Here is a 72,089-nt window from a genome sequence, read left to right as displayed (position 1 = left end):
TCACGGTAATTACTGAAGCGCAATAAACGTGGTTTTGTGACGGTCATCACATTGATGGTATTCACTTCACTTGCGCACCCATGGGCAAAAACATAAATCGGCGCTTATGGTTGTTACGATTTTGCTTGGCATCTACCGCGTATTGCTTGGAAAACGGGGACGGGGGTGACGAAATTGATCTAGAAAAGTCACTGAACAGACAAAGCCCATCTGACGTCACCGCAGCCCGCTTGGAGACCACCTGGCGCGCTTTGGCCAGGCGGTCCATCTCGGGCACGACTCGGTACGACTCGGCGCATTTAAACGGGTAAGGAAAATGCAAATAAACGCGGCAAAGGAAAAACCCCATATGTGTTTACTAGGCTATAGTCAAGGAGGTTTAAGGTGTCTGTCTGTGGATATAGTTAAATTACATGCCACATTTCCCATTGAGCAGTTACTTTATCTTTATCTTTGACAGGTACTTAAGATATAACAGACGTTCAAATCACTCGTGGGTTAGAAAATGGAAGGCCCAGCAAGATTAAAACTGTATTCAGACATACACTACAAACCTGAAGTTATCCAGACATTACATGGTGGAGCCTGTATGTGAGAACGCAAATTAAACTGATCGGGCCTTAAACAGACTTTACCCACCCAGCTCCCTAGTACAAAATCCATGTAATGTCCAGTTAAGCCCATGTGAGAATAGAGCAGGTAATTGTACGGAGCAAGCGATGCCAGGCACTGGGGATGCATAAGCCAGTGCAGGTCCCAAGCCCGAATAAATTGGGAGGACTGCGTCAGGAAGGGCATCCGTCGTAAAACCTTTGCCAAATCAAATATCTGTCCATCTATTTTCCGAACCGCTTATCCTGCTCTCAGGGTCACGGGGATGCTGGAGCCTATCCCAGCAGTCATTGGGCTGCAGGTGGGGGGACACCCTGGACAGGCCACCAGACTATCACACAGGGCCCACTCACACACACACATTCATACCTAGGGACAATTTAGTACGGCCGATTCACCTGACCTACATGTCTTTAGACTGTGGGAGGAAACAGGAGCCCCCGGAGGAAACCCATGCAGACACAGGGAGAACATGCAAACTCCACACAGAGGATGACCCGGGACGACCCCCAAGGTTGGTTTACCCCGGGGCTCGAACCCAGGAACTTCTTGCTGTAAGGCAACCTTGCTAACCGCTGCGTCACCGTGCCGCCCCAAATCAAATATGCAGATCATAAATCAGATTTCCATACCAGATTGGTCGAGGCCCAGGTCCCCAATGACTGCTACCAGTACTGTTGGCCAGCAGGGTGCCGGTGGAAACTATGCTACTGATGGGAGAAGGAAAGGGGGAAGGCATGTCCAGAGGCAGCGGAAGAGGAGTAAGGGTAAGAGTGTGGAGGTGAGAGTTGGAACTTTGAAAGTTGGCACTATGACTGGTAAAGGAAGAGAGCTGGCTGATATGGTGGAGAGAAGGAAAGTAGATATACTCTGTGTGCAAGAGACCAGGTGGAAGGGGAGTAAGGCCAGGAGCATCGGAGCTGGGTTCAAACTCTTCTACCATGGTGTGGATGGGAAGAGAAATGGGATAGGGGTAATCCTGAAAAGAGTATGGCAAGAGTGTGTGTGAGGTGAAAAGATTGTCGGACAGAGGGATGAGTATGAAGCTCATAAGTGTGATGGTGAATGTTGTCAGTGCAAGTTGGATGTGAGATGGAAGAGAAAGAAGAATTCTGGAATAAGTTGGATGAAGTGGTGATGGGTGTGTATGGTGTCAAGGAAAGGAATTTGGAAGGATAAATGGTGGTAGATTTTGCAAAAAGGGTGGAAGGTGGGATTACATGAAGGATCAGCTCTGAGCCCTTTCTTGTTTGTGGTGGTGATAGACAGGTTGACAGATGAGATCAGGCAGGTGTCTCCATGGACTATGATGTTCACAGATGACATTGTGATCTGTAGTGACAGTAGGGAGCAGGTTGAGGAGAGCCTGCAGAGGTGAAGGTATGCATTGGAGAGAAGAGGAATGAAAGTCAGTAGGAGCAAGATGGAACACATATGCGTGAATGAGGGTGGGCAGCGGAATGGCGAGGAGGCAAGGAGTAGAGGTGATGAAGGCGTATGAGTTTAAATACTTGAGGTCAACTGTTCAAGGTAACAGGGAGTGCAGGAGAGAGGTGAAGTAGAGGGTGCAGGCAGAGTGGAGTGGGTGGAGAAGAGTGTCAGGAGTGATTTGCGACAGAAGGGTACCAGCAAGAGTTAAAGGGAAGGTTTAGTTGTTGTTTACAAGATGTTAGTGAGACCAGCTATGTTATATGGTTTTGGAGACAGTGGCACTGATGAAAAGACAGGAGGCAGAGCTGGAGGTGGCAGAGTTGAAGATGTTAAGATTTTCACTGAGAGTGAAGAAGGAGGGCAGGATAAGGAACAAGTATATTAGAGGGACAGCTCAGGTTGGACAGTTTGGAGACAAAGCAAGAGAGGCGAGATGGAGATGGTTTGGACATGTGCGGAGGAGAGATGCTGGGTATATTGAGAGAAGGATGCTGAATGTGGAGCTGCCAGGGAAGAGGAAAAGAGGAAGGCTTAAGAGGTTTATGGATGTGGTAAGGGAGGACATGCAGGTGGTTGGTGTGACAGAGGAAGAGACAGAGGACAAGAAGCGATGGAAATGGATGATCTGATGTGGTGACCCCTAATAGGAGCAGCCAAAAGAAAGAGAAGAAGATTGTGAAGAACGAGTGAGCAAGTGGGTGTTTTGATGACGTTTCTATCATGTGAATGGCGTGAAACCACACCGGTCTCATGCTGTCTTTTTTCTTTTGCTTTCCACTCTTTCATTGAGATTTCGGATACATCCAAAGTATGTAGTACTGATATCAGTGTAAAAACAGTCATCATTACGGATGAGTCGGTAGCCTCGTCCATCCGTCATGTCCTGCCTCCTGCATGCTCCAACCAGGCACCACCCCTCACCTAAATCTAAACCAAATGGAGTATTTCCAGTAGGTGAGAACATGTTTGACATGGACAATCTACTGTTGGGTAAATTTGCATTATACATGTGAAAGAGCAACTCCAGACAATGCCCAGATCTGATTCTCTGGACATCATCCAAAGTTCATATGTGAAAATGGCTCAATTATGGTGGATGTTTCAACATTGGTTTTGGTTGAAAAGGGTCTCCGACTCTATTTACCCCTATAGCAGGTGTGTAAAGTCTCTCCGATCTGTCATTTACATGCACATACACATCCTGCAAGGGTAAGATTAGGTAATTTGCCGTTTAACCGTAGGTTATGCTTTTGATCATTTTTTATGTTTGTCTGTGTCTGTGGTTCTAGTGTGTGTATTTGTTTCTTTGAGGTAGTCTTTAACATGTGACCCTTGAGTCCTATCTCAAGTCATGCTATGATTGATCGTTGAACATGTGCCAGTTTACTGTTTGAAGCTAAATTGGACTCTCCGCTAGATAGACTCGCATCCCTATATAGTGAACAGCGCTTTCAAAGACCCATTACAGGAACTGTCACTTTCTGCATTATCAACTCAAATGATGTCACTGTATACGATGTCTAACCCAGAAAAGCATTTCACTCTCTGGCAAACCCTGCTCAGTTGAGATATTGAGATGAAAATGGTGAATAATTATAACACAGGTATAATATGTGGGACTCGCTTGCCACTATCTGTCCGGGAAAAGCAGTTAAATGGACTACCGATAAGATGACATTACTCTTTTAACTACAGCACTGTCCTGTCTTGCTGAGCCATCCACTGCCTCTATTTCTTTCTTTCTTTCTTTCTTTCTTTCTTTCTTTCTTTCTTTCTTTCTTTCTTTCTTTCTTTCTTTCTTTCTTTCTTTCTTTCTTTCTTTCGTGTTTTTTCCCCCCATTTTTCTCCCCAATTGTATTTGGCCAATTACCCCACTCTTCCAAGCCATCCCAGTCACTGCTCCACCCCCTCTGCCGATCCGGGGAGGGCTGCAGACTACCACATGCCTCCTCCGATACATGTGGAGTCGCCAGCCACTTCTTTTAACCTGACAGTGAGGAGTTTCACCAGGGGGATGTAGCATGTGGGAGGATCACGCTATTCCCCCCAGTTCCCCTTCCCCCCGAACAGGTGCCCCGACCGACCAGAGGAGGTGCTAGTGCAGCAGCCAGGACACATACCCACATCTGGCTTCCCACCCGGACACACGGCCAATTGTGTTTGTAGGGACGCCCGACCAAGTCGGAGGTAACGCAGGGATTCAAACTGGTGATCTCTGTGTTGGTAGGCAACAGAATAGACTGCTATGTCACCTGGATGCCCCTCCTGCCTCTATTTCTACCTTATCAAAGTGCCCACCTCAGCATGAGTTGTTAAGAGAGAAAGGCACAATGCCATGTGGTGTTTCGTCTTTTATATGATTTTTCCCATTTGTATTTCTCTGTTTTGTTTTTTTTTGCCCCGCCTGACATATGAAGTTAGGTTGGCATTCCCATAGTAACTGCATCTTGAGAGGAAACGCCTGATGTCTTTGTGTTAAGGATCACTCTTGGCAAATGTCACTTCTCTCTCTAAAAAATGAACTGTGCCTGAGGCACAGTGTGGCAGTTGTCATTTCCTTGTCATTGTAGCTGAGCATAAAACTATGCTCCCTGCGTCTGTACCTAGGCCTGTTTTTGTGTGAACCTTTGAATGTTTTCCCACTGGCTTCAGGACAGTGCCAAGGGGCTGACAGTGGGAGTGCGGACAGACGTAAGACAAAGAGACAACAGAGAGAGGGATCAAACTATGGTGGGGGAGAGAATACAACAGGGATGGATCAGAGCTGACTTACTTTAATTTTAATGAAGTGTGGATGTTGTCATTGCACCAAAGTGTACAATATACTCTGGCAGTTGTAGGTGTATGGTTTGCTCATACTATAGGTAAAGGCTGTTTTGATGGATAGTTTTTTTTTTATTTGATGAAATCATAGTACTTTTTTTTCCTTCCCATTTGTACTTGATCAATTACCCTATTTTCTGAACTGTCCCGGTCGCTGCTCCACCCCCTCTGCTGATCCGGGGAGGGCTGCAGACTATCACATGCCTCCTCCAATACATGTGGAGTCGCCAGCCACTTCTTTTCATCTGACAGTGAGGAGTTTCACCAGGGGGATGTCGCACGTGGGAGGATCACGCTATTCCCCCCAGTTTCCCCTCCCTCCTGATAAGGCGCCCCGACCGACCAGAGAAGGCGCTAGTGCAGTGACCAGGACACATACCCACATCCGGCTTCCCACCTGCAGACATGGCCAATTATGTGTGTAGGGACACCCGACCAAGCCAGAGGTAACACGGGGATTCGAACCAGCGATCTCGGTGTTGGTAGGCAATGGAATAGACCGCCAAGCCACCCGGACGCCCATCATAGTCAGTACTGATGAATTATCAGTTAGTTAATTAAATGCGTGCATAGTTACAGGATGGCTGCTGACTCGTGATATATGCCTTGCATCTCATTTTTATGTAAATCTAAATTAATGGAAGTTCTGCTCAAAGGAATGAGATTTGTAATCTAGTAGTTAAATTGCTTTACTTCCTGCTACAGTCCTGCTACAGTAATTACCACATATGTGCCATGTTTTATGGACAAAGAATATTGAAAATCTATGTATGCTGTATAGATGTTATCATGTACCTGTGTTGGTGTGAAGTATTAGCCCATTAAGTCCCCATCACCTGATCCCCCACAAATTCCTGTACATTTTTGTGGTTGGTAATTAAAAATACTGCAATACAAAGATTCATGTAGGTTGGTCATTTCACTGGTTATTGTGGTAGTTATGTCCTTGGAATTTTAATGGCTATTGACCCTGAGCCTCATAAAAACATACTAAAACTATTCTACATACTGCCCCCTACATCCCCCACCAAAGAGATATAAGGTTATATACTGTATGGGCTAGAACGACAGCAGTTAGCGATTCCTTTGGGGTAATGTGATTACTGATTTAGCTATTCGTCTCGTAACTCAAACTTTGCATAGGCAGCTTACTTGTAAGAGTCTGCTCCCTGGGTTCTGTTTGATTTGAGGGGGGATTATCTTTGCACCGGCACTGGTCACACTAATCATTTGCTGTGCATATCTTCCACCTTCTTTTGCTGCAGGTGATAATGAGGCAGACTCTGATATCATATGCAATATAAACCTGTCTTTTTTCTTTTCTTTTTTTTGTTGCTCAAATACACGTACAGCCAAATGTAAAGGCATCTTGCTTGAACTGAGGAAGGAAGTGGAGGAAAGTCATTCAGTTATTTCAGTATACCAGCACAGCAGCTATATGCGCTAACCATGCTTATTTACCCTTCCCACAAGAGAATGCCTGTACTATGCTGACCCACGTAGCATAGCACAAACCCCTTTCAGGCTGACTTCCTTTTGCTGGAGGAGATGAGCTTGCAGCCTCATTGACTAGGATGTCATCTCATTTATCTGTGTTGTGGTGTGACATGAGTTCCAGCAGACCTAACAGTTGAGCCACGGGGTTTGCTTCCAAGACTGCTGAGTGCAAAAGGTTTGCTGAATATGTGTGTGCAATTTTCTTGCCTCCACAAGGACATCTTGCCACTCCCTCTCCACCCCCAACCCCCACTTTACTAGCATGGCTGGCCAGAGCGACCTCCCTTCGGCAAAGATTAATGGACTGGCCGTATTGCACCATTAGAATAACAGTTCTCATTGGTACAGCTGCATTGTGGATGGAGCCACTGATAAAAAGACAAGGTTCATTGAGGAGGTATCATTTACTGACCAATAAACTATGTGGATTTTAACCGTGTGAATTTCAACTGTGGGATTTATCAGATATGAAATTTGTTAAATGACTGATGCACATTTGCGGTATAGAATTAAGCCTCTTTTGATGGATCTTAGTACATATTAAGTGCTGGATTAAAAATGCTAGTTGTATTGATGATGAAATAACACTAAAGCTGAGGTAGAGGTTGTGAATATGGAGGGTGTGACGTTTAAGATGGTGCCGCAGACAACTGTGACAACCTGTTTCTTGTGATAGTGATATTCACCCCAGTCTAGTATTGAAATGATCAACCAAGGGGCATCCGGGTGGCATGGCGATCTATTCCGTAGCCTACCAACATGGGGATCACCTGTTCAAATCCCTGTGTTACCTCCAGCTTGGTCAGTCGTCCCTACAGACACAATTGGCCATGTCTTGCGGGTGGGAAGCCGGATGTGGGTGTGTGTCCATGTCGCTGCACTAGCGCTTCCTCTGGTTAGTCGGAATACCTGTTTGGGGGGATGGGGAACTGGGGGGAATAGAATGGTCCTCCCACGTGCTATGTCCCCCTGGTGAAACTCCTCACTGTCAGGTGAAAAGAAGTGGCTGGTGACTCCACATGTATTGGAGCAGGCATGTGGTAGTCTGCAGCCCTCCCCGAATCGGCACAGGGGTGGAGCAGCGACCGGGTAGGCTCGTAAGAGTGGGGTAATTGGATGGGTACAGTTGGGGAGAAAAAGGGGGTAAAAAGATCAACCAATCAGCACACTTACATCTTTTTCTTTGTTTTATTTTTTATTTTATTTTTCCAAAATGCTGAATGGGTCATGATTTTTTTCTCATAATGTTTGTGCTATCAGAGGCTGATGTTTCATAAAGCCAACTCAGAAATCCCTTTATTGTTACTTCCTGTGATAACCTGTGACAGTAAACACTGAAATTGTGTGCGCAGCTCAAAAGGCTCCACAGAGAAAGATTAACCCGCAAAAAAATGCCAGAGAGCCGTTACGGTGACCATTCTGGCCTAAGTGCTGACTTAAAAGGGCCAAGACACCACCTTGGCGAGAATGGTTTTACAGTTGGTCCAGAAAGATGTGATCAGACACTGTTATCCAGTTAGCATGGTGTCTATGATTCCAATCGATTTGACTCATGTCTCAAAGCATCCTTAAAATAGAGCTACCATGTGACCTCCTTTTATTTTGTGAGTGAAAGTATCCCGTTACCTCTCTGAATTTCAGCCTCGCAGACATGAGGAGAATTACATCTCTAAATGCCAAGGCCTAGAGCAGACAATAACCCACACAACACTGTTTTCCTGTTCATAGCACAGTAGGTTACAATATGAAAAATCTTTATTTACTTAGCTTGGCTCAACAAGTCACAGAGCGATTTATCAATTTAAATGTTTGAAATTTTAAAAAAAAAGTTCAAGGTTAGGAATGAAAATGAAAAACATGAATGAAAAGGTCAGGACAAGAATAAAATAAGGTAAAGTGAATTACAGAAAACCTTGTGTAACAATATATTTTTTAGAAGTGATTTAGAAAGCAGGGCATTCAAAAGCTTAGGGGCTTTGATGGCAAATACCTGGTCTCTCTGTCAAAACCTCAGTATGGTTGGAGGGGGGGGGGGCTCCCCTCCCACTTTTACAATCTCATCATCATTGGCGGTCACTCAGGGTCGAGTATGACTGTCCTCCCTCTAGGTTCTTGTGGGTATCCTTGAGGGGGGACGCTTGTGCATGGCAGCTTTTTATGTGGAGTGGCTGATGTGCCTGCAGCCACCACACGGTCCTTGACACCAGGTGGCCAGAGTCCAATGGCCTGGAGAACCAAGACGATTGGGGACCACCCTCTGTTGCAGCCTTCATCCGCCTTAACTGCTGTTGTGACCTGGAGCCATCTTCCACCAGTTGCGCCGTTGAGGTCTTTGTTGGATCGCACTTCATCTGGAACCTCCCCCTTGACCTATCTGCCTTGCGTGTCTCTACCAGGAGCCAAGCTCGGATGGCGTAACTCTTGGGATCGTCGGTATGTGCAAGCTTTTCCACCATGACAAGGTGGCGATCCAGGAGAAGTTTACAATCTAATGCCTCAAACAAAGTCAACGTTTTGATGGTACGCTTCACTAAGCATCATCGGTCACATATAATATCCATATAACTACTGTGGATTTGTAATTCTTCCAACAGGCTGACTTAAAGTTGGAGAGAGGTCCTATTTTCACTGGTCGGTGCAGGAAAATAATGTGCACTTGCGTGCCATCTGTGTGTAACAGTGAAGATTCCTGTATGTTATTTGCAAAGGTGAACAAGTTTAAACCAATAACAACAGTATGGGGTCTAAAATCCTTCAAGAATGATGATGAATTTCAAGGGATGTGCATTTGACCTGATTTACCTGTTCAACTCCCATAAAATTAGAAGCAAGTTCTTGATTACTCAGTTCCTTAATTTACATATGCCTGTTAGCTACACTCACCACAGTTACCACTTATCAGTTGCTAAGGTTCCCACAACATAAACATGCATATGCAAACAGACTTACTTAGCTATTAGATGTGTAACTTGCTCCACTCTAGTGGACTCACAGCGATGCTGGACAGAGCCGATATACACTCACCGGCCACTTTATTAGGCACACCTGTCCAACTGCTCGTTCACGCAAATTTCTAATCAGCCAATCACATGGCAGTAACTCAGTGCATTTAGGCATGTAGACATGGTCAAGACGATCTGCTGCAGTTCAAACCGAGCATCAGAATGGGGAAGAAAGGTGATTTAAGTGACTTTGAACGTGGCATGGTTGTTGGTGCCAGACGGGCTGGTCTGAGTATTTCAGAAACTGCTGATCTACTGGGATTTTCACACACAACCATCTCTAGGGTTTACAGAGAATGGTCCAAAAAAGAGAAAATATCCAGTGAGCAGCAGTTCTGTGGGCGAAAATGCCTTGTTGTTGCCAGAGGTCAGAGGAGAATGGCCAGACTGGTTCGAGCTGATAGAAAGGCAACAGTAACTCAAATAACCAATCATTACAACCGAGGTATACAGAAGGGCATCTCTGAACGCACAACACGTCGAACCTTGAGGCAGATGGGCTACAGCAGCAGAAGACCACACCGGGTGCCACTCCTGTCAGCTAAGAACAGGAAACTGAGGCTACAATTCGCACAGGCTCACCAAAATTGGACAATAGAAGATTGGAAAAACGTTGCCTGGTCTGATGAGTCTCGATTTCTGCTGCGACATTTGGATGGTAGGGTCAGAATTTGGCATCAACAACATGAAAGCATGGAGCCGTCCTGCCTTGTATCAACGGTTCAGGCTGGTGGTGGTGGTGTAATGTTGTGGGGGATATTTTCTTGGCACACTTTGGGCCCCTTAGTACCAATTGAGCATCGTGTCAATGCCACAGCCTACCTGAGTATTGTTGCTGACCATGTCCATCCCTTTATGACCACAGTGTTCCCATCTTATGATGGCTACTTCCAGCAGGATAATGCGCCATGTCATAAAGCTCGAATCATCTCAGACTGGTTTCTTGAACATGACAATGAGTTCACTGTACTCAAATGGCCTCCACAGTCACCAGATCTCAATCCAATAGAGCACCTTTGGGATGTGGTGGACCGGGAGATTCGCATCATGGATGTGCAGCCGACAAATCTGTAGCAACTGTGTGATGCTATCATGTCAATATGGACCAAACTCTCTGAGGAATGTTTCCAGTACCTTGTTGAATCTATGCCACGAAGGATTAAGGCAGTTCTGAAGGCAAAAGGGGGTCCAACCCGGTACTAGCAAGGTGTACCTAATAAAGTGGCCGGTGAGTATATAACGTGTTGTGAGATCTGCTTTTCATCATCTTGTGTTTTTTCTTTGTTTGACTCGCATACTGGTATGCTTATGATAGTTACTGTATGTCTGATATTGCATACGTATCTTGCACTTAAAATCAGTCAATAGGTCTGGTCACAATATCCCTACACCTAACCCTTAGTGACATGTCAGAATCATGGGAATCATAACTGTTAGGCTAATAGTCCAGTTAAAAGTAGTCTGACATATTTATTCAACAATGGTATATAGAAATAATGTTGTTTTTAGTATTTACACGTGCATTTATTGGTGTCTACTATTTTGATGATTATATGTATTTGATTTTTCTCATTAAAAAAAACATATATATATAGTATATATTTCTTCCTCTGGCTGCTGCCGTTACGGGTCACCTCAGCGGATCATCCATTTCCATTTCTTCCTGTCCTCTGCATCCTCCTCTGTCACGACAGCAACCTGCATGTCATCTCTCACCACATCTATAAACCTCCTCTTTGGCCTTCCTCCTTTCCTCTTGTCTGGCAGCTCCATCTTCAGCATCCTTCTCCCAATATACCCAGCATCTCTCCTCCCCACATGTCCAAGCCATCTCAATCTTGCCTCTCTTGCTTTGTCTCCAAACCATCCAACCTGAGCTGTCCCTCTAATATACTTGTTCCTAACCCTGGCTTTCTTCACTCCCAATGAAAATCTTAGTATCTTCAACTCTGCCAGCTCCAGCTCTACATCCTGTCTTTTCATCAGCACCACAATCTCCAAACCATACAACATAGCTGGTCTCACCACCATCTTGTAAACCTTCCCTTTAACTCTTGCTGGTACCCTTCTGTCGCAAATCACTCCTGATACTCTTTTCCACCCACCCCGACCTGCCTGCACTCTCTTCTTCACCTCTCTCCTGCACTCCCCGTTACTTTGAACAGTTGACCCCAAGTATTTAAACTCATCCACCTTCATCACCTCTATTTCTTGCATCCTCGCCATTTCACTGTCCTCCCTCTTGTTGATGCTTATGTTTCCATCCGACTTGCTTCTACTGAGTATTACGAAAAACAAGGCTCTCAGTCAGAATAACACAGTCTACAGAGTCTAACGCTGCAATGAGACCTTAAAATGTTATAAAAGAGCAATCACAGGCATTTGTTGCGGGGATGAGATAGTTTGTAAGACATTCTGAGGCTTCTAAGGCTTCATTCCAAGGCATTGTAAGGCTTCGAGGTCCTTTAAAACCTGAAGGAGATATCACAAATATGCTGTTATAAAATGAAAATGATTTATGTCATTATTTAAATGAGGCAGGTTGTTTCTGCACTTAAGGCAGGAAGATTTCCTTTGAGCTAAACTTGTGCCTAAAACCATTAGAGCAGTAGTTTGAATATCTCAGCACAGCATTATAATCTGTTACAGCAAAAAAAAAAAAAAGAAAGAAAAAGGTATTGATTGGCATTAGAAATGTGTAGGAAGAAAGCCTCTGCTGTTTCGGCAGACAATTCTGGAGCACATCATTGGGGAGGCTTTGACAGTGTGACTGGCTGAAAGGCTATTGACAAAATGACTTCTGTCGCTCTTTCACTCGTTCACAGTCGTTGCTCCTTTATTGTTTATAACACTTAAGGCTGTTAGCACTTAGCCCATTTCTGACAACAAACTGACAACCACAGTGCATTCATTCACTGCCTTCCCTGTGTTTTTCCCTCCTCTTCTGGGGGAGCTTTTTGAGGAGCTGTATCTGATAGATTCCTTCCACACACCTCTCGTGCTCCTGACAGATTGCCCTGTAAAGCTACTGAGACCCGCCCCGACATGCATCAATTTTCATACTGACAGAACCGCTTTTCAGAGGAAAGGCATGAAGACAAATTGGCCCAGTCAGGCCAAGGCGAATGGTGCATCATGGATATTATTCTACCCAAAATGATCCGCCATCATTTCCGTTATAATCGGGCAATTTATCTGCAGCACCAGGCGGCTGCCAACCAGTCTTTTGGGGCATCACTTTGTCTGTGTTCTGCCCGCTTTTGTTGAAAAGGGGGGTTAACGTTCTGCGGTTTGAGCGAGACCTGATTAGATTGTTTCTGCTTCAGTACATACGCCTTGCATGGGATAAAGGCATACGTCTGCCCGGAGATGTCTGTGGCTGTGATGCTTGGTAATGATAACATCAGGACTGTCTTTGAAACTAAGAGCAGTGCGGAGCTCATTTAATGAGATAGACTGAGATTCCCAGACAGATGCAGTTTCTTACTGAGAGGACTCAAAGATAGACCGTAAGAATTAGGATGGTCGTGTGTGTGTGTGTGTGTGTGTGTGTGTGTGTGTGTGTGTGTGTGTGTGTGTGTGTGTGTGTGAGTGTGTATTCAACCGTTGTGTCTTGTGGGTGGGCATGCATGTTTGTGGGCTGTAGTAAAGACATAAAACTTGAATTTGCATATCTGCCTCATCTAAAAGGATTTACAATAATTGTGACCATGAACCCCTAAACGGAGCTTATCTCTTATCAATTTGCCGTGTCTTCTCATGTACGCCAATCAGCGTTTTTCCTTTGGGAACCTAAGGGGAAAAAAGCCCAATTCATTTGCTTTGCTTGTATCCGCTCTGTCAGAGAACGCTGTTCATCGTGCAATTTAGGCTTATCAATTTTACGTCTCACCCAATAGAGCAGTGACATATTTTGTATTTTGAGTGAGAATGGATTTTACCATCATTATTTTTTGTGATCCAAAGAGTCAGCGCTTAATCTTTAATCAATCTTAGATTTTCAATATTTCAACCCCATTGCCCCTGTAATATCATGTTTTACGTATATGTCCTTGTCTTGTACTGTTTCTTTTCTTTTCGATATGGACCTCTGCTAATTGAATTTAATTACCCCGTCCTCTCTAACGGTTTGACAGTCGGCCACTCACAATTTAGGAGGTGTGGCTGAGTCATGGCTCTCTCATCCAAAATGAATTATTGCTGCTGGAGAGCCTGCTAAATGTGCCAGCACAAAGGAAATGGGGGCGAGGGAGCGGTTTGATATACGTTTCCAGCTGAGGTGATAACCGAATCACTCTGCTGGCTTTTTCTGGCACAGACAAGGTGTTTGGCTGACCGGTCGTCAGGTGGGACTCAAACAGGCTTCTTAACGTAGCCTAGCATAAATCCTATTCAGTCAACTGCATAAATGGTTGCGGGTAAACAATGGGAGAGGACCGCTAAGTGTTCCCAGTTTTATTGTCAATATCACATTGATCCGCTTCTCTAATGTCAGACGCAATTACAAGCATTGTTACTTAGGGCTCAATGTGACCTTTAGTGACTTGTTGGTGATTATAATTGTTAGCAGACCAGAAACATCCAGAAAACACCCTTTCTTTCTGTTTCACTCTCTCACACTCACTCACACATACATGCATACACATATTCCATTCCATAGACGGACAAGCCCATGCTTGCACATGCATACCCACATATTAAACACATGCACATGTGTACACACACACACACACACACACACACACACACACACACACGCATCAAAGAGACACACTCAATATTCATTAAACTGTCAACATAAAATACAAAACGAGCTCCGAATGAATAGTCTAAGGTGCAGGTGAAGTGCACTGCCAAGCAGTCTGTTGGGATTCTGACCGTATGTGATTATCCAGACACTGAAATTGCCAAGCCTGTAGTTACAGTACTGGTGCAATGGCTGAATTTAATGAGCTACTGCTTGCTAAGATAACCAGCCTATCCATGATGTCCGCAGCACACCACAAGCACTGTGTGTGCAGTGAGCTGTCTAAATTAATGACATTTCTTCCCCAATTAAGGTCGATTTTTGATGGCAAAGATGAAATTTGCTGCTAAATACTGAGTTATCAAGCCAAGGAACTGACACTTAAATAAAAAGAACTGAAATGAGTTCTGCAAAAGCCAGCGTGTCTGAAAAAAAAAAGAAAGAAAAAAAGAAGATGCCATGGCCACTGCCAGAGCCGGAGATGATGGAAAAACAACAGGGCTGTAAAATCCTCCCGCTTCCCTGAAGTCACGGGTGTGGCAACATGTCAACGACGCGTTCCTTGTTGACAGAAAAAAATACAGTGTGTAAGTGATGCTACACGTGGGTGCCATACACCACCTCAGGCTGCTGAAACAAGTTATTATTACATTTTAAATAGATTATTTACATTTGACCGTATGGCTTTAGTATGGTATGTAAGAATTGCCCCAGTTATTAGCAATGTTGCCTCACAGCAAGAAGGTCCTGGGTTCGAACCCCAGGCCGTCCCAGGTCCTTTCTGTGTGGCGGTTGCATGTTCTCCCCGTGTCTGTGTGGGTTTCCTCCGGGTGCTCCGGTTTCCCCCCACCATCAAAAAGACATGCATGTTAGGGGTAATACTCCTGTCTGTGCCCCTGAGCAAGGCAGTGAAAAGAAGAACTGGAGTTGGTCCCCTGGTGCTGCAGCTGCCCACTGCTGCTATACAGTAGGATGGGTTTAAATGCAGATGACAAATTTCATTGTAAGAATACAATGACAAAATAAAGTGGCTTTCTTTCTTTTCTTTCTTTCTTTTTAAAAAGATATGGCTGTTATATCACACTTGATATTATGTCGCCTATCTTTTTAAAGAAGAATATGAAAATGTAAATGACAGTTGTCAAAGCATAAAACCAATGATCGTTTGATCTTTACAAATCACGATTCGATAACAGCGGTATGGCCATCAGTGCTGAAAAAAAAGAAGTTTAAATCAAAAATCGAATCGAGACCTTGAAATTGGAAGTCAAATTGAATCGTGGCTTTGGAGAACCGTGACACCCCTATTCATTACAAAACAAAGGTAACTTCCTTCGCTTCTTTCTCTCCATCTCCATCATAAATAACAGTTTTCCCCTCTTGTCACTTCAGTTTGATATATATATATATATATATATATATATATATATATATATATATATATATATATATATATATGGCCTACAGCTCTCATCTTGCTGCAGACTATTTGAAGTTCATCAACCAGAGTCGCCAGCAGTCTTTTGAAGAAAGACCTTTAATGGCAGCCTCTTTAAAGACAACGGCTGCCGAAGGATTTTGGAGGTGTGCGCTGACCAGAACTGGTGCTGGAGGCGAAGTGGCTGAATCGCCAAACGACCTAAATGAAAAGAATTGATTTGCCCCAGCGATCTTGACACGTGTGAAATGAGCGGCTACGTTTCTGACAGTTAAGTCCACGCCCGCGTCAGGGTCATCAAGTCTGCTCACGATGCGTGTTGCCAAGCCGCCACGCAATCACCCTGACTGGGGGGGGGGGGAGGGGGCATTACTGGCGGTGGATCTGATTGGCTCTTTAAAAAGCGACCGTCAAGGGGGCCTTGATGTTGATTAACCGGATGAGATGAGGTTCAAGATGGATCGCAGGGTAAAGACCGGATTTGGATCTTAAATCGTTTGTACTGTACGATTGTAAATCAAACTGGCGTACGCAAAAGCAAACGCTGGCGCTTGGTGAGTCTCCGCCATGCGTTTGAGGTTTGCTCGGAGCAGCTAGCTGAAGTGGTAATGGAGATATCGGTGCACAAAAACAAGCCGCCTCGTTAGTATGCGAACTCCACGGAGTAGGGCTGTTTGGTCTGACAGCAGCGAGACTGTTTTTTAAAGTGTATATGTGCTCTCATGTAAATGGCTGCCTTCCCGCATCAGAGACTGACATTTTCTCACTGCATAAACATGAGTCAGATCGGGCAAATGTAGAATTTGGATGTGAATCTCAGCATGATAATAAAATCATGAATCACAATTTTATTTATTTATTTTTACTTCTGTGGGCTAAGAATTAAGGGAAGGTGATCGGTGGATGTGATGTGTGATCATTGTGAAAAAGTAACTTTTGAAAACCATTCGAGTGTAGAGCCGAAGTAACGGAGAAGACCGTAGGTTCACACTTTAGCCGTGTAGGCAACTTTCTTTAATCCACGGTAAATCAGCGAGACAAACAAAACCCACAGCTCGACTGAGCGGAGGTGGCAAGAATAACCAGAAAACTGGCTGGACAACCATAACTTAACCCTGCGTTAACCTGCCAGGGCAACCATGACTTAACCCTTAGTTCCTGGGTTGAATTCTGTCCCCAATACGTGTCCACCACATGAGCCCCCCCAGAATTCGCCCTAGTAATCGAAGTCAGGCAGGCGCGGGGGAACGACAGGCCGTCCGCGGCGGCTCCGGATAACAGGGGCCGGAGTGTCTGTGGGAGGCATTGACGCGGGCCTGTGGAGGTCGGCCTGAGGAGCAGAAGAGGCAGCTCGGGCCTCCACGGGGGGAGGAGGCGGAGCCGGGGGACGACCGCGACGAGGAGGTTGGGCTAACTCCAACGGCTGCGTCAAGTCCAGGTGTGCGGGTTTAACTCGGTCCACTGAAACATGCTCGGCCGTGCCCCCAAAATCCACCACCAGGTGCTTAGTTCCCCGTTCCAGGACGCGGAAGGGGCCGTCATAAGGGGGTTGCAGAGGGGGGCGGTGTGCGTCGTGACGGATGAACACGTAGTCCGCTGACTGCAGACCTGGGGGCACCTGGGACACCGGAGCGCCGTGTTGGGCGGTAGGGACGGGTGTGAAAGCTCTGAGCCCGTCCAGCAAGGGGGCTCGTTGGTCCACAGCTGACCAGGGACGCGTTGCATTGGGCATGAAATCGCCTGGGACTCGCAGCGGCGTGCCGTACACCAGCTCCGCAGAGGAGGCTTGTAGGTCTTCCTTCGGGGCGGTCCGCAGGCCCAGCATGACCCATGGGAGCTTGTCAACCCAGTTGCAGTCCTTGAGAGTAGCCCGAAGCGCAGCCTTCATGGACCGGTGGAAGCGCTCACATAGGCCGTTCGCCTGAGGGTGGTAGGCGGTAGTGCGATGAAGCTTGACGCCCAGAGCCTCACCCACAGCATTCCATAGCTCTGAGGTAAACTGTGGCCCACGGTCAGATGAAAGGTCGGAAGGCGTACCGAAACGTGAGACCCACGACCCAATAAAAGCCCGGGCCACATCAGCAGACGTCGTGGATGCCAGGGGAACAGCTTCAGGCCAGCGCGTAGTCCTGTCCACCACAGTGAAGAGGTAGGTGAACCCATGGGAGGGGGGTAGGGGACCAACCAGGTCGACGTGGACATGGTCAAATCGTCTCTCCGGCACTGCGAAGCGTTCCAGGGGCGCCTTAATGTGGCGGTGTATCTTAGCCCGCTGACAGGCAACACACGAGTCGGCCCACGCTTTCACGTCTCTCTTAAGTCCCTCCCACACAAACTTAGCAGAGGTCAGGCGCACGGATGGCTTACCGCCTGGATGAGAGAGGCCGTGCACAGCTTCAAATACGGGGCGTCTCCAGCTGTGCGGGACGATGGGCCTGGGCTGTCCTGTGGAGACGTCACACAGGAGGGTGACACCTGTGTCGCTGAAAGGAACGTCCTGCAGGCGGAGCCCCGTGTCGGAGGCCCGGAGACGGAGGATGCTCGGGTCCGTGGCCTGGTCAGCAGCCATCTGTGCATAGTCAAGGCCTAGGTGGACCGCTCCAATCACTGCCCTAGACAGGCAGTCAGCTACCTGGTTAGACTTACCAGCGACGTGCTGGATGTCGGTAGTGAATTCCGAAATGTAGGAGAGTTGTCGCTGCTGGCGAGCGGACCATGGCTCGGCCGTCTTGGACATGGCAAACGTGAGGGGCTTGTGGTCCACGTACGCAGTAAACTCGCGGCCCTCTAGCAGGAAACGGAAATGCCGGACGGCGAGCCAGAGACCGAGGAGTTCCCTGTCAAAAGTACTATACTTGCGCTCTCGGGGTGTAAGCTGGCGACTGAAAAAGGCCAAAGGCTGCCAAGCCCCCCCCCACCCACTGTTCGTGAACCGCACCAACAGCATAGTCCGATGCATCCGTGGTTATGGAAATAGGCGCTGTAGGTGAAGGATGCGCTAGCAGGGTAGCCTGGGAGAGCGCAGCTTTAGTCTCGGTGAACGCACGGTCCCGCTCTGCTGTCCAGTCGACCGCCTGGTTGGGGGACATGCCTTTCAGCGCCTCGTACAGTGGCCGGATGATAAAGGCGGCTCGAGGAATGAAGCGGTGGTAGAATGTCACCATCCCGATGAACTCCCTGAGCGCAGGAGCTGTTCGGGGGCGCGGAAAGGCCGCCACCGCTTCCACCTTTGAGGGCAGGGGGACTGCCCCGTCCCCAGTGATGCGGTGCCCGAGGAAATCAATGGCTGTCAGCCCGAACCGGCACTTCGCCGGGTTGACGATCAGCCCATGCTGGCTGAGGCGTGTGAAGAGGGCATGAAGATGGGACAGGTGTTCTTCCTCGGAGGCGCTGGCGATGAGTATGTCGTCCAAATAGACGAAGATGAAAGGAAGGCCACGGAGCACTGAATCCATCAGCCGCTGAAAGGACTGGGCCGCGTTTTTGAGTCCAAATGGCATTCGTAGGAATTCAAATAGGCCGAATGGGGTTGTCACCGCTGTCTTGGGGATGTCTGAGGGGTGCACGGGAACTTGATGATAACCACGGACCAGGTCGACTTTTGAGAAGACGCATTTGCCAGACAGGTTTGCAGAAAAGTCCTGGATATGCGGGACAGGATAGCGGTCAGGCGTGGTGGCGTCATTTAGTCGGCGGTAGTCCCCGCATGGGCGCCAACCTCCATCAGGCTTAGCGACGATGTGGAGTGGGGACGCCCACGGGCTGTCAGAGCGGCGGATGATCCCCATGCGTTCCAGGTGCTCGAACTCAGACTTGGCAATGGCGAGTTTGGCGGGGTCGAGACGCCTGGCTCTGGCGTAGACCGGGGGCCCCTTCGTAGCAATGTGATGCTCCACCCCATGCTTAGCGGTGGGTGCAGAGAAGGTAGGCTGGGTGAGGTCAGGGAACTCAGCGAGGAGGCGGTTGAACTTGTCTGCCTCTGAGAGAGAGTTGGCTAGACCTGCATAGGCCGCTTCCCTCCGCGTACATGCGAAGGAGGAGAAGATTAAGGCATCGACCAGACGGCTGTTCTGAATGTCCACTAGCAAACCGTAAGCGCACAAAAAATCAGCTCCGAGGAGGGGAAGCGTTACATTGGCCATGACGAACTCCCACGTGAAACGTTGTCCACCAAAACACAGTTCTACAGACCGCACGCCGTAGGTGTGAATAGAGCTGCCGTCAGCCGTCGCCAACTGGGGGCCCCGCTCCCCGCCCATGATGTCGACGTCAGTAGCAGGGAGCACGCTTCTCTGTGCGCCCGTGTCACAAAGAAATCGCCGACCGGAGATGGTGTCGAGGATGAAGAGTAGCCTGCTCGTATCGCCAACACTCATGGCCACTACTGAGTGTTGGCCCTCTCGTTTCCCGTCGGCCTGTAGTTGCAGGGGGAACGGCACCGTTTAGCTTTCGCACCAAATCGAGCGTGGTACATACAGAGTCCAGAGGGCTTGTAGCGGTCTGATGCTGTGGCGCCACCGTCGGGCCACGCCCGCGATGTCGGCGGGGGGCCAGTGAAGGTAGGAGCCAGCACCCCGGCATGGGAGGAACGTTGTGTAGCGACGAAGAATCGGTCAGCCTCCTTTGCCAGCTCACGGGGATCAGTGATGGTGGAGTTAGCGAGCGCAGTCTGGACGTGGGGCGGTATGTTGCGCAGAAACAGCTCCATAAACAGGAAACATGGCTTTTCTTGACCCAGTAGGTTTAACATCCTGCTCATTAGCTCCGATGGTTTGCCATCTCCCAAGCCCTGAATTGCGAAGAGGCGACGTGCTCTCTCCGTTGCTGACAGTTCAAAAGTTTCAAGGAGGAGATGTTTAAGTGCGGCGTATTTACCATCGGCCGGTGGGTTGGTTATGAAACCGCTTATCCTGGAAGCCGTAGCGCACCCCAGCGCTGCCACTACGTAGTAGTACCTGGTCTCGTCTGCTGTTATGTCTGAGCGCGAACTGTGCCTCAGCCTGCGCGAACCATGTAGCCGCGGAAGACTCCCAAAACTCCGGCAGTTTAATTGCAACGGCGTTCGTAGCCATAATGTGTGTGGTTTCAGAAAACTTATCCGAAAACCGACGTCGGGGTCACCAGTGTAGAGCCGAAGTAACGGAGAAGACCGTAGGTTCACACTTTAGCCGTGTAGGCAACTTTCTTTAATCCACGGTAAATCAGCGAGACAAACAAAACCCACAGCTCGACTGAGCGGAGGTGGCAAGAATAACCAGAAAACTGGCTGGACAACCATAACTTAACCCTGCGTTAACCTGCCAGGGCAACCATGACTTAACCCTTAGTTCCTGGGTTGAATTCTGTCCCCAATACGTGTCCACCACACGAGTATCATTCTTTAATAATGAAGAAAATAAGTATTGTAACGCGCATGGCTAAGTAGACACGTTGGTCTTTCAATAATGAGTCGGACCCTTTAGTCGACTGGTTAACGTTGTCGCTTGCGGAGTGGGAGACACGGATTCGCGTCCCGGCTGTGGCGGTTCCCGCACTGCCCCCCGAATTCGCTTCAGTATGTCAACACATGGTTCAACCTCTTTTAAAGTTTGCAGAAACCCTTTGTGTGTGTGTGTGTGTGTGTGTGTGTGTGTGTGTGTGTGTGTGTGTGTGTGTGTGTGTGTGTGCGTGCGTGCGTGCGTGCGTGCGTGCGTGCGCGCGCGTGCGCGCGTGCGTGTGACATTTGTAGCCTTTCCAGATCCAATCTGTGTTTCTCTTTGAACCCGGTTGAGAGTTGAGACGTGTGGCATCCCAGCCCCCCAAGCTGTGGATCCAGGGTTGTGCCTTGATAGCGAGCTAAGAAGAAAATGTTAATCAGTATGTTTGCTTTTTTTTCCCTTGTGGTTGAGAAATAACACAGTATCCCTCGCTAGCTTATAAATCCATTGCCTGCAATTATTAGACCAAATTAAGCTGATGCTGTTTTACTGCTGTCTAATGAAGGCTTTCCCTAATTCCTTCTTCTCATTAGCCTCGTCCCTTATTTGATGGGTTTTCATATTTTTTTTTCATTTTGTGAAAATTATATTTCAGAGGAATTGATAGAATTAGCCACTTTTCAAGGTCCTTATCAGCTTCAGGCAGCGATACGCTACATTGACAGTTTACTAATACTTGAAATTCCTCATTTCTACTGCACAAAAGTCATTTCAGATTGACAGCCATTTCTGAAGAAATGGGATTTCTGGTGCTTCAGAACACATATGGGGCAATATTACACAGACAACATGTGTTAAAAAAAACTTGGGCGGACAGATACCCCAAGGGGAGTCCTGAGAAGACATTTTGATGATGTGACACAGTCTGTTTATCATGCACATGGTGTTCCTCGAGAGACAGGAGACTCTGACGACAAGCTAATCAATGTACTCCAGCAAAGGAAAACTGGATATCTGTGAGGCAATTACTGAACCATATTTTTGCTAGCCTGGGAGTAGGGAATACCAAAACAACATCCATCAGCTGTGAAAAAACGATCCAGTTGAGGATTAGCCTTTGAGACACCAAACCATCTAGACCATTCTTTGCGTTGTGTTATCTCTGTTAGGTTGCATTGTTTACCGGTCATCAGAGGACTTTACACTAAATCTGTGGCTGCTCAGGCGTTGTTTGGCCATTGGTTTTGGAGGCAGAGACAATCAGCAGTGGCTTAGAGAAACACCTATGTATGTTTCTCATTATACTGATGAGAAACAGCTGTTTATTTTTGACATCCTTTTCGGTATGTATGTCTGTTTCACTAGGGAGAAAAGCTGGCGGAAATGCTGATATTCTGGACAGTGTATATACTAGAGGTCGACCGATATCGTTTTTTTCAGGGCTGATACCGATTGTTAGCTATCAAGGAGAATGATAACCGATATCTGGGACCGATATACATTTGCAGTACAAATGCAAGTCTTGGTGTCAAAATTTAAAATAACACAAACAACTCCAACACAAAACTTCATTGAAATGCCTTTCAGCACGTTTAATTAAAAGATAACTTTTCAACATCATCTTAAAACAAAAAGTACAGCTCCCAGCTGCAAGAAATAATGTTGTAGCCCTATCATTTTTTTAAAAAAAATTTTGCTAGTCAACTGGCTAATTTATGGATCAACAAATGAACTTGTTGACGTTCGCTGTCACATTCAAGTTAGCTCTACGAGACTCAACATTAACTTACGTTATTATGACGATCGGCTACCTATCTAACTAAAATGGGAGGAGTCTGTGTGTCTATATGTGTGTCCTAGGGTTGACACCTTCAACATGGAGAAATAAGGGACCCCCCCCCCCCAAGCTCCCTGTCCCCCGCCGCAAGTCATATATTCTCCTCCCTGATGATGCAATGATTTTTTTGGGACTCCAGTACACTGACATTTGTGGTTTGAAGTGGTTTACTGCAAGACAAAATAACAAAAGACTTAGAATTACAAGTGTAACAAAAATATTTGTATTATACATTGGACTTGTAATACTGATTGGTTTTACACAAACAACGCTGAAACATCACAAACAACATTGTGTCTATCCCAAACAAATGGAAACCATCTGTAACCTCTCGTGACTGAGGATGCTGTTTTCAACTGTACAAGGCAACCACTGAGTTAGGCCTAAAGGACGCATGCAGAGCTTTTCGGTCTGTAGCTCACTACTGAAATTAAACTTCTCCACTATGGTTGTATAACTGGTCTGATTTTACTTGATGTTATGTTATTCTCAGCACTTTGAGGACCTAGTATGAAACGACGCGTACAAAAATACAACACAAATTGCGTCCCTTATTGACTCAATATGGGATGCAGCATTATATTTTCCAATACAGGACGATCCCCTAATATATGGGAAGGGATTTTCTTGACAACCATTCATCCGATTGACTTCACACTTGGCATGCGTATTGCTAAGGACCCAAGGAAGTGCAGTGTTGAGTGGGAAGTTGTTTGGATGAGTGCTTCCTGAGACAGCTGCAAGCAGTAAAGTTTTCAGTGGAGTTAGTCATGACAAATTCTGCTTCTTCACTTCACATGGAGTCAGCAAACGGAAACACGAACAGCACCACTCTGCCACTGCAACCCACACTGTGGTTGGAGAGGGATTACACCCGTATTCCTTCGTGTGACAAGTGTGAAGTTGTTTGGGTGAATGGGCACTGCACTAGTAATGTAAAAACACCAGCTCATACGGGCGAGTAATAATACGTTTGCAATATGGTAGCTAAAACAACTTCCAGTTGCATTGGCACCAACATTACTCATAGATATACACTCACTGGCCACTTTATTAGGTACACCTTGCTAGTACCGGGTTGGACCCCCTTTTGCCTTCAGAACTGCCTTAATCCTTCATGGCATAGATTCAACAAGGTACTGGAAACATTCCTCAGAGAGTTTGGTCCATATTGACATGATAGCATCACGCAGTTGCTGCAGATTTGTCGGCTGCACATCCATGATGCGAATCTCCCGGTCCACCACATCCCAAAGGTGCTCTATTGGCTTGAGATCTGGTGACTGTGGAGGCCATTTGAGTACAGTGAACTCATTGTCATGTTCAAGAAACCAGTCTGAGATGATTCGAGCTTTATGACATGGCGCGTTATCCTGCTGGAAGTAGCCATCAGAAGATGGGAACACTGTGGTCATAAAGGGATGGACATGGTCAGCAACAATACTCAGGTAGGCTGTGGCGTTGACACGATGCTCAATTGGTACTAAGGGGCCCAAAGTGAGCCAAGAAAATATCCCCCACACCATTACACCACCACCAGCAGCCTGAACCGTTGATACAAGGCAGGATGGATCCATGCTTTCATGTTGTTGACGCCAAATTCTGACCCTACCATCCGAATGTCGCAGCAGAAATCGAGACTCATCAGACCAGGCAACGTTTTTCCAATCTTCTATTGTCCAATTTTGGTGAGCCTGTGCGAATTGTAGCCTCAGTTTCCTGTTCTTAGCTGACAGGAGTGGCACCCGGTGTGGTCTTCTGCTGCTGTAGCCCATCTGCCTCAAGGTTCGACGTGTTGTGCATTCAGAGATGCTCTTCTGCATACCTCGGTTGTAATGAGTGGTTATTTGAGTTACTGTTGCCTTTCTATCAGCTCGAACCAGTCTGGCCATTCTCCTCTGACCTCTGGCATCAACAAGGCATTTTCGCCCACAGAACTGCTGCTCACTGGATATTTTCTCTTTTTTGGACCATTCTCTGTAAACCCTAGAGATGGTTGTGCGTGAAAATCCCAGTAGATCAGCAGTTTCTGAAATACTCAGACCAGCCCGTCTGGCACCAACAACCATGCCACGTTCAAAGTCACTTAAATCACCTTTCTTCCCCATTCTGATGCTCGGTTTGAACTGCAGCAGATCGTCTTGACCATGTCTACATGCCTAAATGCATTGAGTTGCTGCCATGTGATTGGCTGATTAGAAATTTGCGTTAACGAGCAGTTGGACAGGTGTGCCTAATAAAGTGGCCGATGAGTGTAGCTATCACTACATAAATAAATTATTATCTCATTAATGTTAACAGTATATCACTGCAACAAAGTATTATTTGGGCATTTTCAGTGGTGTATCTGGGAAACTTGGCATACTTGTCTTCATAGAAATAGATCAGAAGATTGTGGTGTTTTTGCAACTTCGGCATAGAGAATTGTGATGTTTATTCGGCAATATCTACTGCTTTACCTTCCTCTGTGCCTGTCTGTGGCACAGTAGCCTTCCGTGTTGATAGGCTATCACTCGTAATGTGTAACCAATCAGATAGTGCTGTGGGTAGGACACTGCTCAAGACCAGAGACTGGTGACAACAGACAGAAAGGCTGATGCATCAGAGCCAAAGTAGCACATTTTTATAATAGATTATTTTGTCGGCAATCGGATAAAACAAAAAAAAATTCTGATAATCCTAAAAATGCTGAATATCAGATCCAATAATCGGCTAGGCCAATGATTGGTTGACCCCCTAGTATATCTTCTTCTTCTTCTTCTTACGACTGCTGCCGTCACCACAGCGGATCATCCATTTCCACCTCTTCCTGTCCTCTGCATCTTCCTCTGTCACGCCAACCACTTGCATGTCCTCCCCACCACATCCATAAACCTCCTCTTTGGCCGTCCTCTTTTCCTCTTGCCTGACAGCTCCATCTTCAGCATCCTTCTCCCAATATACCTAGCATCTCTCCTCCGCACATGTCTAAACCATCTCCATCTTGCCTCTCTTGCTTTGTCTCCAAACCCTCCAACCTGAGCTTTCCCTCTAATATACTTGTTCCTAATCCTGTCCGTCTTTGTCACTCCCAATGAAAATCTTAGCATCTTCAATTCTGCTACCTCCAGCTCTGCCTCCTGTCTTTTATTCAGTGCCACCGTTTCCAAACCATACAACATAGCTGGTCTCACTACCATCCTGAAACCTTCTCTTTCACTCTTGCTGGTAACCTTCTGTCACAAATCACCCCTGACACACTTCTCCACCCACTCAACCCTGGATGCACTCTCTTCTTCACTCTCTTCCATGCTCCCTGTTACCTTGAACAGTTGACCCCAAGTATGTAAACTCATCCACCTTCCTCACCTCCACTCCTTGCATCCTCACCATTTCACTGTCCTCCCTCTCCTTCACACATATGTATTCCATCTTGCTCCTACTGACTTTCATCCATCTTCTCTCCAGTGCATACCTCCACCTCTCTAGGCTCTCCTCAACTTGCTTCCTACTCTCAATACAGGTCACAATGTCATCTGAAAACATCATATACCACGGAGACACCTGCATGATCTCATCCATCAACCTGTCCATCACCATTGCCAACAAGAAAGGGATCAGAGCTGATCCTTGATGTAATCCCACCTCCACCTTCAACCCATCCGTCACCACTACCACACACCCTACTACCACTGTCACAATACCCTCATACATATCCTGCACCACTCCTACATACTTCTCTGCCACTCCCGACTTTCTCATACACTACCACACCTCCTCTCTCGGCACCCTGTCGTATGCTTTTTCTAAATCCAAAAGGACACAATGTAACTCCTTCTGACCTTCTCTATTCTTCTCCATCAACATTCTCAAAGCAGACATCACATCTGTGGTGCTCTTTCCTGGCATGAAACCATACTGCTGCTTGCTAATCATCACCTCTCCTCTTACACTAGCTTCTATTACTCTTTCCCATAGCTTCATGCTGTGGCTGATCAACTGTATACCTCTGTAGTTGCTACAGCTCTGCACATTGCCCTTATTCTTGAAAATCGGTACCAGTATGCTTCTTCTCCACTCCCCAGGCATCCTCTCACTTTCCAAGATTGTGTTAAACAAGCTAGTTAAAAACTCCACTGTCATCTCTCCTAAACATCTCTATGCCTCCACAGGTATGTCATTTGGACCAACCACCTTTCTGCTCTTCATCCTCTTCATCGCTGCCCTCATTTCATCCTTGCTAACCTACCGCACATCCTGGTTCACTATACCCACATCATCCAACCTTCTCTCACTCTTATTGTCTTCATTCATCGGCCCCTCAAAGTACTTCTTCCACCTTCTCAACACACTCTCCTCACTTGTCAGGTCATTTCCATCTCAATCCGTCATCACCCTTTTCTCCTTCCTTAGTGTCCAACCTCTCATACAAATCACCATACACCTATCCTTCACCTTCACCACCTCTCTCTTGGCCTTACAGCACATATCTTTGTACTCCTGTCTACTGTCTTCATCTCTCTGACTATCCCACTTCTTCGCCAGCCTCTTTCACCTTATACTTTCTTGTACTTCCTCATTTCCACCACCACCACCTCACTTCCACCACCAAGTCTCTTTGTCTTCCTTCCCCTGTCCAGATGATACACAAAGTCTTCCGCTTCTGGTGTGGGAAGATGGCGGCACGAATTCTGAGGGCGGTCTGGCAGCGGCCTCACCTAGTGTTGACTGTGTTTTTGGTGTCATCATGTGGAGTGTGGAGAGGTGTGTTAAATGTGTCTGGCTGGGAGATCTGGTGTTGGATCGGCTGGGGGAGCCTGGTCTGCTGCGTCTGGTGGGCCCAGGGACCACAGCCCTGCTGGAGCTGCGCCTCAGAAGGAAACACCAAGGGCAATCTGACAGGGACCGGGACAGCCCCGCAGGCTAAGCTAACTGCTAGCCCATGCAGACCAGCAGTTCCGACAGTCATCCTGGCTGTCGTTTGTTCTCTGGACAGTGGCATTTTTGGACTGTGTTGTTAATTGTTTGTGTTTTTTTTCTCTCTCTTTGTTTTTGTATGTTTTTGGTGGTGTTGTTTGAGGGAATTTTGGATGTGTGTTTTTGTCTTTTGTGTTGCACTGCTGTGGGATGGGGGAAACGGAATTTTGTTTATTTTGTGTACGCAAGTACATGAAAGAAATGACAATAAATGTTCCTGATGCTGAAGTAACCTCCTAGCTGTCTCCCTCACCATTTCTGCAGTAGTTGCTCAGCCATCCGGCAAGGCTTCACTACCACTCAGTGCCTGACTTAGCTCCTCCCTGAACTCTACACAATAGTCTTTCTTCTTCAGCTTTCACCATTTGATCCTTGGCTGTACCTTCACCTTCTTCCTCTTCTTGATCTCGAAAGTCATCCTACAGACCACTATCCGATGCTGCCTAGATACATTCTCCCCTGTCACCACGTTGCAGACTCCAATCTTTTTTTGGATTTTTTTTCTCCCCCTTTTTCTCCCCGATTGTATCTGGCCAATTACCTCACTCTTCCGAGCCATCCCGGTCCCTGCTCCACCCCCTCTGCCGATCGGGGGAGGGCTGCAGACTACCAGATGTGTCCTCCGATACATGTGGAGTCGCCTGCTGCTTATTTTCACCTGACAGTGAGGAGTTTTGCCAGGGGGACATAGTGCATGGGAGGATCACGCTATTCCCCCCCGTTCCCCCACTCCCAAACGGGGGGGGGGGGGACTGGGGGAGCGACCAGGACACATACCCACATCTGGCTTCCCACCTGCAGACACGACCAATTGTGTCTGTAGGGCCGCCCGACCAAGCCGGAGGTAACACAGGGATTCGGACCAGTGATCCCCATGTTGGTAGGCAACGGAATAGACTGCTACGCTACCCAGACGCCCCCCAGTCTCCAGTCTCTTTCAGATTGTACCGCCTGCATAACATATAGTCCACCTGTGTGCACCTTCCTATGTGTCACCCTGTGTTCCTCCCTCTTCTTGAAATATGTATTTATCACAGCCATTTCCATCCTTTTTCAAAAAATCCACCACTATCTGTCCTTCCACATTCCTCTTCTTGACACCCTACATATCCATCACCTCTTCATCATCTCTATTCCCTTCACCAACATGTCCATTAAAGTCCGCTCCAATCACCACTCTCTCCTCCTTGGTACACTCTCCACCACTTCATCCAACTCACTCAGAATTCTTCTTTCCCTTCCATCTTACACCCAACTTGCAGGGCATATGCACTGACAACATTCATCATCACACCTACGATTTCCAGCTTCATACTCCTCACTCTGTACGGCACTCTCTTCACCTCCAACACACTCTTGGCGTACTCTTCCTTCAGGGTTACCCCTGCCCCATTTCTCCTCTCATCCACACCATGGTAGAAGAGTTTGAACCCAGCACCGATGCTCCTGGCCTTACTCCCCTTCCACCTGGTCTCTTACACACACAGTATATATGTACCTTCCTTCTCTCCGTCACTTCAGCCAGCTCTCTCCTTTTGACTAGACATAGTGCTTATGTTCAAAGTTACGACTCTCTCCTCCACACTCCTACCCTTTCTCCTCTCCTGCTGCCACTTGTCATGCCTTCCCCCTCTCCTTGTCCTTCACCCAATAGTAGCATAGTTTCCACCAGCATCCTGCTGGCCAATGAGATCATGCCAACAGTACTGGTGGTGGTTGTTGGTAACCCGGGCCTTGACCGATCCGGTATGGAAATCTGATTTATAATCAGCGTATTTTATTTGACAAAGGTTTTATACCGGATTTATCCAGGCTTGGGACCGGCATTAAGAATGCACTGGCTTGTGCATCCCCAGTGGCTGGGTCGGGTTGGACCCCCTAGTATATACTCATAAGAAATTTTGTGAGTGCTTGCTTTCAGTCTCTACAAGTGAATATTAAAGACTGACCCCTCCGAAAGAGGAATTTGAGCTGACTGAGTAGTGGCACGGTGATGCAGTGGTTAGCGCAGTCGCCTCACAGCAAGAAGGTCCTGGATTCGAGCCCCAGGGTAGCCCAACCTTGGGCATCGTCCCAGATTATCCTCTGTGTGGAGTTTGCATGTTCTCCCTGTATCTGCATGGGTGTCCTCCGGGGGCTCTGGTTTCCTCCCACAGTCCAATGACATGTAGGTCAGGTGAATTGGCCATAGCAAATTGTCCCTAGGTATGAATGTGTGTGGTGTGTGTGTGTGTACATCGGACCTGTGTGATGGTCTGGTGGCCTGTCCAGGGTGTCTTCCCGCCTGCCGCCCAATGACTGCTGGGATAGGTTCCAGCATCCCCGCAACCCTGAGAGCAGGATAAGCGGTTTGGATAATGGGTGGATGAGTAGTGGACTCCTGATGAACAGGTTTGTAAATAGGCCTATATCTTGCATAAATCCAAAGTGCTATTCTCAGTGTGTCTTTCCCTGAGCGGGAGTCAGCCTTATCACACTATTGTGTTAGGACAAGATGCATGATTGCTGCCAGAAATAATAATCCTACTTTAAGAGATTAGTTGAAAGGTGTGTAGAAGAATGAGCAGCCACTTCAGGCTTACAGGTCGCTGCCAGTTTGACAAAAGACCATACACCTGCTCTCGGCTCATTAGCTCTCTCCCAGTGTCTGCAGAAACATTCATAACATTCATAAGAAACATTCATTAGAAGAATGTAATTGGACCTGGGTGCGATGACTGTGGCTCTCTGCACCTCTTGCCCCACACTTGTTCCTGCCTGGCACACAAGTATAGTAAAAGAGTTTTCACTGGCAGAAATTGACAGTCATTGCAGAGAAGAAAGACCTCTATCTCACAGAAAGGCTTATGTTAATACTTAAGGCAGTCTGTGGACTGGGGGGAAAAAAACGAGTTCCCCAAATTATCTCATGTCACCTGAAAAAGATAGCACAAGTTCCTTGTGACCCTGCATTCACTTCTAATTATAAAGCTAAAGAATGACATCCGGTTTATTCTGCGAGCAAGAGAGCCTAATCTGAATGTCAACTATTATATTCACCAAAGCAGGTGGCGGTGCGCAAGACTATAACTCAGACTGCTCTTATAGAACAACAGTGGTCACCTTCAAATGACAGGCCCCATCTGTCTCTCGCTCTCCTTTTTAATATAGGATACACTAATAACATTGAACCTCCCTTTGTATGACTCTCACTCTGCTTCAGCTCTTTTTCTCCTCCTTGCTTCACTCTCTCCCCAACCTTTATCTTTTCTTTGGTGGCAGTCTTCTCTTCCTCCAGTCTCATCCTAGAGCTTGTTGTCATGCCCCCCCACACACACACACACAAACACACACAAACATCATCTCATGTGTGTCTGCTGTCTTGTGCGGTGCCGCAGGGCCCTCTGGCTGATGTAATTTATGCCGTCTCCTCCACTAGCGCAATAGGAGACCGTCCTGAAGCCAACGCTCTTCATGCAGAGTGCTCCTGTGGGGAGCTGTGAGCCAGGATTGACTGGCTGAGCTAATCTCTCTCTCTGTCTTCATCTATTTCTCTCTGTCTCTCTCTCTCTCTCTCTCTCTCCCTCTCTCATTCCTTCTGTTTCTCTCTTTCTCTCACTCTTTGACCCTCTTTCTCGCTCTCTCTGCCTACCCCTTTTTTTCTCTTCTCTCTCTGTCTATCTTTTTCTGCCTCCCTCTTCCTCTCATTTCAGCTTGCCCTCTGTCTGCCTATACAGAATTTTTTTTGCAATGTCTGTGACAAAGCACAAAGTTCTGATGGTATGAGCTACTGATTAAAAGCACTAGATCATGTGAAAATGTCAGGAACATATCAGGACAAGTGAATGCAGGGAAAAAAAATCATACCACAGTCACTGTGGGGGTTGGAAAAACATGATTTGGGAGCATATACGTGCACAGTGTCTGATTTGTAGCCGTGGTAAACATCCGAGTTTAGATTATGGAAATGGAGGACAAGCGGCTGTTGATTGAATGTATTTATGTACGTTTGCAGGACTGCAAGCCATTTCTATGACAACAGAGAAGGCTTTGGCTGGGGAGATGAAGAGTGCGATGGAGGATGACGCCAAGAGAACCAATCAGGTGGGAGCGCTGCAGAACCTGCAGCAGCTGTAGATCATTTCACTCCAGCTTTTCAATCACTCAGGGGCCTTTCGGCTCCCTGTTTGATATGCAAGACAACGAGCCTGTTCGGCGATGCCAGCAACTTAACATTTTAACATCTCATAGCAAACTCACATTATTCACTTCAGGTTTTATCTGTTCCCTAAGACGTTCCATGTGAACTTACAATTTATGCCATTATTTTAATAATAGGCAACAGATACTGTTTCTGATGATGATGATGTAACATTTGAAGCTGACTCACTTAGAGGAGTGGATTATCTCTCTCAGGTTTCAGAGGACCATGGGGAAATGGATGATAGCTCAGAGAAGACCCCCAGTAAGGCCTCCAAATCCCCACAGAAGAGCTCCAAGAGGCCCAAGACTGTCCCTGTCAAAGTCATGCTACTTGACGGCTCAGACTATGACACATCAGTTGAGGTACACTTTTCATTATATATTTATAATAATTATAATAATAACATATATAATCAGATGACAGACATAGGCACAAATCCATGAATACTGGAATGGCAAAGAGAGCTTTACCTGTGCCCCCATCCACAGGGTTAGTGGCTGTGTCAGGAGGGACATCCGATGTAAAATTTTGCCAAATCATTATGCGGCTTGATAAGACCATAGTGGATCATCAAGGCCCGGGTTGACAATAGCCGCCATTGGTGCTTTGCCCTCACAGGGTACCGATGGACCAAATCCACTGTAGGGACCCCTGAGAAACATGAAGTAAGCCGAAAGAAGACGATAATAATAAAAAATAATAATATAATAACAATAATATAATATATAATATAATATAGTATAATATAGTATATAATATATAATAATATAATTAATATATTATATATTTCATTATTATATTTCATTTCATTCATAATTGCCATATGCTTAGCTGTCCAACAAAGTTGGGGAAATGATTACTTCAGGACACAAAAATATTTTACTATGCTGTGGCACGTTTGCCTGCCTAAAGTGCATTAAAGGGCCGATTAGCAGAGAGTAAGTCTTCAATTAGTGTCACCAGCTGCATAATGCTCCATTCTAGAGAGTTATGTATAACAACTTTTTATCCATTAGTAAGGCTTACAAATTATGGATGGAAAAATGGAAGGATTAAAAAAAAAAAGGAGCATTTGAAGCACCTTCAGAAATTAAGTGCTTGGCTCATTTTCCACACTGAAATAACACATTACTGGCCGAGTGACAAGAGAGGAAGCATTTTTAGAAACCAGCCTACATGTCCCCCATACCAACATAATCCTTGACTCAGCACAGTGGTTCACAGCGGGGGGGGGGGGGGGTTCTCTGTATCACTAGTGCTAGTGCAAACACCACCACATGCTACTGACTCAGGGAACTCACTTTTGCTGCTGTTTTCACCGAGAGTGGGAGTGGTGGGGGGGGGGAACTGAAACAAACCCGGTGTTGTACAGGGGGGGCTGCCGAAATAAGCAAACCTGTATTTCCATCCATAACAAGCCTTTAACCCTTTTGTTTGTACAACAACAAGCAGGTGGGGCTTATTGGACTCCATCTGCTGCTGCTTGTGGTGGTGGTAGTGGGCGTATTTAAATTCTGTGGGAACTGCTGTGTCAATGAGATCATGCCACGGACAGGATGAAATATGGTGCTTGGAAATGAAATGACTTTTCAGGGCAGGGTTTAGAGCTGCACTGAATCACGTTAACGTCAACACAGTAACCCCGCTGGCTGCCCCTGGTAATGGAGTGCGATGTGTGACAAGAATGATCTTGTTGGCCAGTTGGCCTTATACATGTCAACCGCATTCCTTTTATTACTAACTGTCACACACACATGCGCACACACACACACACACACACACACACACACACACACATGGACACACACCATACCCTGCTTCCAGGAACCTCACATGTATGAGCTACAGCCGCCCAGCAAGCACAAAAATATGTCAGCTGGGGAAATCCTGACTGAGGTTTTCTGTACACAGACCTTCCACCTCAAACCCACCCCTCATCTTCTTTCACTCTCACTCTCACTCTGTCTGTCTGTCTGTCTGTCTGTCTGTCTGTCTGTCTGTCTGTCTGTCTGTCTGTCTGTCTGTCTGTCTGTCTGTCTGTCTGTCTGTCTGTCTGTCTGTCTGTCTGTCTCTCTGTGCAGCACGCACACAGACGACAGGCACCCATATGAGAATGCCCTCAGTCCTGCAGCCTGTGCAGTGACATGAGAGGTATTGGGCTTTGATGGGAAATCCATACAGTTGACAGATGGCCACTGTTATGTGCATCCAGGGAGAAAATAGAAAGGGTAAGGCTAGGAGGAGAAGATGAGAGAGTGGGGGAAGGAAGGAGAGAAAGATGGAGAAGGAGAGTAGTGCACTAGGATAGGAGGGTACTTTGGGTTATGGGTGTTTCTGGTGAGGGTATGTATGCATGCAAGTGCAACAGCCTCGCTGAAAAAGGGCCACAATGGGCATTCGGCAAACCCCCCGGATATGTATTAAAGTAATTGCAGGCATGATGCCCAGTAAGCAGCAGCGGTCTGATGATATAAACAACGAGAAGCAGTCTACATGGTGCTCCTATTGATCTTGGCTCTTAATGTTATAGATATTGACCAAGCACAGTGCAATTATGTTGTCCAATCCTTCACCTCAAGCAACGCTGCTAATACAAGAACTCCAGCACTCCAGCTCCACCCCACTGTTCTCAACCCTAAACTATCCAGGCACACACACACACACACACACACACACACACACACACACACACACACACACACACACACACACACACACACACACACACATTTATTAGAACCGGTTTAATTGGTGATACCACTCATTAACCTTCTCCAGTCAATACCGTTGACAGTTGTTCTCCTTATTTTGTCAAAACCAAGCCTCGCTTATTCCAAGAGACTATAAATCTGGGTTGATTTAATCCATAATCAATCACAGCCTTATCATTAAAAAGGAAAACGATGAGTGAAATAAGGCAGGGAGGCCATATTTCATTTATTTAAAAAAAAACGTTTTTATGAGGAATCTACTTCTCTCTTTTTTTTTTAAACAAAATTACTAAAAAAAAAATTTCCAACTGGCTGAGGTTGGCTGAACTTTTTCTGCTCTGCCAGCACCCACAGAGGTTAACCACATTACCCTTTGGGTTTTCCCACTCACTGGAATGGCATGTCTGTCTTTCTGCAATGCTTTAAGGCAATTAATCATGAAATGTGCTGCTGGAATTTGATTGTCAGGCTTTGACATTCCAGGCTACATCAGAAAGGAAGGTGATTCATCCATGAAGGTGACTTGATATGATTGATATGAAAACCAGTTCCCTTTTGAAAGTTATTCTTATTATATTGTCAAACCAAGTGTTGATATTGTAATTTATGATTTCAGGGTCTTTCAAGCAACTGGTTGACTAAACCATTTCTTACACATTTGAAAGGAGAAGTGATTGCTTGAGCAGTGAGGGGAACGCAAAACTGCAACTGTTGTACCATGAGTGTGCAGATAGAAACAGACCTTTGGCGAAGGATACAGCGCTACATGTGAAAACACATTAACCAAGGCGTCCGGGGTAGCGTAGCGGTCTATTCCGTTGCCTACCAACAGGGGGATCACCGGTTCAAATCCCCGTGTTACCTCCGGCTTGGCTGGGCGTCCCTACAGACACAATTGGCCATGTCAGTGGGTGGGAAGTCGGATATGGGTATGTGTCCTGGTCGCTGCACTAGCGCCTCCTCTGGTCGGTCGGGGCGCCTATTCGGAGGGTGGGGGGAACTGGAGGGAATAGTGTGATCCTCCCACGCCCTAGTGAAACTCCTCACTGTCAGGTAAAAAGAAGCGGCTGGTGACTCCACATGTATCGGAGGAGGCATGTGGTAGTCTGCAGCCCTCCCCGGATCGGCAGAGGGGGTGGAGCAGCGACCGGGACGGCTTGGAAGATTGGGGTAATTGGCCAAGTACAATTGGGGAGAAAAAAAAAAGGGGGGGGGACACAAAAAAACACATCAACCAGCCAACCAAACAGTGAATCAGCATTGGGTCAGAGGGCCTGATGACTGTATATTTAATGCCTCTGTTGTTCATCAATGTAAATAATATTAGACAAGACATGCAAAATCATGAAATCATGAGAGGTAGCAGACACTCAGCATACTGAGCACACTGAGATCTGCCTTTTTCGAATGTCTTCAGTAGTTAGGAGTTTGTTGCGTGGTTTGCTGTGAGCTGTGATTGTGCGTCTTTGGAGCGCAGGGCCTTCAAACGACAACAAAGGCACTCTGCTGCTGCAGTGGCTGGCTGTTTGAATGCTGAAATCTGGGAGCGCACGCGGGGAGGAGGCATGGGTTGTTTACTTTGTTTCCGTTACCACTGCCTTTTAGCAACCTCTAATGATCTACACCAGCCATGTAATGCTTCTGGAAAACCAAAAACACAACACAACGCATTCAGCTTCCATCTTGGACAAACCTGTCCCATTAGTTGTGAAATGATTTACAGTCATTTAATCGAATCAATGTGATTTGTATTTCTTATTTAATAATAAAGTACCTTTTTTTTTCTTTCTTTTTTTTTGTGGAAATGATCTTTTTCATGTGCCCTTCAGGAAGATTGCACTTCAGAACCAGCACCACTGCTGAGACCTGCTCGAGATTCGACATCTTTCCTAAGGACACATGAACAGGGCAGCTACTAGTAAAACTATTGTCCTCCATAATAAAGACAGTCTTCCTTAACACTGTGCTTCATAAGAGCTATGGCATAGTACCACGTGGCTCTGTATCTTCTAAGATACAGTATCGATGCACTGATCAGCCAAAACATTAACGCCACTGACAGGTAAATGAGTAATATTGATCATCTGATTACAGTGACACATGTCAAGGGGTGGGATATATTAGGCAGCGAGTGAAGTCAGTTCTTGAAGTTCATGTGTTGGAAGCAGGAAAAATGGACAAGTGTAAGGATCTGAGTGACTTTGACAAGGGCCAAATTGTGATGGCTAGATGACTGGGTCAGAGCATCTCCAAAACGGCAGGTCTTATGGGGTGTGCCAATATGCAGTGGTCAGTACCTACCAAAAGTGGTCCAAGGAAGGACAACCGGTGAACCGGTAACAGGGTCAAGTCAAGTCAAGTCAATTTCATTTGTATAGCCCAATATCACAAATTACAAATTTGCCTCAAGGGGCTTTACAGCAACACATCCTATCCTTTGACCCTGGCATCGGATAAGGTACATGGGCACCCAAGGCTCATTTATGCACGTGGGGAACAAAAGCTGGCCCATCTGGTCTGATCCCACAGAAGAGCTACTGTAGCTCAATGCTGGCTATGATAGGCAGGTTTCAAAACACACAGTGCATCACAGCTTGCAACGTATGGGGCTGCGTAGCCGCAGACCGGTCAGAGCGCCACTGATGACCCCTGTCCACCACCGAAAGCACCTACAATGGACACGTGAGTGTCAGAACTGGACCATGGAGCAATGGAAGAAGGTGGCCTGGTCTGATGAATCACATTTTCTTTTACATCATGTGGCTGGCCAGGTGCATGTGTGTCATTTACCTGGGAAAGAGACGGCACCAGGATGCACTATGGGAAGAAGGCAAGCAGGTGGAGGCAGTGTGATGCTCTGGGCAATGTTCTGCTGGGAAACCTTGGGTCCTGGCATTCATGTGGATGTTACTTTGACACATACCACCTACCTAAACATTGTTGCAGACCCAGTACACCCCTTCATGGCAACAGTGTTCCCTGATGGTAGTGGCCTCAGGTGGTTTTAATGTTTTGGCTGATCGGTGTTTTTCTATATACTATATATACACTCACTGGCCACTTTATTAGGTACACCTTGCTAGTACCGGGTTGGACCCCCTTTTGCCTTCAGAACTGCCTTAATCCTTCGTGGCATAGATTCAACAAGGCACTGGAAACATTCCTCAGAGAGTTTGGTCCATATTGACATGATAGCATCACGCAGTTGCTGCAGATTTGTCGGCTGCACATCCATGATGCGAATCTCCCGGTCCACCACATCCCAAAGGTGCTCTATTGGATTGAGATCTGGTGACTGTGGAGGCCATTTGAGTACAGTGAACTCAGTGTCATGTTCAAGAAACCAGTCTGAGATGATTCGAGCTTTATGACATGGCGCGTTATCCTGCTGGAAGTAGCCATCAGAAGATGGGAACACTGTGGTCATAAAGGGATGGACATGGTCAGCAACAATACTCAGGTAGGCTGTGGCGTTGACACGATGCTCAATTGGTACTAAGGGGCCCAAAGTGTGCCAAGAAAATATCCCCCACACCATTACACCACCACCACCAGCCTGAACCATTGATACAAGGCAGGATGGATCCATGCTTTCATGTTGTTGACGCCAAATTCTGACCCTACCATCCGAATGTCGCAGCAGAAATCGAGACTCATCAGACCAGGCAACGTTTTTCCAATCTTCTATTGTCCAATTTTGGTGAGCCTGTGCGAATTGTAGCCTCAGTTTCCTGTTCTTAGCTGACAGGAGTGGCACCCGGTGTGGTCTTCTGCTGCTGTAGCCCATCTGCCTCAAGGTTCGACGAGTTGTGCGTTCAGAGATGCTCTTCTGCATACCTCGGTTGTAATGAGTGGTTATTTGAGTTACTGTTGCCTTTCTATCAGCTCGAACCAGTCTGGCCATTCTCCTCTGACCTCTGGCATCAACAAGGCATTTTCGCCCACAGAACTGCCGCTCACTGGATATTTTCTCTTTTTCGGACCATTCTCTGTAAACCCTAGAGATGGTTGTGCGTGAAAATCCCAGTAGATCAGCAGTTTCTGAAATACTCAGACCAGCCCGTCTGGCACCAACAACCATGCCACGTTCAAAGTCACTTAAATCACCTTTCTTCCCCATTCTGATGCTCGGTTTGAACTGTAGCAGATCGTCTTGACCATGTCTACATGCCTAAATGCATTGAGTTGCTGCCATGTGATTGGCTGATTAGAAATTTGCGTTAACGAGCAGTTGGACAGGTGTGCCTAATAAAGTGGCCGGTGAGTGTATATTGCAGGGCCATTTAATCATTGGTAAAATGTCTTGCCGTAATAGTTTATTATTCACTAGCATGATATATTTGATATGATCAGGAACCTTAGAATCCCTACTTTTGTTAAAGTACCTGTGCTTTGCTGAGTAAGAGCTGTAAAAAGCTTAGCAATATGAATTTCAGGATGACCTCCAACTGCACAGGCTAAGTTTATTACCTCTCTGTCGTTGACTCGGCACAATTCCACAGTGCTATCCATCCATTTAGATTTCTTATGGCATCGGATTTCAACAGATCTGCAACCTCAGTGGTAAACTATTAACCCATACAAATATGCATACTGCCTCTCTTCATCTTGTTTACATGGCTGAGGCATTCAGAAAAAAATGATTTTTAGCATTACGCCAAATGGCAGATAACTCAATAAGCCCATAGAACTGGTGGCAGAAAATGTGATTGGAGCCAATTGGAGCAACAACAAAATCTCATCAAAAGACCCTGAATTGGTTGCCACGCTTGGGGGACCACTTGAAATGTGTGTTACAATTTCATTTTGTTGGAAAATCGAATATATGCTTGGCTTGCCCCAAAAAAATCTCAGGCAGCAGCCTTTGCCTGTTAATCGTCGTTGAACTCTGAATGCTTTGTACCATTGTGAGCTGTATGATACTTTAGAAGTGTCTAGACTGCTGTTGATTTGATTAAGTCATGAGTTGCGCTTAATGGATAATTAATTACCATTTCATGAATGTTTAAAGGGTATGGCATTTATACTGCTGGCTTTCCATTACAAGAGTTGAACAAAGCTTTGTGACCCTGTAGTATCTAGAGAGCGAAGGAAGGGAAGAGAAAGAGAACATGAGAGAAGCACACAGAAGGGACCTATTACTCCTGTTTCCATGGTAACAGCTGCTTGGTTGCTTTGTCGCCATAGGAGCCAGGTTTCCCTGGGAGATGGGTATGGTGTGTGTGTGTGTGTGTGTGTGTGTGTGTGTGTGCATGTGGAAATAGCATTTGCCAAGGCCGCCTGTGCAACCCACAGAGCCCTCATTTTCAGCCCTGCAGGGCTAGATAGAAAATAGGTGTGGCCCTATGAAACACCAGGGATGTAAAACTCTATTCTTCCCCTTATATAGGCATATCATAAGAAGCTCCTCCTACTTGTCAGTAGGAGCCAACCAGAGCAAGGCTCCTTTGTAGGTGTTTTTTTTTATCATTTGTTGTGTTTCTTAAGGTGACGAGAAACTAACTATGAATGAAGTGATCTAGCCGGTGTTTTCTTTTACCACTAAATACACAAGTCCATACTGAATGTAATCTTAAACACAAAGTGAGCAGTCCGTCAAGCTGTATTAGAAAATTCATGTTCACAAAGTCTTTATTAGCCTTCGCTGTTGCACCCCCCCCCCTTTTCTTTCTGTCTCTGCAGCTTGATGACATTATGTTTGTATATGTGCAAGCACACCTTCATATTGCCACCCTTCTACCTGTTGTCTGTTTGTATGTTTGTGTGTCTATGTGCTTGGATGTGTGTGTGTGTGTGTGTGTGTGTGTGTGTGTGTGTGTGTGTGTGTGTGTGTGTGTGTGTGTGTGTGTGTGTGTGTGTGTGTGTGTGACAGAAATTTGCTAAGGGCCAAACCCTGCTGGACATGGTGTGTGGCCATCTGAACCTGCTGGAGAGGGACTACTTTGGCTTAATGTTCCAGGACTCAGACAACACCAAGGTCAGACTCACACACACATACACACACAAACACACACACACACGCATAAATACCAAACATGTTAATCTGGCCGGTTCACCACAACACTACATAAAACACCAAGGTCAGGCCCACACAAAGAAAAGGTAATAAAAGTAAAGTTAATGTCTTCCTGTCTCAACCCTGAATTACCTCCCTGTTCTTCATATCCTGGTACTGTACACACACACACACACACACACACACACACACACACACACACACACACACACACACGGTTCACTTAGGGTTATGGCTATATACTAGTTGACATTAGTATTTGCTGTAATGAATCAGAATCTGATTTTTTGCCAAGTACATTTTCACATCACCATGAATGCACATGACTTACAGATGAGAGCTTATATACCCACAACCAAACCTACAGCCAAAAGTATATTCCATGTTTGCCTCCATTTGTAAGTGGTTAGCGTCGCGAGGTGGGGCAACTGAGAAGCAGTTACTGGTCGTCATTTACATTTTATCAACACGTTTTAAATTGTTTATTTGTTCCTGATGTTGCACAGTAATTGAAATATTTACTAGCAACCATTTTTAATCCCCCTATTAGCATATGCCCCTGCGATATGTGTGCACAGCTGATTTATGATTCAATTTCAACTGGTAGAGGAACTGTACTGCTGCTACATGAATCCTTAGAAACTGAGAAAAGCTTGATATTAATTGTCAAAAAATTCATTTATTTATTTTGTTTTAGAGAGTTTTTTCTGAGAATATATTTTAATGATGCTTTTGAATATTCAATTACTGTGTTGAGCCACGCGATCTTGTTTCTCGAGGATCAAAATTATGTGCCTTGAAAGTAAAGTACAGTAAAGATTTTTATGTACTTCAAAACGTAGCGAGTGCCTGTTTTTTCACTCCCAGCAGGCCACTTGTTGGCCCAGCCCATCTGTTTTTTTGGACACACACACACACACACACTGTGTGTGTGTGTGTGTGTGTGTGTGTGTGTGTGTGTGTGTGTGTGTGTGTGTGTGTGTGTGTGCACTTAAGGCCCTGTGAGAGTACTAGCCAGGTACAGATGTAAGCGTTAGAGATCCATTTACTGATAATGACTTTTGTTCAAGTTGCAGAGAGAACAAGACTTGCTGAGACTTCCAAGTAGGTGTTATCAATTAGTAAGACCCCATTTGCCCTTTTTAACATTGATGGGTGCAGCATCAGAGTGGCACAGAGGGCCTTTAACCTTTGCAGTGTGATTGGGGGAATGGCCTTTTAGTAGTGCCACACGGGGTCCGTAGAGCACAATGATGGCTGTCCTCGGTGGGTGCAAGTGACATTAAGCCGAGCAAGCTGGATTCAGCTGGCGTTTATTCCCAGAATATCAACGTCACCCTCTGCTTATAGAACCGCTGATCGCTCCTCTTGTGGTTTGAATACATTGGGGCTATAAATGGGGAAAGTAGATGTGAAGAAGAAAGAGCACAGCCAGTGAGGTACGGCTCTTTAAGGGGCTTTTAAACAGGGGACTGTAGCGGGTTTTGCTCAGGTAGATTTTCTCAAGAAGGGCTTTTTTTTTCTTCTCTTTTATCAGAATTGGTTGGATCCCTCCAAAGAGATTAAGAAGCAAATTCGGGGTAAGTGCAGCAGCCACACACACACACACACACACACACACACACACACACACACACAATCTAGCCAAACCGCACACACATTTAAGCAAATGTGTACTACTCTATAAAAACTGTGTGACTGTGCATTTTTTGTGGGTTTCTCTACAGTTGGCTCCTGGTGCTTTGGGTTTTCGGTAAAGTTTTATCCCCCAGACCCCTCCATACTTATTGAAGACATCACCAGGTAAGTCCAAGTCAAATTACATGGTAACTTTTTCAAACAAAAATATTAAGAGCAAAACAACATAATGTCTATGCTACACCACTTTAGAAGTAGTATATATCTGTATCTAATGGGTGATAGAGAAGGACGGAAGGAATGAAAGTATCTATATCTATACATATGTAGATATTAATACAGATACAGCTATATGACAAGCATGTGTACTCATTTCCATCGACTGTGCTTGTCCAGGTACTACCTGTGCCTGCAGCTGAGGGATGACATCCTATCAGGTCGTCTGCCCTGTTCCTTCGTCACCCATGCGCTGCTGGGCTCCTACACAGTCCAGGCTGAACTGGGGGACTATGAGCCTGAGGAGCACGGCCCAGACTATGTCAGCGACTTCCGCTTCGCTCCCAACCAGACACGAGAGCTGGAGGAGAGGGTGATGGAGCTGCACCGCAACTACAGGTCCACAGGACAGGGTGTAGTTAAATTAATGTGAGGGTGGGGAATCCGGGTAGCATAGTGGTCTATTCCATTGCCTACCAACACAGGGATCCCGGTTTGAATCCCCGTGTTACCTCCGACTTGATCAGGTGTCCCTACAGACACAACTGGCTGTGTCTGTGGGTGGAAAGCCGGATGTGGGTGTGTGTCCTGGTCGCTGCACTAGTGCCTCCTCTGGTCGGTCGGGGTGCTTGTTCGGTGGGAAGGGGGAACTTGGGGGAATAGCGTGATCCTCCCATGTGCTATGTCCCCCTGGCGAAACTCCTCACTGTCAGGTGAAATAAGCGGCTGGCGACTCCACATGTATCAGAGGAGGGATGTGGTAGTCTGCAGCCCTCCCCGGATCTGCAGAGGCGGAGCAGCAACCGGGACAGCTCGGAAGAGTGGGGTCACTAGCCGGATACAATTGGGAAGAAAAGAAAAGAAAAATTAACGAGAGGGTGTTGATTATGAGTTGTTTTATATAAATAAATATATATATATATATATATATATATATATATATATATATATATATATATATATATATATATATATATATATGGGCGGCATGGTGGTGCCGTGGTTAGCGCGGTAGCCTCATAGCAAGAAGGTCCTGGGTTTGAGCCCCAGGGTAGTCCAATCTTGGTGGGTCATCTCGGGTCGTCCTGTGTGGAGTTTGGATGTTCTCCCCATGTCTGTGTTGGTTTCCTCCGGGGGCTCCGGTTTCCTCCCACAGTCCAAAGACATGTAAATCAGGTGAATCGGTCATACTAAAATTGTCCCTAGGAATGAATGGGTGTGTGTGTGTTTGTGTGTGTGTGTGTGTCGGCCTTGTGGTGGCCTGGCAGCCTGTCCAGGGTGTCTCCCTACCTGCCGCCCAGTGAGTGCTGGAATAGTCTCCAGCGTCCCCGCGTACCTGAGAGCAGGATAAGCGGTCAAGATAATGGATGGATGGATATATGTGTGTGTGTGTGTGTGTGTATCATTTATCAATTGGGCCAATATCCCTTATTGTCAATTCATGTGATGAACAAACATGACAAAGATGTGATGGATGCGATCACGTGTACTGTTTGAACCCTAGGGGCATGAGTCCAGCAGAGGCGGAGGTGAACTTTCTAGAAAATGCCAAGAAGCTGTCCATGTACGGAGTGGACCTGCATCACGCCAAGGTGCAAAGATAGCCACCAACGTCAATGGTGCTCCCAGACTCTTTTTTTTTAATGCATCTACGCAGTCTTGTTCAAATTATATGTTTTTAGCCTGCTGTGATGCCCTATTCCTGTCCCTGCTAGGACTCAGAGGGCATTGACATCATGCTGGGTGTGAGTGCCAACGGGCTGCTTATCTACCGAGACCGTCTCAGGATCAACCGATTCGCCTGGCCCAAGATCCTCAAAATCTCCTACAAGAGGAGCAACTTCTACATTAAGATCCGTCCAGGAGAGGTAGATGCACAGTCCCATGATCTTTTCTGCTGTATCGTGCTTGACTCGCAGATGCAGCGGCTAACCGCTCAGATCTTGCTAGCAAAGCCGCACTACTAGCACAGCTCATGACACACATTCTCGCAACGCTGAGAAAGAGTGTAATATATCATGAATCATGATGTGGTTAGGAGCCAGCTTTCTCATAATAGTGGGATTTACATCATCTCCGTCAAGACTCTTTCCAAGCAAGCAAAAATAAATTATTTCACAGTTCAGAGGCAAGTGTTGCGTCTTGAGTTTTATCTACAAAAATATGTGATAAGTGACAATGTATATGCGTATCTTCCCAAACATTATCTGTGGCTGTGTATTTTTGAAGATTAGTGTGACGGGTTGTGTTTTATTTTTTGGTGGTTGGCTGGCCATAAAGATTTGCTTTCATCAAGAGTTTTCTCATGCGAGGGGTAGTGACACGTTATGCTTGTTCTGGCTCTGTACTCCTAAATTGATTTTGCATTGCCGAGGTTTTTCTCTCGCCATTCTCTGGCTTTCAGGGTGGCTCCAGCCTGTTCGAGCACTTTCACACCGACACTGACATATTCATAGTGAACGGACAGGGCATTCTGTGCCTGCAGCTTTTTTTTTTTACAGGTCCAATCAAGTCATTTGTCAGTTCACATTTCCTCAAACAGTGTCATCGGTGTGTCTTGAGGGGATCTTATTCTAACATGTCCGCCGAGAATTCGTGTGAGGAAAAAGCTCCTTTTAACGTACGTTTGATGTACTCTTGTCTCGGAAGCCGCCAGACACGCTAGTTTGATAATAACCTATTGATCAGAACGCCCCCTTTCAGACCACTGAACATCTGATGGAGTGAGCGCATGACCTGCTCATTTGCAGTTCAGTTAGAGATGAAAATCAGCCTGACATGGCAGAAATGGAGGACAGGAAAATGTATTTCAGTGCCAGTAAGCAAAAAAAAAAAAAAAAAATTTTTTTTTTATCACCGCAGAGTAAACACAATTCAATCCATCACATTCCACCTCCGTCTCTCCCTGCACTCCTTCCCTTCATCCGTCTTTTCCCATGGACCACTCCAACCCCATCCACCCATCCACCTCCACTCCTCTCCATCACTCCCCCCAGTATGAACAGTTTGAGAGCACCATAGGCTTCAAGCTACCCAACCACCGGGCCTCTAAACGCCTGTGGAAGGTCTGCATTGAGCATCACACCTTCTTCAGGTAGGAACTGGCACTCACATGTGGAGACACACACACACACACACACACACACACACACACACACACAGTCTCTCACAAACTTTTTTTTTTTTTGCACACTAATCTTGGCACACTGCATGCTCCACCGCACAGCGCCACCCGGCACTGCGGAGATGTCCTTCAAGTCACACTCATTATACAATGGCGACACGAATTGAATCCATAATAACTTCCTGCTCTGCTAACGTTTCATCAGTTAGTATACAGCACTAGCTGGCACTATGGAATGCTCTGGCCCGGTAAATAAACACATGGGGATCAATTATTAAAAATCGAACGTGCTATAGGTTGGTATCGCCAGAGCCACCTCCCAAGGGCTTCCTAGTGATCGGCTCCAAGTTCCGGTACAGCGGGCGGACTCAGGCCCAGACCCGACAGGCCAGCGCTTTGATCGACCGGCCTGCCCCTCAGTTTGATCGCTCTGTTAGCAAGAGGTACCTGCTACCCCGAAGTGTAGATGGAGGTGAGAACGCCGAGTCCTTTCTTTCTACCATGACCTTAAATCACTTTACCACCACCAAAATAAGATGACGTAGACTGAGAAAGTTCGAGTTTTTAGAGTCGTTCACTTATGCTGTCATCAGCCATTACAGCATGCCACACATGCACACTGTGGAAAGTGCAGTGGTGTTTGAACAGTCCAGCTCTCAGACATCTCTTTGAAATGAGTTGCCAGTGCTGTTCCTTCAGTACCTTCAGCCATACAATAAGACATGATTTAGCTTTGGGGTATTTGAAGGTCTTAAGTAATGCTGCACAAGTAATCTAATCGCAATCGCGATGTCAGCCTATGCAATTATATAACCGCAAAAGGCTGCGATTTAATTAAACAAAATGTGCGTGTGTGAACATCTGTTTGTGTGTAGTCTGCATATCTACGCCCACAATTAAGAGATGACCAATCAGTCTCTCTGTTTAGACAGCGAATTGTGTGTGCAGTCTACGGTCACATGACTATCCGGTGTGCTGTGTGCAGACCAGAAAGAAGGAAAAAATTGATATAGATGACAACGAGCAGGTTAATGCAGATGAACTGGTGGCAAAAAAAAAAAATGCAACCTCTGTTATATGGGGATATTTTGGATTCAAGCTCAATGGCATTGAACAGAAAGAGGTACTGTGTAAAACATGCAAAATGAAAGTCGCTACATGTCATGGCAACACGGCAAATTTGTATAACTGTTTATTATATCGCAATCGCAAATCACGATATGTTCCACAATAATCGCAATTTGTGGTGGCACGGTGGGGCAGTGGTTAGCGTGGTCGCCTTACAGCAAGAAGGTCCTGGGTTCGAGCCCTGGGGTTGTCCAACCTTTGTGGGTCATCCCGGGTCGTCCTCTGTGTGGAGTTTGCATGTTCTCCCTGTGTCTGCATGGGTTTCCTCTGGGGGCTCCGGTTTCTTCCCATAGTCCAAAGACATGTAGGTCAGGTGAATTGGCCGTACTAAATTGTCCCTAGGAATGAATGAATGTGTGTGTGTGTGTGTGTGTGTCGGCCGGCCTTGTGATGGCCTGGTGGCCTGTTCAGGGTGTCTCCCCACCTGCTGCCCAATGACTGCTGGGGAAGGCTCCAGCAACCCTCAGTGCAGGATAAGCGGTTAAGATAATGGATGGATGGGTAATCGTAATATGACTTTTTCACCAAATTGTGCAGCACTAGTCTTAAGGCCTTCTGAGAGCTTTCTCTGCCATATCTGTGTATTAACCACAACTTCACTTCCTCCTCAAACTTATTAATATTACATTTTATTCTTTAAAAAAGTGCTTTTTAAGAAACTCACGGACACGTTACAGAAAGGAATGAAATGAAAGAGAAAATGATTTATTAATATTCATTCTAAACCTAAAACACTGTGTGCTGTACCATTTTCCCCAGGCAAGTCCCACCACACAATAAACATTAAAATGAGCAACTACAAGTCTGGATAGTTGTGGATGGGCTGTCGTCTCAAATACACCAGCAATAAAATAAAAAATGTGCTTGCATTTTAGGAAAAAAATAGCTCCAACTTTCATTTATCTAACAAACCTGTTCTTTTCCAACAATACTGTGCTTTATATTACCACAGTTAAATACAAACACGCATCTGGTAATGTCTCAGCACGACCACAATTTTTGCTGTTGAGGGGCGTACACTACACATTAGTACTCCGTTCCCATCCACTCTGTGTTCCACTCAGTGGTACAAGGATTAAAATGACATTTTTGTCACAAACCCACTCTATAACCTCCAGGTTGTTGCAAAGAAGATAAGATAAACAGCATTGATTCCAGTAAGAAAATCAGAAAGTAAGAAAAAGGCAAAAACCTGAAGCTGTGCCACAGTGCAGACTCAAACAGCCCAATAAACAACAACCAATACAATTACTTGACTATTGTACAAGTGGAAAGTTGTATAGTTTCTGTCTAAAATATGTGATAATGCACTATGTGATAACATTAAATCTCTCATAAAGAGGGGTCTCATAAAGAATGCTCCCTCTAGCAATAAGCAGACAAGGCGATAATGTTTAACACTGTAAATGAAAATAATCTGTAAAATGTTGCTCCTATCAGGAAAAAAAATCTACAACAATAATGAAAATAAATCAGAAATTCACACAAGTTTTACAACCAGGGATATTATGAAACACATAATAAGCTGTATGGTTATGATGAAGGTGAACTGCTGGGTTCAGCTGCACTGTTATGAAATTGCAGTCACACATAATCTTATTACAAGTTAATTTAAACACTGCTTTCTGTCATAACTGAAATATGTGACCCTGGTTAAGTGCTGTTCAATAAATGAAATTGGCCGCCACGCTTATCCTCGTCCCCAGCTTCAGCTCTTGGCGACAGCATGGACCAGCTGTCCCAAAGAAGCTCCAGCAGTCGCACCCAGTTCATGTCCAGAGAAGATCTGGACCAAGAGGGCAGTCTGGACCTAGAACACGACCGGTACAACTATCAGGACCATGACCAGGATGACTATCCTGACCAGGAGCTAGAACAGCATCAAGGTCTGGACCGGGATCACGACCAGGTGCAGATGAGGAGGGCTGCTAGTGCCGCCACTCCCACCAAGGCCTTGGAGCTTAAGGTACAAGATGAGCAGCTAGCAGGGTTGGGTAGTAATGGATTACATGTTATCAGGGATATGTTATCAGATTACAAAAATAAGTAACAATAATCAGCCCAGGTTACATTTGAAAAAATTTGTAATTAGATTATAGTTACATTGTCAAGGATTGCTTCATTACATTATTTATTACATCTTTAAAATATGGCAATTTTAAAATTATGAAACTTTTTTTTATGATAACCGATGCTCCATTAACTCAATGAAAACACTTCTTACACAGGGTTTCTTAGACAAGTGCTCTACTTTGTGGTGCTGATGGGGAAAGCAGTTCTTTTCAGTATAGTGAATCAGTAGAATCAGTTCATTAAAAAGATTCATTCATAAGATTTGTTCAGACCAGAGCTCCGACTGTGTAGAGTCCCACTCACTGAACTGAAACACGGCCGAACGTTCAGTTCAGCTCGCTAACTAGTGAACCGAGAACGGTTGTTCATGAAGGATAAGCTGAAAATTTAGTTGGATAAAGGTACCATTTGCAAACTGAAAGCTGCTGTACCAAAGTCCCACCCTATTATGTACAGCATGTATATTTTTGCAACACCTAATTATTCAATAAAATATTTGGTAATATTTGCGCCAGTACTGTTTTTGTAAGGGTAAATCAATTAACCAACTGTAAAAGCTCAATATGCAAAATGCATTTTATTTGCATTGAACATGTTTTGAGATGTTTAAAAAGAAAAAAAGGAATATTTGTGGACCTCAAATTTTAGTGCCTGCATCCACTTTTTTAGTATAAGTGTAATATTTTCAACGTTTGATTTGAAGTAATCCAAAAGTGTTCAGATTAGTTACTTTTTTTTTTTGGTAATCCATCAGATTACATCACTGATTACAAAATTGCCATGTAATTTGTATTCAGTAACTGACTACATTTCAAAGTAATCTGACCCGACCCGGGTGGCTAGGACACTGTTTCAGTTACGCAGACACATATCTTTGAATTCTTCTTTTATCAGGTTTTGATTCACCTGATCTCAACTTCGTGTAAAGCTGTTGTTATGACTGGTTGTGTCTTTTAGTGTACATACAATGTGTACATCACATGTGAAGAGTGGGTAACATAACGGAACATGGCTCCGTCAATACTCTTTTTAAAATGTTTGTGGGCCTTGTGCTGAATGAAATACTCATCTGGTAAATTAAACACAGCTCAACATGGACATGGTGTTTGGAGGTGAACGTATGATTTAACCAGCATTTGGTCTGTTATATAAAAAAAAAAAAAAAAAAAACGAAAGCACACTATGCTCACCAAGTCCGAAAAACCTCTCATGAACTTTTGACTAACATTCCTCATCCCTCTCTCCCCTCTTCCTTTTTTATTTTTTTGTTAGAAAGTAATCCCTATTCCCATTCTCTTCCTCCTTGGCCTGGTTTCCACCCTGCTATACTTTGTTCATTTGCTCTTTCCTCTCTCAGGTCTTCTCTGTATGGAATTCAAGGCTCCCTCCTCTCTGGAGCCATTTTTTAACTTCCCAAATCTAACTCGGCCTGTGTCCCTTTTTTTTTCCTCCTTCATTTACCCAGCATCCTCTTCTCCTTTAACAGCCTGAGTCTTCTTCCCTCCTAGTGTGATGTTAACACACCTGGGTAACCACTTCTCTCTTCCTATCTCTGTCCCTCTCCTGTCCCTCCCCACTTCTTCACTCGCAGGGTGAGGAGGCAGGCTCGCCTATAGACTCAAAGCCAGAGGTATTTTGGCTGTGGACGCCAATGTCTGTCCATCTGTGCGGTCTTGATTGTAGATGATTATGCACGGAACAGCTTGATTGTTCAGCACGGGCTGCATATTTTTCATTTTGTTTTTTTTTTTTGGTTTGTTCATCTGCAACTGCAGGGAATCTTCATGCCTAAGATTTTTTCTTAGATTCAAGTTTGCACAGTCCATGGACTGCACATCACAGATGTCCACTGTAGAGGTGGATTGATGTGAAACATAGTAAATGTTTGATAATAGTAGTAATATTTTTTCGTACTTGCTAGTTTTCCCCTGTCAGCCCAATAGCATTTAATTTCAGTGCAAATTAACTTTCCTTTTCCACTTGAGGCATTTAGCTGATGGTGATAACAGTAGCTTATAAAAATTGACTAAAAAAGTGCAACAATAGAACAAGCTTTGCTTAAAGAAAAAAGAAGACAATGCTCATTCAGTATGTGTGTATGTACAGTATTAGAGTAGTACTGTACTAATTAATCAGTGGGATTAACTATTATTAATGGCATAAGCAGATGGTGATAAAGTGTTGTTGATGACTGGTGATATCAGCTGTTCTCAAGCTGATATATATCTCTGCACAATAGTTTAGATTTCTTAAAGGCTAATTTTATTTTTTGAAGTAAATCCAGCATCCAAGATCAAACCATACCCGTATGTCTTGCAAACATTCACAGAACAGCCATTTTTCATCAGTGTGTTAATGCCTGTTTGTGCGGTGCTGTTACTGAACGCTTTACTGATGTACCCCACAACTGATGACCTGACCTTAAGATGATGGGGGGCTCATCTGTGGTTTTGTAACACACCCAAACTAAATGTTTGGACAAAGAAGTATGTCATAATATACCTTTCCAGGCATTTATTGTTCATCAGTCTGTTGTCTCCTAGCAATCTGTTGTACATTGGATGGACAACTGTGCTAGACGCTAGACGGGACCTCAGATACTGTAACTGTCTAAACTAGTTCAGTTTGGGTGCCGTGAACTGTTTCTGTTGGTTTTTCAGTCTGTTTGTCTGTCCATCTGGCCGCCTGCCTTTTTGACTCACCTGCAGCACTTTACCTCTTTGTCTCTGCCTGCATTCGTCCTGCACCACAAACCTTTTATCTCCTGCTTTGCTTACTACCCCTGCCTCATCTTAACTGCCCCACCTCGGGTTACCCCCGTCTGTTGGACAAGGATCTGGCCACCCCTCGGCCCAAACAGGAGGTACTGATTGCCCCCACTCTCTCTCTTTGCCATGTGCTGTATGTGACCCTTATTGATGGAGGAAATAAAGACAGATAACAAACGTCGCTCACTAAAGCCCTCTGTAAATGATTGTCTTCTTCACTGCACAGTTTAGATAATCATTCTGTACACCTTTCTTTTCAAAGTTATGTCATGATTGTTTATGACCCCTCTCATATTTAATCTGAACTTTAATATCAGTTCATATCTCAGCAGTTAGAGTGAAGTGTTGATGGCTAAATGATTAAAAAAATCCAAGACAAGGGATCGTTGTGCTCCATCTTCCTAATAAAAAACGACTGCTAAGGCAGATTACGAGGTTAATTTATCATAGTTCCCAGCTGTTGTGCTTTAGTACACCAGTTCCTTACTAAAGCAATGAGGCAGCCTCTAAACATGTGTGGGAAAATATTAAGACTTCATTTACATTTGTCACCGTGATTGAGGGATCTCTAATAGCTAATAGCACCTCTGAGAATAACATCAGCTGATGCATATTTCTTTCATAGACTTAGGCCTTAGTCATGCAGAGAGATCCCTTTATCTCTTACTGGAAAATAGGTTTCATCCCAGGGCCGATGAAAAACGATGCAGACACTCGTGGTTAGAGTGGTCTTTTTCTGTTGCAAGTCATCATCTAGTCCACCATTCAACCATCTATGCATTGCAGTAATGGTTTGATCCCACTGTCTATCCTGTCCTACAGTACGGTCAACAAACAAATTGGAGGGCATCCAGATAGTATAGCAGTCTATTCTGTTGCCTACCAACATGGGGATCGCTGGTTCAAATCCCTGTGTTACCTCCAGCTTGGTCAGGCGTCCCTACAGACAATTGGCCGTGTCTGTAGGTGGAAAGCCAGATGTGAGTATGTGCCCTGGTCGCTGCACTAGTGCCTCCTCTGGTCGGTTGGGGCGCCTGTTCAGGGGGGAGGGGGAGCTGGGGGGAATAGTGTGATCCTCCCATGTGCTATGTCCCCCTGGCAAAACTCCTCACTGTCAGCTGAAAAGAAGCGGCTGGTGACTCCACATGTATCGGAGGAGGCATGTGGTAGTCTGCAGGATTGGCAGACTTCCTGGATCAGCAGAGGGGGTGGAGCAGCGACCGGGACGACTTGGAAGAGTGCGGTAATTGGCTGGGTACAACTGGGGAGAAAAACGGGGGAAAATCCCCCCCCCCAAAAAAAAGCACATTGGATATTTACTGTGACATCCACGTACGACCCCTACTCTTAAACTGAACTGGACTTGGCATGAAAAACATTATTAAATTCCCCCAAAACACATTCTCTCTCAACTTAAATCCATATCTACAGTGCATCCGGAGAGTATTAACACCCCTTCACTTTCCCCACATTTTGTTTTGTTACAGTCTTATTCCAAAATGGATTACCTTCTTTTTTTTCTCATCAATCCACATACAATACCCCATAATGACAAAGCGAAAAAGGTTTTGTAGATTTTTTTGCAAATTTATTAAAAATAAAAAATTGAAATATTGCATGTACATAGGTATTCACACCCTTTACTCAGTACTTGGTTGAAGCACCCTTGGCAGCGATTACATTCTCAAGTCTTCTTGGGTATGAAGCTACAACCTTGGCACACCTATATTTGGGGTATTTCTCCCATTCTTCTCTGCAGATCCTCTCGAGCTCTGTAAGGTTAGATGGGGAGCATCGCTGCACAGCTATTTTCAGGTCTTTCCAGAGATGTTCAATGGGGTTCAAGTCTGGGCTCTGGCTGGGCCACTCAAGGACATTCACAGACTTGTCCCGGAGCCACTCCTTCGTTGTCTTGGCTGTGTGCTTAGGGTCGTTGTCGTGTTGAAAGGTAAACCTTCGCCCCAGTCCGAGGTCCTGAGCGCTCTGGAGCAGGTTTTCATCAAGGATCTTTCTGTACTTTGCTCCATTCATCTTTCCCTCGATCCTGACTAGTCTCCCAGTTCCTGCCGCTGAAAAACATCCCCACAGCATGATGCTGCCACCACCATGCTTCACTGTAGGGATGGTATTAGCAAGGTGATGAGAGGTGCCTGGTTTCCTCCAGACGTGACGTTTGGCATTCAGACCAAAGAGTTCAATCTTGGTTTCATCAGACCAGAGAATCTTGTTTCTCATGGTCTGAGAGTCCTTTGGGTGCTTTCTGGCAAACTCCAAGCGGGCTGTCATTTGCCGTTTACTGAGCTGAGGCTTCCGTCTGGCCACTCTACCATAAAGGCCTGATTGGTGGAGTGCTGCAGAGATGGTTGTCCTTCTGGAAGGTTCTCCCATCGCCACAGAGGAATGCTGGAGCTCTGTCAGAGTGGCCATCGGGTTCTTGGTCACCCCCCTGACCAAGGCCCTTCTCCCCCCGATTGCTCAGTTTGGCTGGGCGGCCAGCTCTAGGAAGAGTCCTGGTGGATCCAAATTTCTTCCATTTACGAATGATGGAGACCACTGTGCTCTTTGGGACCTTCAAAGCTGTAGATTTTTTTTGTACCCTTCCCCAGATCTATGCCTTGATACAATCCTGTCTCGGAGGTCCACCGACAATTCCTTTGACTTCATGGCTTGGTTTCTGCTCTGACATGCACTGTCAACAATGGGACCTTATATAGACAGGTGTGTGCTTTTCCAAATCATGTCCAATCAATTGAATTTACTACAGGTGGACTCAAATCAAGATGTAGAAACATCTCAAGGATGATCAGTGGAAATAGGATGAACCTGAGTTCAATTTTGAGTGTCATAGCAAAGGGTGTGAATACTTATGTACATGCAATATTTCAGTTTTTTATTTTTAATAAATTTGCAAAAATTTCCACAAAACCTTTTTCACTTTGTCATTATGGGGTATTGTGTGTAGATTGATGAGAAAAAAAAAGGAATTTAATCCATTTTGGAATAAGGCTGTAACATAACAAAATGTGGGGAAAGTGAAGGAGTGTGAATACTTTCCGGATGCACTGTATCTTTAACTCTGGAAATGTTTACCTCACTGACATTTTAAATGTTAAAATGCTATTGATATTCGAAGTAATTTGTTTCCATGTCATGCCCTCTTCCTTTTGCGTGAGCAGCAGTTCTTGGATAAGCCAGAAGATGTTCTGCAAAAGCACCAGGCCAGCATCAACGAGCTGAAGATGGCTCTGAGGCAGCCCAATAGCAAGCTGACCCAAAGAGAGAAGCGCCTCTCATCTGCCACCCCTCCTGGCACCCCAGAGAGGAAACCGGTAAGAATGGGACCCTCATTTCCAAATGATGCTTCGGCACTGACAGGGTACAACTTACTTTTGTTGTTTTCCCATTAATTCATCATTACTTCTGTAATTTTTATATTGCAGTGGTGTGTTTTTTATGGGAATGCAGTAACCTACGAATCATGTCAGGACTTTTGTACACCCTCTCTATTCTCTGTCAAAATTACAATTCTTTATGGCTGAGATAAAGATGGAAAGAATCAGCTCTCAAAAATATGAAAGGAACGTGAATACAAAGGTTATATTACAGCCTTGCTGACCCCTAGGCCCCTAAAACATTCTCGTTATTTAGTCTTTTCTTATTTAATTTAATTTAAATTAGCATTTACTGATGTGTTAAAAGTAGCGGAGTAGCTTTAAGATGGTTTATGTAGCCAGGCTAATTCAACTGTTTACTCTATGTCAACATAGGCGACTGGTGATGCCAAATACATTGACAAGCAAGATGTATATGAAGGAGCCCTGGATATTTGTTCCAAGGTGGAAAAAAATCAAACCCCCCACTATAAACTGCACCCTGTTGAGTCCACTATGGGTAGAGACATGTTCTCAGTTACACCTTGGAAGGATATGGAGTCTCATGATAGCCACAGTGGAGCAAAAACAATCATGAACAAATGTCAGGCACCTCGGGACTCTTTTAAGTCTACAACATTTGGGTCAGGGTCCGCAAAACATGAAAAGGAACTCCCTGCAACAGGGCTCAAGAATATGGGCACCATGGACAATTCTACAGCAACTAATGGCCATTTGCATGGTGCTGTCATGACAAGGAATGGTGTTCAAGAGAATGGATTCGGCTCTCCACCTGCAGACAGCATCTTTGCCAAACAAAGGGCCGACGCGAAAAACACTGAGTTTAGGCAGTCTCAGCATCAGTACCACTTTCATCAACAGGCACCAAAGAACTTCGACGCTCCAGTGGCAGCAAATTCTTTCCCAGAGGGCAATGGGAGTATAACTGAAGCCAGCAGGAAGCAATCTGAATCTTGGAAAACAAAAGACCCAAACCCCGAGAGAACAAAAGAGAGCGTCAAAGCTGGAAACTCAAAGTCTGAAGTCACCAAAATAGCTCCTCTCAAGCCACAGAGATCAAAGAAGTCTTTGAATAAAGGGAACAAAGGTGTTGTAAACCGTCTCCCACATACCCAAGCCGATGGAGGGATCCTTGCTGCAGCTTTTGATACACAGATGATGAAATCAATAGGGGGTCCCTGTGAAATTGGAGCAAGGGTGGATGATATTGTGGCAGTGCAATCTACCATCGACAGCATTAACCAAAACCAATCATCCACTAAACACCGCACCGAGGCCTCTCAGGAGGTTTCTCAATTTCATCCGCGGGTGTTAGACCAGCAGGAGCTCCCAGATGTGAGGGATATCACAAAACTAAGTCAGTGTACAAGCAGAGACATGCTAGTCCAAGAAGACCACCCGCAAAACTACCAACAATCTAAAGAAGGCCTCAACTCTGGTTCGAAGTTTTCTGCTAGTCACACAACGCCGCCCCGAACGCTTCCTCTGAAAACACAATGGTCCAGAGAGACCAATGTCCGCAGCAGACAGGGCAACATGGACACCAGCCACATCCACTACAGGAACTCCAGCCAAGAAGCAACCAAGAGAAAGCAAGCGGTAAACCATCCTGCCCACTAACCTTTTTGTCAGTCACCGGAAACTAAAGCATTGCATGAGCTTCAGGCGATTTCGTGCAATCCTTGTTTTTTTTTTACCATTAGAAGAAAAAATCTATATTTACACATACTCCAGAACTCATGTGGCTGTGTATGAGAAGTTAAAAAGCTAGCAATCCTCGCATCGCAACCGCATCATGATGACATAATTTGCGCCCATGGCCCAGGGAGCGTACTGCTCTCTCTCTCTCTTCCCCTCTCGTTCCCCTTTGCAAAGCTTAACATTTGCTTGGCTGTCTCAGAACCCCAACGGGGCTGTAAGCAACGTTTCCATTGCTTAAGAATCAGGTGTCCCTCTTATTCCCACTTTAACTTGCCACTTTAAACCTGGTCTCTCCTTCCAACATCATCTGCTTTCCTCACAGACTGTAATGGTGGTTGCTGTTGTAAGGACCACAAGACCCTCCCGCCATCTCTCTTTGAAAGTGTAAATCAAATGACTGGGAAGGACATGTGAACTTAATGTTTAGCCTTGGCACCTCTGTTGCAATAACAGTCGATACAAAGCTGATTAGGTGTTATCATTGGCTGCAGAGCTGCCAACACCATTCAGGGCTTAGGCATTCATATCCCAAATTTGTGAATATGAATACTTGAATCCTGAAAGGGAATTTTTAAATCTAACTTCACAGTGCCTGGCATTACCATTGCACTTGCAGTCATTTTTTAAAATAATATCAACAAGGAAATACATCCTACTATCTGTGCATGCTATTGACAGTAGCCTTGGGCTTTTATTGTCTCTGGGGATTCACAGTTTGTATGCTTGTTCTACAAATTTGGCAGAAGCGCCTGCAGTGTTTGAATATATTAGGTATTGTAATTTTATGAATAATGACAATGCAGCAAAGTCGGACAATCAGAACCAATTAGCTTAAAAGCTTTGTATGGGTAAAATGACAAATGAGGTTTCACACAATACGAAAAGGAACATGTTTGTCAGCTGTGCGTGGTGCTGTAAACAGCCCACCCCAAAATGATGTCGATGAAATGACAATCAAAACTAACTTCCCTTAACACCCTAGCAGTATAGTTCATATTTGTGGGTTGTTTCTGTGAACTGTCCTAGTTTATCATTTATTTTTAACGACCTTTTTTTCTCCCTCCATAGGAGACACCTCCCACACCTGCCATTCATGAGGAGCCGTTCAGTGAAACCTCCGTGAGTCCCCTCCTACTCTTTTCGCCTATTCATTAGCCGCTGATTCTGAGGGTCAAAACAAGTCAAAAGACAGATTACTAGGGTGTCCGGGTGCTGTGGCAGTCTATTCCGTTGCCTACCAACATGGTGATCACCGGTTCGAATCCCCGTGTTACCTTCGGCTTGGTCAGGCGTCTCTACAGACACAGTTGGCCGTGTCTGCGGGTGGGGAGCCTGATGTGGATATGTGTCCTGGTCGCTGCACTAGCGCCTCCTCTGGTCAGTCGGGGCGCCTGTTTGGGGGAGGGGGAACTAGCGTGATCCTCCCATGCACTATGTCCCCTTGGCGAAACTCCTCACTGTCAGGTGAAAAGAAGTAGCTGGTGACTCCACATGTATTGGAGGAGGCATGTGGTAGTCTGAAGCCCCTCCCTGGATCAGCAGAGGGGGTGGAGCAGCTTGGAAGAGTGGGGTAATTGGCAAAGTACAATTGGGGAGAAAAGGGGGGGGGATCCAAAACAAAACAAAATAAAGCCCAGATTACTAACAAATAACGACTCACACCTTTTTCTCTGACATTTCATTCCCTTTTGTCAAGACTAGTTTTGATCACAACATTTGGAACAACTGCATTAATCTGGGTAAATACTATTGCTACTACTACAACAACAACTACTACCAGTCATAACAATAATAATTATAATGATAACTACACAACTACATTAGAAACGTACATGGTAGGCAATGGGCAAGAATACCCTTGCATAATATTGACATTGTGGCGGACACTAGGGGCTATGTCTCTCACCCAGCAGGACTGTGAGCTGGGGGTGTGGTTTACGTTCCCGGGCTCTCTGGTGCAAGGTTGTTCCTGCTGTAGTTTTGGTTTTTGGAGTTGAGGAATAAACATCAAACTCGCCTTCGTCTGCTGTGTTTTTCCTCATCCTGCCACATTGGTGAATCCACTTCGGCCACGCCCCAACTCCCACAGCCGGCCTTTCTCGCCGCGGTTGTGAAGCTCCCAGGGTTCTGGCAGAGCGACCCGGCTTCGTGGTTCCAGCACGTCGAGGCGCTGTTCCACCTGCGTGGAATCTCCGCGGACGACTCCAGATATTATTTGGTCGTCGCTGCGCTGGACCAGCAGTCCACACGCCGGGCCATGCAGCTGTTGCGCGCCCCTCCGCAACACGATAAATACGTGGCCCTCAAACATCTTCTGCTCCGGAGGTACAGCCTATCTGCCGCAGAGAGGGCAGATAGGATCCTTTCCCTATCCGGTTTGGGCGACGGGATGGCTGTGGCTCTCATGGACAATATGCTGTCGCTGCTAGGCTCAGACGAAGGCGGGTTCCTTTTCCCGCACGTTTTCCTGCGCCAGCTTCCGTCTCCTGTGCGCGCGGCTTTGGCTAACTCCCCGTGTCTGGCCGCTGGTGACTGCCGAGGTTTGGCTGAGGAGGCCGATCGGGTCCTGCTAGCTACCAGAGGGTTCTCTGTGCAGAGTGTAGCATCGGAGCCTCTGCAGCCGGCGTCGGAGGACGCGGACCCGGCAGTGGTGGCTGGAGTGACTGCCCGGAGACGGCGCGGGAGAGGCCTCTGTTTCTTCCACCAGCGGTTCGGCGGCAAAGCGAGGCGCTGCGTCCCTCCGTGCACGTTTGAGGCGCCGGGAAACTCCCGGGCCAGCGCTCAGTAGCAGCTGTGGGCGCTGGCGGACGTAGTGAGCTGCTCTTCATTAAGGACACGATGTCAGGAAGACGGTTTCTGGTGGACTCAGGCTCGCAAAAGAGCCTACTCCCTCCTGCTAAGACAGACAGGTCGGCCTAAGGCGGCGGCCCACAGTTAAGTGCATTGCGACGTTTGGCACAAGGTTGGTGACTGTTTGCTTCCACGGGCGCCATTTTGAGTGGGACTTTGTAGTAGCTGCCATTACTGTTCCTATTATCGGCGCGGATTTTCTGTGTGCTAATGGTCTGCTGGTTGATGTTGCAAACCGCCGTTTAATTGATGCTGTGTCTTTCGCCACTGTTCCGTGCGAGACAGGGGGAGCCAGGCCGTTAACACGCTAACTTTTGTAACCGGTTATTTTCTTGGCCGGTGCGGGATTCGATACGGCGTGTACTGCACCACAAGGCGACATCACTAACCGCTCGGCTAAAGGGTCAGACCCGTTAGCTAGGGACTAACGTGTCTTATTAGTAGTTTACAGTAGTTACCAGAAATCTCGGCTAAGCAGTTCATTTAAATTACCCGCCAAGCTTCGTTTGGAACTGTTCGGCGGCTACGTGAACCACGTGACCCTCTCGCGTTCTGACCCCTCATTGACGTAACTCTCTCTTTCTAGGGCTCTGCCGCTCATAACACACGCGCACACACACACTCAACTGTGTGTGGGTGGCTACTAGCGCGGGGCACACGCTCTTCCGAGGTGGCGTGCTAAGATGGCGGAGTGAGCGGTCGCACTCTGCAGACTCCGAGACCACTTAATTGAAAAACCTTCAAAACTTCAAAAACTTAGTCAAACGCCAGAATAATATAGTTGCCTTCGTGCACTAAGCTTTTATTTCAATTAGACTAATTTAATGTAACCGGTTATTTTCTTGCCCGGTGCGGGATTCGATACGGGGTGTATTGCATCATAAGGCGATATCACTAACCGCTCGGCTAAAGGGTCAGACCCGTTCATTAGGGACTAACGTGTCTTATTATTAGTTTACACTTTTTAGCATTAGGGGATGTCTTTCAGCGTTTGCTGGCGGATTTTCCATCGGTGACTACACCTGCCTTTTCCACCGCGGTTACTAAACACGGGGTAGAACATTTCATTCCCACTGTGGGACCGCCAGTTTTTGTGCGCGCGCGGCGCCTCGACACGGTAAAATTGGCTACAGCCAAGGAGGAGTTCGCCATCATGGAGCGTCTGGGTATAGTGAGGCGTTCCAACAGCCCGTGGGCCTCGCCGCTTCACATGGTGCCCAAGGCGGATGGGTCGTGGCGGCCTTGCGGCGACTTTCGCCGCCTGAACAACGTCACCGCCAATGACCGCTATCCCATCCCACACATACAGGACTTTTCCATACGCCTGGCAGGTGCCACTATTTTCTCTAAGGTGGACCTGGTGCGCGGCTATCATCAGGTTCCCGTGCGCGCAGAGGAAGTGCCCAAGACCGCAGTGATCACCCCGTTTTGGGCTTTTTGAGTTCATGCGCATGCCTTTTGGCTTGAAGGGGGCTGCGCAAACCTTTCAGAGGCTGATGGACTCGGTGTTGCGTGACCTTGCTTTCGTGTTCGTTTATCTCGACGAAATATTAGTGGCCAGTCCGTCAGCTGAAGAGCACCTGGCGCACCTGAAACAGGTTTTCCGTCGTCTGGACGAACACGGCCTGATAGTCAACCCGGCCAAGTGTCAGTTTGGACTGCCGGTGATTGACTTCTTGGATCACGGCTGTGGCGACAGAATAGTGCCAAAAAGCACTCGTGCGATAAAATATGCATTCGGGCGTATTATATTATTTGACACACGTAGATATTAACTGCGAGCGCGCAAATTATCTCTGTGCGCGCGCACTCAGGAAACTGCTCCCCGAGCGAGGAAAAAAATGCTGCGAGCGAGGAGGAATCTGTGACCAGCGCGCCAAACAACCACTCGAAAATCACTCCGCTCTCTCGAAGTTGATTTCTGCTCGCGCGAAGTGATTTTTGGCACTATTCTGTCGGCAAAGTGGCAGCTCCTGAACTTAATCTCCAACCATTGCAACCATTTGCAATGCAAAAATAAATGGCAAAGTCGGCGACATTCTGGCTTAATTTACCTGTCAGTCAGGAATGAAGGAACATGTGATGTCGGGGCCGTGGGTCGGGGTAATGTCATCGCCACCTAAACCCAAGTTTACCAGTTTATAGTTTGACAATTGATGATTGCCTGATTGGCGGCATCACAGTGTCACCTACATCCCGTCACAGCTCCGCTTTGATTTTGGACGCCATCGCTAATTTAAAAAAAAAAGTGGAAACACATGAAGGATAATAGAATGGGCTGTTATTTAATTTTTGACTAAAGTATGATCCTACATTATAAAAGGATAATGTGATGACGGAAATAAGAACGCTGCTGTTTGTGCACACCAGTACCCCAGCTACTGAGAGTTTTAGGCAATATTTCACATTGTTCACAAAAACTGGATTTCTTTAAAAACTGCATTTCCCAGGACTGTTTTATTTATTTATTTACTTATCCATTTTATTTATTTATTCTTTTATCAATACATGCAGTGAGGTTTGGTATTTGTACTGCCGAAACGACATCCAGTTAACAGCATCATCTGGTTACGTAATCCTTCCCGTCTCAAACTGGTGGACAAGCGGGCCGGTACTGTGTTGGTGGATAAGGGATGATTAATTTCCCCTCTATCCATGTCAAGGCAATGATATTCCGCAATACCAATCAAGTGTGTCATTCTATAAGAATTATAAATTACCCTAATCATAAAACACAAATGGGGTCACCACGTCATGGCAGTTAGCTGCCAAGAAAGATGGTCCTGGGTTTGTTTGCATGGGTGTGAATGTAAAGGGGGATGTTTTTGTGTGTCTGGTAACACTTTATATCACAGTTGTTGATTAACTAACGCCCGCCCTCCAAGGTCAGTTAACTACTGCATTTACTAACATGGCTAAAACATGAACAGCACAATTAATAAAGTTAAGTTCATTGCATTAATTAATGATATGAACATGTGTGTTTATGATGAAGGTATTATTTCCCTTAATTATTTCACACGAACAAAACGTGAATAGGAACATTGATCAAAATTAGTTCATATTAAATGCACAATTAGCAGCTGCATTAAGTAATGTTATTAGCTTTACATGTTAGCTAATGCCAAATAGTTTTGCCGAAGTCGACGTGGACAAATGCCTCGGTTAACATGAACCAGTGAGGGTAATGACGGTAACGATGATCACGTAACTTCTGGTTTCGTGTCCTGATTGAAGAGTTCACACTTTCAATCAATTCTGTTAACCACAATTACTTAGCGCTTGTTGTGATGTTGTTAATGCTGGGTTATGCTTGGCCGATAGCGGAGGAGGCCATTTTAGATAACTGATAAAATGGTGACATTTGATAAGCCTCATGTCGTAGTATATTAAGAGTTTGCACTTAACAACTGTTAAAACGCATTTGGATTAAAACACATTTGGATGGATGTTCCTGTGTTTTACTTGACTGCTGTGTGAAAAGAGTTCAGTGCACCTGTGTCTGTGCTTAGACGTGGTCTGAGGCAGCGGAGAAGTAAGCAACATTTCAAGCCAAAATGGACACCAGAAATACTACTGTGCTCACAGATCTGTATTAACGCATCCCCAGCTGTGGCACCACACTCATCTTGGGTACCTTTCGAGCCACAACATTACCAAAAGGATGCAGGCGGGAAATTTCCCCTTGCGTCCAAGAAACTTGCCAATCAGCCTGTGTTTGCACCACCTCTGGCTCTGGGCCAGCATGAAAATAGGGCCTGATCTCTGATTTCGGTCCGACTTTAATGGTTCTCCTGTCTGTCCAACAGAGGGAGCTGTGGGAAAGGCGCCTGGGTTCTGTCTCGGAGGACGATCAGGACCACGAGACCTTGTACCTGAAGGAGACCCACCTGGGTATCGAGCGCAAATGCTCCAGCATCACGGTCAGCTCCACTTCCAGCCTGGAGGCGGAGGTTGATTTCACCGTCCTTATGGACCTCCACACAGGCATGGAGGAGTTCTCCAGGGGCATGACAGAGCTGGGTGAAAGGGACCTGTCGCCTGACAGGGGTCTTTGCATGGGTATCGACTTTCTTCAGCAGCAGCAGGGTCCCTTTGAGCCACCTCCCCCCCTGGTGTCGGCTCCCATCTCCAGGGGAGCAAGCAGCAGCCCCCCAGCCAAGCCAGTTCAGGCTGAAGAGGTCAAACCGGAGGTCAAGCGCCATGAAGGACAGGTATTGTCCTTGGGTCCTTTGAAAGGTGCTATATGAATATAAGTTGTTGTTGTTGTTATATACCAAAATTATTGCTGTTAGTAGGGCGGCATGGTGGTGCAGTGGTTAGCATGATCGCCTCACAGCAAGAGGGTCCTGGGTTCGAGCCCCGGGGTAGTCCAACCTTGGGGGTCGTCCTCTGTGTGGCGTTTGCATGTTCTCCCCGTGTCTGTGTGGGTTTCCTCCAGGTACTCTGGTTTCCTCCCACAGTCCAAAGACATGCAGGTCAGGTGAATCGGCCATACTAAATTGTCCCTAGGTGTGTGTGTGTGTGTGTGTGTGTGTGTGTGTGTGTGTGTGTGTGTGTGTGTGTGTGTGTGTGTGTGTGTGTGTGTGCGTGTGTGCGTGCGTGCGTGCGTGCGTGCGTGCGTGCGTGCCCTGTGATGGACTGACAGCCTGTTCAGGGTTTCTCCCCACCTGCTGCCCAATGACTGCTGGGATAGGCTCCAGTATCCCGTGACCCTGTGTAGGTTTGGATAATGGAATGGAAGTAATAATTTGAAGTTACTCTGACTCTCTCTGTTATGTATTGTGGTGACTGGTGTGTTTTTGTGCACACCGGTCACCACAATACATGACAGACTATATTATGTCTAACCACAATACATAACAGACTATGTTATGTCTAATTTTTGAATGTCACATGAATATTGACAAACACAATGGTGGCAAACATACCTTAAAGAGCAGTGCTATGAACTCATCTAGCTCATCAGTCCTTGTTTGACAGCTAAACTTTTGCCTCTCTTTCTCACAAGCCTGTCGTGCCGAAAAAACCAAAGAGGTCGGTGCCAGTATCATCATCGGTGGACAGAGATCAGACACACAGAGACACCGGTCGTGTCACCAACTTCACCGCCCTTAGCAGAGAGGCGAGTGATGTTACAGCCCCGTCAGCGGGTAGGAAGACCGACGTGAGGACAGAGACACAGCCAAATGGTTCAGAGGTTACCACTACCATTGTGGAGTTTACAGATCAGGTGAATGAGCAAAAATTGTGCTACATTTCTGAATAGAAACATTTCCTCTGGCTATTCCGACTTCCTGCCCCTGTTCAGTGTCATGCATCCTGGCGGAATTGGAGACCGCAAATTGCCCATAGGTCGGAATCAATTTGGAGTGTGTGTGTGTGTGTGTGTGTGTGTGTGTGTGTGTGTGTGTGTGTGTGTGTGTGTGTGTGTGTGTGTATGCTACAATGAACTGGTGACTTGCCACAGATGTCCCCCTGTCTTCCATCCCATCTTCCATCCCTTTCTGATTCAGTAAAAAATGAAATGTCTTTTAATGGCCCCAGTTCTGAACAGGGAAATGATGACATCTATCTGTTTCAGGATCAGGGGATTGGCGGCATAGGAGAGGTTTCTTATTCCACGAGGCAAAGTGTCTCCCCTGTGAGTACATAAAAACTGACCTTTCCAATCTGAACGTGTGTTTTTGAAGCCCAGTCTCATAGACAAAATGTTCTTATATGACGCATTTGCAGGTCCCAAAATACATTGACTGCCAAGCTATTGATGAATGGGGACATAATTAAGGACATTCACTGAGATGTGCTTTTAACCTTCATTTAACTCAATGTGAACCCTTAATGGCCGGCCTCTCAGATCCTTACCCTGACTTTAACCGCACCAAAACCATACTTAACCTTTACCATATCTAATATAAGATAAAAACATTACGACTGTAACCTTATAGCTTAACTTACTTAGCCATCTCTGATCTAATAGTACTAAACTGGATTATTAGAGCAGCTGGCCAGAACAACATCATGCATCGATAAATTGAAATGCATAGAATGCATGTGACAGATTATCATTTGATATGCTGGGATAGGCTCCAGCATCCCTGCGGCTTGGATGATGGATGGATGGATGGATGGATGGATGGATGGATGGATGGATGGATGGATGGATATGGATGTGTAGTCTTGCATGGCCAAACGTATTTGTATATTTTCGTTACAAAGTGGCCAGTCACCTCTGGCTCTGCAAGACTACTTGACATGCATTGTATGCATCTAACAGAAAACTGCCAATCAAGGTATTTTGGGAACAGCAACTACTCTTGTGTTTTGTATAGATGTCCTATGTGTGAGACTGGGTGGGCCTTTGACTGGAGTTTCTGTCTCGCTTGTGACAAAATTCTAAACTAAAAAAGAACAGTCATATCTAATTTTAACTGTCATTAGGACTGGTCTTAAAAATGTCTCAAATGTGGCATGGCAGTCTATTCCGTTGCCTACCAACACGGGGATAACCAGTTCGAATCCCTGCATTATCTCCGGCTTGGTTGGGCATCCCTACAGACACAATTGGCCATGTCTGCGGGTGGGAAGCCAGATGTGGGTATGTGTCCCAGTCACTGCACTAGCGCCTCCTCTGGTCGGTTGGAGCACCTGTTTGGGGAGAGGGGGAACTGGGGGGGAATAGCACGATCTTCCCACATGCTACTTCCCCCTGGTGAAACTCCTCACTGTGAGGTGAAAAGAAGCGGCTGGCGACACCACATGTATCAGCGGAGGCATGTGGTAGTCTGCAGCCCTCCTCGGATCGGCAGAGGGGGGTGGAGCAGCGGACTGGGACGGCTCGGAAGAGTGGGGTAACTGGCCAAGTACAATTGGGGAGAAAAAGGGGTGGAAACCCCCCCCCCAAAAAAAAGTCTCAATGTAAGTCTGTGAAAGTTGTACACACCCTGGTTTTCTTTGCAGTATATAAATAATACACTGCAGTGCAGCATACAGTGCATATGCACTTCAGAGATGCTGTGTGGTGCATTTTCAAGTCTGTTATGTATATATATAGACGCCAAATGCTGCAACCTGCTCTTTCAGGTACATGTGGGCAGTCTAGGGAGAGAGGCATCAGGTTCACCCATCCTTGTCACTGAAAATGTTACCTCCGCTACCACTCACGTCACCAAGGTAGTGAGGCCTGATTAAAGCTCGACATTTTAGTTTATGTTTCATTGTGGTCAACTCCTTTTTTTCAACATGCACATTTAACACAAAACTGTTGTATCTTTCATGCTACATGACAGTAGGTGACAGACAAGCCTGCTGTCTACCTCTTGAAAAAAAAAAAGAAAAGTTGATTATGTGTTATAGACAGTGAAAGGAGGATACTCTGAGACCAGGATTGAGAAGAGGATCATAATCACAGGAGATGACGATGTTGACCAGGAGCAGGTGAGCTCAGATAGATGGTTTTGGATGACACTGCTATGCCAACCAGGGCCATCGCGGGGGGGGGGGGGGCTGTGCGAACTTGACATGGATGCACATGAATCATGGTCACATGCATATAGCTATTCTAGTTCTACTGCACGCGTAATCTCAGTGCAATACATTTTTAACAGGTAGACTAATACTGCATCATCATGCACTTAGTCTCACCTATGACTTTTTGCTATGATAGTCCTTCAAATGAAAAAGAATCAGCTGTAATACTATTGGCTTTACATCATCAAGTCAGCTCAGCTGTCACTTTATTTTGGCATGTTGAAGTATGACAGCATGTTCCAATTCAATATTTCAGGTCTATAGCCTACAGTTCATTCAGATTTTAGGTCAATTTTTCAGACCGGTCATTACACGTAGCCTACAGTCAGTCACATGCACTGGCTAGCTTTGGACACCTACTCAGCCTCCACATCTCTGGAAGTATTGACACATTTTTCCAGCGATCCTCACAGCGACTTAAGAAATTCTTCCTTCTTTTTTTAAAAATTTTTCCCTTTTCTCAGCATCCGACTGATGTTTCCAAAATCGGTCACACTCTTGTGCAGCCGACATTGTTTCCCTTCTTCTTCTTCTTCCTCACAGTGAGATGGAGCACGCACTACGTAACGACGCAATATCGAAAATGAAAAAACCCGAATAACTTGTTAGATTTGTTTCATGTGACCTTGACTATGCTTGATGGAATTGAGAGACAGCAATTTATTTTGGAAGCATGTTGGGTCAAGAACAATCATAAAAACTTTATATATTTTAAAAAAAACTGCAGGATTGTAGGCCAGGTGTGCAGTTCTGTACAGTCGCACACTTTGCACAGCCTGTGTGACAATTCTGATGCCATCAACCATCAAATGCTAGGTTTTTATTCTGCAACCTTAATGGATCATATTTTAGAATATCAAGAAAGTCACACAAGAAGTTATAGTAGCCTCACAGGAATCCACTTTTTGTTTTTAAGTTTTATATTCACACTTCGTGTTTACTTTTTTGTTGAAGTAAGTTTGCAGATACAGTGAATTTATTTTGGAGAAACACAAAAACAACTTTTTTGAAGCACCTAAACCATACCTACAGAAGAGTATCTTTGTACTCAAGAATATCATAATATCTTAAATCTAATTGCGCCGAGGCACATTGCAAGCACTGTGCATTAGGATTAAACCAGGCAGTCCTATGGTTCCTGCGATACAGAGAAACAAGCCTTTCATGCTCCCCTTGCAGGCCCTGGCCATTGCGATACAGGAAGCAAAACAGCAGCATCCAGACATGCTGGTCACCAAGGCAGTTGTTGTCAGAGAAACAGAATCATCCACAGAGGATCCGCATGGAAGATCTGAGGTACGAGAGCCATGCTGACTTCAAACAGTAACAGCTGGCTGAGATTTAGCCTGGCTGTCTCCTTTGAGCTGTAAGGTTGCGAGCTTGACTCTTTCTTCTTTTTATCTGCAGTCCTGATTTCAGCAGACAAGAGTGCCCCCCTTAGGTCAACGTGTCAGTGCCCAGCCCGAGATTACCACCCAACAGTCCTCAACAGACTACTGCCTGTGGTGCTCTAACGGAGAATGCCGTACATGCATACATACATACATACATGCACACAGTCACATGTGCATGTGTTTACACACACACACACACACACACACACACACACACACACACACACACCTGGATTCCTTTTCCTGCTGTCCACCTTTGTGACAGGGCTCTTCCAAAAACACCATTTTACTCACAAACCTATATCGCATTTTATTTATAGTCAAACATTACTTCGGTCATGGTATGGTTAAAAACTAATTAAAATGGTTAAGTCTCCATGTTGAAAGAGAATTGATGATGCAAAAGCAAACATGTTGTGAGCCTCAGTAGGCTGACAATATGGCTGTATAATTCCAAACATCTGGAGCTTTTAAAGGGATAACCCAACTAAATAATTTCCAAACCTCACAGGGTCCCTAAATTTAAACAATGTGCGTCAGTGTTTTTATCTCTCAAAGGAAGGTAAGGGGAAAGGTTTTTTTTTTAAAAAAAAATGTATGCTTTCTGTGCACTTATTGTCATTTTCAGGTGGGATTCTCCATGTTGACAGTACCAAATTAGACATAGGAATCTTGGAAAAAACCTCTACAGACAGAGTTGAATTTTGAAACGTATCCACATACATATTAAATTGAAATGAGTTGTATGGATTTGCCTCCAAGACTAGACCACAGAACCGAGCAGACTCCTCCGGTATGCTTTTAAAAGAACCGAGGCATACGGTGTTTTGTGTGCTTACGCACATACATTCTTTGCAAAGATACAGAAATACAGTTAAGACTTAAGGCCTGATGCAGTTGAAATGCATGTGGTGGAATCAGGGTTTTGCAAAAACGTACCTTTTTTTTCATTGTCACATAGACTGCCTAGGGCTGGGCGGTATGGACAAAATCAAATATCACGATATTTTTGGACCAAATACCTCAATATTGATATTGTGGGGATGACTATTGGTGCTTTCACTAAACATTGCACAATCAGATTTTTGATGAATAATCATCAGTGATGCTTATATAATAACTAAGTGGGTAAAGGCAAATAATAGAATAGCTAGAGCAGTCTGGTGAGTTCAGAAAATTACATCACTTTACTGTAATACAGGCTTTAAAACCAGGAAAAGACAACACATATGTCATATCGCGATATTATGATATCCAAAATCCCAGATGATATCCAGTTTCATATCTTGATATTGATATATCGATATATTGCCCAGCCCTAAGACTACCAAATCAATAAATGAGCTTTTTCCCATTCCAGTTACAGGAAAGTGCTAAAGGCTACAAGGCACAGATTGCGGAAAAACTTGAGAAAGCACTTTACTGTGCCAGTTGGGGTCTACGGGGCTGCCCTCTGCTGGCAGTTAGTGCAGAGTACAGGTCATGAAGAAACCCATTTGAGGCCTGTCCCACCCTCAATCTCAACTTTCCTCAAGTTTTTCTTCTGTGATGTGGCATGGCAGATGAGTGCAGTGTAGTGGAAAACATATGGGATTAGTTTCCCTATCACGGTGGATTTTGTGAATTGCCGCTAGGATTTCTACAAATGGTATGTTATCCCTAGGAACCACTGGTACACACAGCGTGCAAGGTTTCATTTAATTGATGATGGCATAGTTTCTGGGCATGTTGCCGCTTCAGAAAAAATTCTTAAGTTAGCTCCCTTTCCCAACCTTTAGTTATGAGATTGGCTGTCTGCAAAACCACTGTACAAATATCTGGAGCCCCCCCCCCAAAAAAGGATCAAATGTCTTTACTTATTCTCATTAAATTTATAACGTATCAGTGTCATGTCATGACAGTGACATGTTCATGACCTGACATTGCCCAAGGCCCAGGCAGGACAAGTCATATCCTTCGTGTAAAGACACGGGACTATTGGTTTTGGGGCCCTCCAGCTGTTTTAATGAAGTTTAGATTGGACAGCTGTCTGGCGTCTAGAGGTTCTTACAAAGTAATGAAAGAACGTCAGCCATTTTTCCCCAGTAAGTACAATACATAGAGAAGGCTTGTAAGCTAAACGCTTGTTCAAGTCGCCAGATGGGCTGCTGCATCAATAAAACTTGTATTTGAGATGTTTGCATGATAATGACTTGCATTATTAGATTTAATTGTGCACTATGAATATTAATTTGCAAGAATGAAGGGTCAAGTGAAGTCAGAGCTTTCAGCACTACATGGTGGATTTGTGTGTCAGGAATAATGATACAAAGATATCAAGACCACATTATTTTTATCAAACTTTAAACCTCAGCTCTGACCTGCAGAATTAAGTGAAATTATTTATCTCGGCAGGAAATTAAGAAGCTGTGCGCAGAATGTCCAAGACAGAAGGAATAATCAAGCACACAACAAACTCTGTTTCGGTAACATCCAAGGGCTCAACGGCAGCATATAGTAATTGCAACTGATGTTTTAGTTACAGCCCTTTATCTGTTTCACCTCACTTTTGATAAGTAGGAGGCATCGGTGCAGTTAAATACATCCTTCCATTATGCTTTGATCACTAAAAAAGCTTGAAGAAAAATAAGTCAGGCCCTTAAGATGCCCACGACCATTCATAATTTCAGATTTATAACTTGTATTTCACATTCTGTGTAAAGAAGGCAGACATCTAACGGCACAGGAGTTCTTTAAATTGCAGATTTGGCATTGTGAATAAGAGTCCTTACATTGTTTTTCAAGGAAAAATAATATCTATGAGCAGAATGCATCATTTTGTCAAATTTAGGTGTTTTGGTATATGAATGTTAGAGGGATGCCACAGACTTTGTGGTGTGCCGGCGTAAGGTAGCAGTCAAACTTTACAGTTTCCTTTTTTTGTATGAATTACTTCCAGCAGCGTGATATCGAGAAGATACTTTTCACGACTGCAATGCCAGAAAAAGCAACTGCATAAACATCACATTGTAAAACCGTGCTTTAATTCAGGTGTCTGTATAGTGTCGCCTGACAAATGTACATCCAGCCACAAAATTAATCCATTCTACATTAGTCAATGAAGGTATGAAAATTTTGAATTAAACTTGCTATGTCAGGTTTATGTCAATAATTCTCTGGCGTTCAGACATGAACAGTAACCCAACCCTCCGAGTGCAGATGTATAGTGTAACTGCTGTTTGTCTATCTGTGAGAGCCGAGCTGTGTTCAATATTTTGGTTCCAGGTTCTTCAAAAGTGATGGTTAACTCATGGATGTAGGTGTCAAATGGGAGAGTGAGAAACATTAACGCAGCCATGCATACTTCGTACTGTATATTTGGTGCCATTTGGTGCATTGTGGAAGTGTAAAAGCAGTTAGTAGCAATGGTGTATGGTCTTAATGTACACAAGGGGGCTCCAGATTCCCAGAAAGAAAAGAGCCTTGCTACAGATTCCTGTGTCAGTCATAACTGAACTCAAATCCTTATCATCATCCATCATTGAGGGACAAAAACACTCAATCACCTTTGGATCAACATGTAAGGGCAAATATACCTCCCTTTACCCAGAAGGAGCTCATACTTG

At 45.5% G+C, this 72,089-nt stretch overlaps 1 protein-coding gene across 1 annotated transcript; it reads left to right on the top strand.

The window, feature by feature from the left end:
* Positions 1-31,771: 31,771 nt before the first annotated feature.
* si:dkey-178k16.1 (band 4.1-like protein 1) lies at positions 31,772-69,970 on the top strand. The gene is made up of 23 exons (XM_056299184.1): positions 31,772-31,843; positions 32,156-32,305; positions 40,527-40,631; positions 42,208-42,250; positions 42,398-42,473; positions 42,705-42,923; positions 44,029-44,116; positions 44,240-44,392; positions 45,521-45,618; positions 45,945-46,120; positions 48,483-48,742; positions 50,441-50,479; positions 51,683-51,712; positions 54,794-54,946; positions 55,385-56,608; positions 57,779-57,829; positions 63,370-63,774; positions 64,572-64,793; positions 65,145-65,204; positions 66,644-66,733; positions 66,917-66,997; positions 68,270-68,386; positions 69,845-69,970. The coding sequence occupies exons 1-23, from the start codon at positions 31,772-31,774 to the stop codon at positions 69,968-69,970; spliced, it is 4,038 nt and encodes a 1,345-aa protein (XP_056155159.1).
* Positions 69,971-72,089: the final 2,119 nt, after the last annotated feature.

Source organism: Lampris incognitus, chromosome 2 (genome assembly GCF_029633865.1).
Source record: "Lampris incognitus isolate fLamInc1 chromosome 2, fLamInc1.hap2, whole genome shotgun sequence".
Classification (NCBI taxonomy): Eukaryota; Metazoa; Chordata; class Actinopteri; order Lampriformes; family Lampridae; genus Lampris; species Lampris incognitus.
This window is presented reverse-complemented; position numbering and strand designations above follow the sequence as displayed.

Excerpts from the sequence above, each read along its gene's own strand:
- si:dkey-178k16.1 (XM_056299184.1), top strand. The coding sequence starts at position 31,772 with ATGACAACAGAGAAGGCTTTGGCTGGGGAGATGAAGAGTGCGATGGAG. Across the intron at positions 40,632-42,207 it reads AGGACTCAGACAACACCAAG|AATTGGTTGGATCCCTCCAA; the intron begins GTCAGACTCACA and ends CTCTTTTATCAG. Across the intron at positions 42,924-44,028 it reads GAGCTGCACCGCAACTACAG|GGGCATGAGTCCAGCAGAGG; the intron begins GTCCACAGGACA and ends TTTGAACCCTAG.